Here is a 71,887-nt window from a genome sequence, read left to right as displayed (position 1 = left end):
TGAAATAGAAGACTTCTAAAATCATGCCAGAAGAGGTAAACCTGTTCGAACACTTCACAAAATCAAAGGTGCATGTCAGTTTCTCATCTCTTGTTCTATTAGAGGTGAAATGTTTAAAAACATACTTTGTGATTCTGGAGCTTGTCTTAACATGATGTCCAATGTAATTGCATTGAGACTTGGTATTAAGCACCTGCGCAGGACTAGAGCAAGGATTAGTCTAGCTGATGATTCCAATGCAACACCTCAAGGAATAGCTCATGACATTCCTTTGAGAATAGGAGATTGCATCGTGCTTGTCCACTTCTACATTGTCGAAACAAGAGACGCAACACATTCAGTGATTCTCGGATGGTCTTTTCTAGCAACTTCTGGAGCTATAATGTACTGGCCAAACTGGAAGATTTCATTTGCTAATATCGACAAAGATGTCTTTACAGAAGCTGTCCCATACAACAGCAAAGCAGGAAAACGTTCTTCAACAGAAAAGTTTGAAGAAGAACTTTGGAATGACGAAGAACCTGCTAGGCAAAGCAAGGAGATGTCGAAAAAGACTTATCTCAGGACAAGATTTTCTTCATTGGACTAAGCCACGCCCAACACCAAAGTCGAGCTAAACGACTTAAAACAGAAGCGCTTAATGGGAGGCAACCCATTTAGGTATTGTTTTCTTTAGGATTTTTCTTTCTTTTTCTATTGGTCATTTTCTTTTTATTAGTTTCAGGTGTTTCTTATAAAACAAAAAAGCCAAAAAAATCAAAAAACGGAAAAAACCGAAAAAACCAAAAAGAAGGATGGTCCCTGACTGCTCGGCCCAGCAGGAACCAAGGAGAAGGAGGAAACATGCCGCATTTAAGCCCCCTCGTTCGCAGGCGTTCTGACCGCGGGAAACGCCTCTTTGACCGCGTCCGAGCACCACTTTACCACGGTCGCGTGACCTCTGACCACGGCAAATGGTCGTTGAGATGATACCCAACCCTAAACCACCCACTTCACCTCATTCCACCTCACCAAGCCCCACTCCACCTCATTCATCACTTTCCACCACCTTCCATCACCACCTATCACCTTCCCAAACCTCTTCAAATGAATCCGGTCCATCTCCACCAGCATCCCATATCCAGGTAAGTTCTCTTTGGCCTTACAAATTCGATTATTTATGCATTCTTCTCATCCAATCTCGACTTGTTTCACACTGAGGACAGTGTGATTTAAGTCTGGGGGAGGATTTCATCCCTTTCTAACCACTTTTCTTTCATAGTCTTGCATTATCTACACTTTTTGCATTTTCCTTAAAAGTTTTCAAAATCGGTTTTCAAAACAAAATACGTTTTAAAGGGAATGGTGAACATGAATCAATGATAGTTGACTGTGTGCTTATAGACTGTTCCTAGTGACATGCTCATTCATGATTTAGGACTAGACTAGGCAGTAGCTAAGCACATTTGAAACGAAGTACCCCAGAGGAATTTGAATGATTTTGATTTAGATGAAGGAATACACTAGCTCTGTTTTATTTGGACTTAACTTGGACTTAATTCTCTCATTGAAACATTAGACCAGGGAAACGAATAATACATTGAGGACTCCTTTATCTTTTTTACCACTCTCTGTTGATCCTGAATGGCTAGTTCATCTTTAGCTAGTTCCCACATTAACCAATCCTCTTTCAAACTACATGCACTCTTGTTTTCTATTGTCTTATATGCAGATATGTGTAAAAACGTTGGAGAGAAAGAGGAACGATGCAATTTTCAGTCACCAAAGACAGAGACTTGCGATTTGCCGGAAAAGTTCCCGGAAGGATTCAACACAAGAGAAAGCTCAGTTTGCCTTAGAAAATTCTCAAATTTTGATACAATCTCGTCCTCTAGTCTCTCTCTTTAAAAGGCATCCCCTTTCCAAAAAAAAAAATCCGAAAATAGGAAAAAAAAGGATATAAAAGCCTTAGAGAGTCTAGAGAGTTCGAATTTTAAGTCCCAAGGCAACTGGAGTTCGATTTTATGGAGTTTTGGAGATCATTTTCTGATTCTCGGAAAGAATCTAAGTCTGGGGGAATAGCTGTTCACAACAAAGGAGGAAGGATTATGCAATAACATTAGAAAAGAAGAAGTGACTGAAATTGTGGTCATCAACAGGTCTTTACCTCTCTTGCGGTTTTGCATATTATCTTGCATCCTCCAGATTCATCAAGTAACCCGAAACACTTTAACTCCACCACTTAAACAGCCTTTAATGCCAAACGTCATCTACCCTGGATAATGTCTTTAATGAGAATTCACTATTGCACTTAATGAATGTAGAGAGCTAGTTGACTGGAATCAAGATTTAGATAAGTTTTTCATGACAGAAAAAGTGGACTAGTATCTTTTGTGTCTTGGTGAGAATTTTCTAGACTCAGTTGTGGATTGATGCACGATGTTTGGTCCTAGTTTAGGAGTTCATGTCTCTGAGATTTGTGTATTTCCTAATTTTGTTTTCACTTAACCAGTTTAGACTTTTGCTTTGTTTGAGGAAAAACAAAAGTTTAAGTCTTGGAGAGTTGATAACACCGTATTTTGACCACTTTTATGGATCGTTTTGAAATAATTTTTCTATGTTTTTTATTGATTTCAAGTACTTTTATTATGTTTTTCTAGTATTTGTAGTTCCGAGACTCTTTTCAGGAAACTTAAGGAAAAACTTAACAAAATTTAGCTCAAAGTCAAACCGTCAGAAGTTCACCCCCGATTGAAGGCCTTCTCACCGTCTGATCCAGCTCAAATTTGAAGATCTCAAAGATGGATGTATCAGCTTTCCAGCACACTTTACAGCTTGGCAATCCGACGGTTCAATCAAACGATACGCGAAGAGCAAGATGTCCTGTAAACCAGCCAGCAAGCAATTACACCCGCGGCCAACAGCCTATTCTCCGCGGTCACGCACATCCCAACCGCGGCCAGCCATCCATTCTCGCGGTCACGCACATCCCGACCGCGGCCAGCAAACTCCGAACCCGAAAGCCCATTTTTGAAGCCCAAAATGATTCCCTCATTTGGAGAAACCCTAAGTGACGCCCAGAGCCCAAACTATAAATACATGTCTTAGGATCCCTAATTCGTATCATCATCTTTTACACCATCTTGTTTTCTTATTGTTTTTATACTTTAGCTTTTAGGGAGAGAGAGATCTATCTCTTGAACCCTTGTTCTTTCTTTTTCAATTTCGGGTTCTGTTCTACTTTTTAATACTAGGTTTTTGATTTCGTTTATCATGTCTGAGTAGTTTTATTGTTGGCTCTAAGGGATTTTTGATGGGGATACATATGTTCGATGAGGATTCCATGAGCTATTGAAGCCGAATCTTAGAACTTTTTCGTCTGAATTTATTTTTACTGCATGAGAGTAGCGTCATGAACTACAATCTGATCCAGATGCTTGGTGACACGAAAGTGTTCATCCGGTGTCAGATCTAGTTTGGGAGAGCAAAACAAACATAGGAGTGGAAACCTACCTACGGGTGATTTGTGAATGCTAACGAGTCTAAAACATAATGCATCTCTTCTCTTCCAGGGCCAGAGTGGAAACCTACTGGTCAGGGTTGAGAGAGATAGTTGTCTATGATCACGACAGTGGCGTATTCATACATCCGTGACTCTAGTTCGAAAAGTTTAAGCTAAGATCTTATCAAATTTACTCTCTAGCAATGTTTTTGAATCGTTCATACCCCTGAGAAAACTTCCCTGAAACCCAGTGCCTTCTTTCTTATAGATATGCACTGATTTTCATTCAAGCTTTAGTCTAGTATCTTTAATCTTTCAATCGATTTTCATATAAGCAATTAGGTTTAGCCATTTTCTCGTTTTTAATCGTTTTCAATAAAGTTTAGTTATTAGGTCATTTTAATTCATGTACTTTCTCTTTAAGATTAGTTTTTATGTTTTAAAGACACCACCAAAACCCTCACAAAAATCGCCTGGTTCTAGACTTCCTTACTTTATATTTCTTTCGAAAACTTTTGCAGGAAAGATCCTCCTTCCCTGTGGATTTGATCCCTAAGTACTACAATCGATCAGCTGTGCACTTGCGGCTACTGATTTCATTTATAGTAAAACTTGACAACCCTCACGATAGCACACATCATTATGCTGACCACAATTGAATATATCGTTGTTGCAAATCGAGTACACAGGGTAATCCCAATAAATCTCGATTACGATGTCAGAGATGCAGAACCAGAAGATGAATTTAGGTGTAATTTATCATCAACTGCTGATGATGATGATGAAGATGAAGAGGATCCTTACTAATATGTGTCTGTTTATGAATAACATTGCTGAATGAAATTGTTGTATTGTAAGATAAATTGTGTTGGTTTTTTTTTACAAAAATTAAAAATTTTACGACTGATTTCCGACTGTTATACTACTAATGGCCCAAAATTTAACCCACCAAATAAGCCCACCTCTAATCACATTATCAGGCCCATTATTTAGACTAAGCCCACTAATACTTAGTTGATTACACCTTAATCTCGAGAAATCCCCCAATTTCAACCCAAATCAACCGATAATCGATTTTAACCCCTCCTAAATCGACCGATATTCCCTTAATCCTTCCGATAAACCCTGAATCGATCAGTTTCCTTCTCTGAAAAACCCATAATCCCTAATCTTTGAATCCCATCCCGAAATTCCCGACGAGCATCGATCCCAAGCCTCTCTTGGATTCCGAAGGGTGGCCGTGGAAGGAAGAAACGCGGAGGAGCACGAGGAGGAGCAGCCGTGACTCCCTTACCCAGTCGGTATGAGTTCATACCGGAGACATCTCCACCACCGCTAGTCCCAAGCCACGGGCGGACACATGTACAAGATTATACACCGCTGCAGGAGCTCTTCCAGAACTCGCAACAAGGAGCCCCTGAGTCTCAACCACCGCCTCAACCTAGAAGGTCAGAACAATCTCAAACTCGGTTCTCTCCATCTCCTCAACACCGGTTCCAAGAGCAATCTCATCTGCAGCATTCTGCATCACCTCAATCGCAGTATCAAGGAGCTTCTGGAGCTTCTTCTTTCTCTCAAAACCAAGCCTCTCCATTATCTCAAGAAGGAGGTAATTCTCCACACTCTCAACAAGCTCATTATGACGGTGAAGAAGCTGCATTTCAAGAACCTTCAGATGAAGAATACAGTGATGTCAATCTCTCTGAAGACCAGCTAAGGATTCTAAATGCCTTGCTTACGAAGCCTGGGAGAGAGGCTTATACTACGGTACTGTCTCTTATAGAGAAACCGGGTACGAATTGGTAAGTCTTTTTTACTCTAGCTTCATTTGTTTCATTCTTCAAATGATGGCTTGATGACTGCTTGCTTTGTTGTCTTTGTATTCAGGTTTGGTCGTGACAAGTCCTCTCTTACCCGGAAGATTACCAAGGTCTTCACCAACAAGTTTGATAGCCCTTTCTACAGCTGGAGTCGTGTGCCTCGTGATAGACAAGAGTGTTACTTCATAGAATTCACGGTAAGATCCGCCTTTTTCATTTACGTGGTTTTGTTATTGTTTTTGTAACTGTCTTATTCTAACATCATCTCTTTGTCTCTTGTTGTTGTAAAAATCCCACACCTGGGATCCCTTAATCACTGGTGTGGTTCAAGAAAAATTTGAGAGCATTTGCCAAAGCCGGATGAAGGATATGGTGTCAAGCGTAAGGACATCAAAATGCAACCTAACTGGATAGGGGATACACTCTGGGAACAAATGACTGCCCATTGGGACACAGAAAAATCCAATGATAAGAGTTCAACCACTTCAGCTGCTCGGTTGTCTGACCGTGGTGGTCTTGGACCTCACGTTCACTTCTCAGGTCAGAAATCCTATCTGCAAATCCAGCAAGAAATGGTAACTTTCTATTCTGTTATTATTCAATAAGTGTTAGTTTTAGGAATATGATTAATAACTTACCCGCTGACATATTTTGGTTTATAATTTCAGGAAGAGGAATTAGGTAGACCCGTGAGTCTTGGTGAGGTATTCATCAGGACTCACACAAAAAAGGATGGGAGTTATGTGGATAGAAAGGCAAAAGAGTGGCTGAGACTTACCAGAAAAACTTGGAAGCCAAGTTGTCTGCCCTAAACCCTGAAAACTCAGACAATCCTGAGGGTCATCACCTCGTCGAGAGCTAACTGTGGAAGAGCAGAACGACTTGTTTCTACATGTACGGTTCTCTATTCTTATTTGGGTTTTTCTTGCTTGTCCTTTGATTTTAACATGGTTTTATTTTAATGAATCATATGTCTGACCCTTTTTTTGTATTCGCAGTCGACTATTATGAGTGAAAGAGGTGTACCTTATCGAGTTGGTAGCCTCTCTCACTTGTACGTCAATGGCAAGAGGAAGTACCCAGGAAGCTCTGCATCCTACGACACTCTGCAGGAACAGCTTCAACAAGCTCAACACCAAATAGAGCTCCAAGCGGCTGAGAATGCAATGCGTGAAGCATAGTTTGCCAAAGCTTCAGCTGCGCAAGAAGCCAAGCTCGAGACGCTCACCATGGTTGAAAGGTACTTGACTCAAACTGATCCACGGTTCAATGATTTTTTGGCTAGTCAAACTCCTCCATCGACCATTCCTGCTGCGAAGTCTACCACTCCAACACCTGCTGATCTGCCTGCTGCTCTGACAACTCATGTAACTCAAACATCAAGAACCACCTTAGATGAGTAGGTCTCTTCTCACTTTTTTTTAATGTCTCGGAACCTTAGGACTCTTTTTAATGTCTCGGAAACCTTAGAAGAGTATGTCTCTTCTCATTTTTTACTTCTCTATAATGGTTGTATATAGAAACCATTTGAGATTTTTTGGGTTTATATGAATGTATTATGATGATGAATGCATTGGTTTATGGCTTTTTAAATATTGATCATGGTTTAAGTATTCAAATTTGCCTTTTATAGCACTGTTTATAAACAGGTTTTCAAAATTGGGGGTTTCTAAATAGCAAATACCAAATTGCAAAAACGATGCTCAAAATAGTCGCAAAGCAGTCTTAAATTTGTTGGGAAATGGTCACAGATCAGACACAATCAGTCGTAAAAGTCCAACAAAGTACTGTTCATTTATCGACAGCAGTCATTAAACAGTCGCAAATAAGTAGGTAAAGAGGTCACAAAACAGTCGTAAAATGGTCGTTTAGTTAACGACAAAATAGCGACTAAATATTTAACGAATAAATAGCTACTACTATGATATTATTAGTACGACTGCATTTTAGGACGAACAAGGTACGGAATTACGACTGATTTACGTCAATTTATATCACACGCAGTTTAGTCGTAAGTTAGTCGCAAACTTACGACTATTTCACAACTGCGGTAATTAGCGACTACTACTTTCAGTCGCTAATCAGACGTAAATTGCTGATTTACGACTACTTTCTGACGTTTTCTGCTGTCGCTAAATTCGTGTATTCTTGTAGTGAGATGCTGCTGTTTCTTTTAAGTCTTGTTATTCAACTAGTGCTGTATGGCATGCTAGATTAGGCCATGCACATTCTCGTGCCCTTGAATTAATGTTGCCTGATATTTCTTTTGATCACTCTGGCTGTGAATCGTGTATCATTAGCAAACATTGCAGAATAGTATTTCCTAAATCATCTACTATTTATGAAAATTTCTTTGATCTTGTGCACTCTGATGTTTGGACCTCACCATATATGTCTAGGGATAGTAACAAATACTTTGTGACTTTCATAGATGAAACATCGAAATATACATGGGTTACTCTTCTTCCTTCAAAAGATCGAGTATTTGAGGGATTTACAAACTTTCAAACTTATGTAACTCACCAATTTAATGCCAAGATCAAAGTGTTTACATCAGATAATGGTGGGGAATACACAAGCCAAAAATTCAAGGAGCACTTATCAAAACACGGAATCCTACATCAAACTAGCTGTCCATATACTCCACAACAAAATGGTGTGGCTGAAAGGAAGAATAGGCATCTGATGGAGGTGGCCAGGTCGATGATGTTTCATAAAAATGTGCCAAAGCGTTTTTGGGGAGATGCGGTCCTTGCAGCCTGTTATCTCATTAACCGGATACCTACTAGAGTCTTACAAGACATGTCTCCCTTTGAGGTATTGAACAAAACCAAACCATCACTTGATTATTTGCGAGTATTTGGGTGTGTTTGTTTTGTGTTGATCCCAGGTGAACAGAGAAGCAAGCTCGACGCCAAAAGCATCAAGTGTATGTTTCTTGGATACTCCACAACTCAAAAGGGTTACAAATGCTTTGATCCCACCAACAGTTGCACTTATGTCTCTAGAGAAGTCAAATTCCTTGAGGAGAAAGGATATTATGTCAAGAAGGATTGGGAAAGCTTATGAGACTTGTCTAGCTCGCTATCAGATCTTGCCACAAGCATGCGGTTCCTCCTTAATCACCTCGGCAATCAAGATCCTCCAAGACAAGGACCAGCACCAGTTCAAGCCATGGCGCCTATAGATGCAGAACAAGAGGAGGAGGAGCATCAGGAGATGGGTTCAATTCAAGATCCAGCACCGGCCTCAGCAGGAGGAGAATCACCAGGTCCACAAGATCAAGGGAATATGGAGGCAGAGGAGGAAGCTTCTCAAGTTGAACCTGAGGTCATCGAGGAGGTGGTGCAGCCGATAAGAAGGAGTTCAAGACTTATTAAAGACCCCTCAAATTGGGTTAATACCAGAGTCTACTACAATAGTCAAGCTGTTGCCCATCCTATTCAGGCCGTGTGTTCTCTTGCCCTCTTGCCATCTGATCATCAGGCCTTTCTTGGGAAAATAGATCAACATGAGATCCCTACATGTTATGAGGAAGCTAAGGATCAGAAAGTGTGGGTTGCAGCGATTGATGATGAGACTCAAGCCATGAAACGTAACCATACTTGGGATGAGACAGACTTACCACCAGGGAAGAGACCGGTCATCTCTAAATAGGTTTTCACAATTAATTATAAGAGTAATGGGGACATTGAGAGGTATAAAGCTCGGCTAGTTGCTCCAGGGGAGGATTACAAAGAAACATTTGCTCCTGTTGCCAAGCTTCACACCGTGAGAGGGGTGGTCTCCTTGGCCACTAATCTTTCATGGGATCTTTGGCAAATGGATATCAAGAATGCATTTCTACAAGGAGATCTTCAAGAGGAAGTATATATGACTCCACCACCAGGCTTAGAAGAAACTCTTACACCAGGAAAAGTCTTAAAGCTGCACAAGGCGATCTATGGGCTAAAACAATCCCCAAGAGCTTGGTATAACAAGTTAAGTACCACTCTTATTGCTCATGGGTTCAAGAAGTCACATTCGGATCATACCTTGTTTACCTTGAAGAGTGCTCGCGGCCTAGTGGTGGTTCTAGTATATGTTGATGATCTTATAATCTCTGGTGATGATAAGAAAGGGATTAAAGATGCAAAGGCGTTTCTCCACTCCACCTTCGACATCAAGGATCTCGGTGAGCTCAAATACTTCTTGGGGATAAAAATCTATAGATCTCCGGAGGGTCTTTTCCTGTCACAAAGAAAGTATATGGTTGATCTGCTTAAGGAAACAGGCATGCTTGGAGCTAAGCCGGCTAAAACTCCTCTTGAGAATGGCTACAAGGTCAGTAAAAAGTCGGAGAATACAGATGAAGCCTTCAAGGATGTATCAAGATATAGAAGACTTGTGGGCAAACTTATTTATCTTACACTTACAAGACCGGATCTTTGTTTTGCGGTTAATCAAGTGAGCCAACATATGCAAGCTCCAACCGTTTATCATTGGAGCATGGTGGAAAGAATTCTCAGATATCTATAAGGAAGCCCAGTTCAAGGCATTTGGATGGGAAAGAATGATAATACAGAGATTCACTACAAGAATATGCACTTTCAATAGCATAATACTATAGCGGTTTATATATATCTGCTATAAATAATATAACCATGACTTTTACATAGCGTGAGTACTTTTGTAAACGCTATGGATAGTTTAGCGGGATTCCAAATTGTAAAACGCGCTTTATTTTTTTGGGATTTTGATTTTATAGCATGGCCTTTAAACCGTGAAGACCAAAATTTATGCCCGCGCATTAAAAAAAAAAAATAACAAGCTTTTGTCCCCAAATTTTATCCAATTTGTCTAAGTCTTTCACACTCACTGTCAGAAACTCTCTCTCATTCGATTTCTACATCGCAGCTTCCTCTTCGTCTATCTCTCAAACGATCAGCAACAATTAAACCCAGATTCACATTTTCGAGTGGGTGAAGAACGAATTCACTTACGGTAATTTCTCGTTTGACATGCGTCATCTGGGTTTAGGGTTATTTCAAGTTTTGTCATAGATCCAGGATCTAGTAATCATTTGTTTGCAGACCGATTTCAGCGATTAGCTTCAGTTATAGGAATGTGATATTGTTATGGTGTTTAATTTGGGTTTCGATTTGGGTTATGAGTTTGTGGTAATCTTATGTAAAGTAATAATTTTTATTCATAATTTTGCAGAGAGCTTTCGGTAGTGGCAGAGTTTAATCTTCATTCTGTTTCACAGCAGGTAACTTATTAGTTTTCTAGGATTGATTTCTTTTTTCCTTTGCATGTCATATTCCATGAATTTCGCTTCGAGTTGCATCAGTAGTTCATATGTTGCTTCGTTAGTTTTTGTATTGTTTTCTGGATTATGATATTGAGTGGCATATGAAACTCTTATATATGTATCGTGGAGCTGTGGTGTGGTTGTGTAATGGAGAAGTCTTGGGTTTAGCTACCAAGGTATGTAAATGTAAATTACGTGCATAGGTTTCTTTAGTTAAAATGGTTTTTTCTATGTAGAATTGAAATTGAAGTGTTTATTAAACTACATGGCTAGCCTTGAGTATCAGCAAGGTGCTAGTTCTTTTGTTATTGAATCAGCACAGCGTTTGGGTAATCCTCAAGAAATGTTCTGTCCCTGCATTGATTGCCGGAATTTATGCCATCAGTCTAGAGAGGTAGTATTGGATCATCTAGTTATTATGGGAATGGATCAGAAATACAAGAGGAAAACGAGTTGGAGTAAGCATGGGGAGTTATATAATGTCAAGACAGCTAATGAAGCCACTCCTGATTTCGAGACTCAGAACTTGTTTAGAAGCGCTTTTTTTGACGGTGAAGGAAGTCGACAATCAGGAAATGACAATGAAGACCAGACAGCAGAGGTTGACAGTAAGGAAGAATCTGAGTTCAGGAAGAAGTTAGCTGATGCTGAAACTCCACTGTATTCGAGTTGTTCTAATTACACTAAAGTTTCTGCAATTATGGGACTTTACTGCATTAAAATGAAGAGTGGGATGTCAGAAAATTACTTTGATCAGCTTCTGACTCTCGTCCATGACATGCTGCCTGGTGACAATGTTCTTCCAACATCGACAGATGACATGAAGAATTTCTTGAAGGTATTTGGTTTTGGGTATGATGTAATTCATGCGTGTAAGAATGATTGCATCCTCTATCGGAAGCAATATGAATATAAGGTCAGCTGCCCAAGATGTAATGCCTTGAGATGGGAAAGGGATAAGCACACTGGCAAAGAAAAGAAGGGAATTCCAGCAAAAGTACTTAGATATTTCCCTATCAAGGACCGATTCAAGCGAATGTTTAGATCTACAAGGATGGCTGAGAGTTTGAAATGGCACTTCAACAATGCTTCTGAAGATGGTACCATGCGGCACCCTGTAGACTCGATAACATGGACTCAAGTTAATTCGAAATGGCCTCAGTTTGCTGCGGAACCAAGAAACCTGAGACTCGGTCTGTCAACTGATGGGATGAATCCCTTCTCTATTCAGAACACCAAGTACAGTACATGGCCGGTTTTGCTAGTAAATTACAACATGCCTCCAACAATGTGTATGAAGGCAGAGAACATAATGCTGACAATGCTGATCTCGGGACCAGCTGCCCCAGGTAACAACATTGATGTCTATTTAGAACCGTTAGTTGATGATTTAAAAGATTTGTGGTATAATGGTATTGAGGTGTATGACTCATTCATGAAGGAGAACTTCACACTTAGAGCTATGTTGTTGTGGAGTATAAGTGATTATCCTGCCTTAGGGACCTTAGCTGGTTGCAAAGTGAAAGGAAAACAAGCTTGTAACGTTTGTGGCAAAGATACACCTTTTAAGTGGTTAAAGTTCAGCAGAAAGTTTGTGTACATGGGTAACAGGAAGAGGCTGATACCTGGGCATGTTTACAGACGTAGGAAAGTCTGGTTTGATAAAACGGTGGAAGAAGGGACAGCGAAAAGGATTCTAACAGGAGCAGAAATATTTGACACACTTAAAGATTTTGAGAATGATTTCGGAAGAGCCTTGCCAAAGACAAGCAAACGAAAAAGACCTGATTTGTGTGAAAATGAGGACCTCGAAGAAGAAGAACTTGTAGAAGACACTGATATATGGAGATGGAAGAAACGGTCTATCTTTTTTGATTTACCTTACTGGAAGGTTAGTATTTGACGAAATTGTTTGTTTATTGACTATCTGTACTTTAATGTTAATTAGTTTTTGTTTTATGTGTAAGGATATGCCGGTGCGTCACAACATAGATGTCATGCATGTCGAGAAGAACGTGTCTGATGCCTTGGTTTCTATGTTGATGCAAAGTGCAAAATCAAAGGACAGATTGAAAGCAAGGAGAGATTTAGAAGATATGGGAATTCACAGAAACTTACATGTAGAGCAACGAGGAAAGAGGCAATACTTGCCTCCGGCTGCGTATTGGCTGTCAAAAGAAGAGAAGAAAAAATTTTGCAAGCGGTTATCAAAATTCAGAGGCCCTGACGGATATGCTGCAAATATTGCTAACTGTGTTACAGTTGAACCCCCTGTAATTGGTGCATTGAAGTCACACGACCATCACGTTTTGCTGCAGAATTTATTGCCTGTTGCTATCCGAGGGTTACTGCCAAAAGGCCCTAGGATTGCAGTGATTAGATTATTCAACTTCTTTAACAGGTTGTGCCAGCGTGTGATTGACCCTGAAAAACTGATGGCATTGGAATATGAGATTGTAGAGACCTTGTGCCAGATGGAGAGATTTTTCACTCCATCGCTATTTGATATCATGTTCCATCTTCCGATACATCTATCAAGGGAAGCTCGATTAGGAGGCCCAGTGCATTTCAGATGGATGTACCCATTTGAAAGGTATTTTTACTAAACGCTGATTAAATATTTGTCATGACTCCCAGCTTACAAGAATAAATGTTGTCTTTCATTTTTTTTTTTAATACTAGGTACATTAAAACACTCAAAACATATGTAAAAAACTATGCACGACCAGAAGCTTGTATGGCAGAAGGATACTTAGCTGGAGAATGTATAGATTTCTGCTTAGAATTTCTACAAGCGTCTGTACTTATCCAAGAAACAATAAATCGTAATCAAGATATTGCTGCGGCAGATGATATCATTCTCGAAGGTCGTCCACTAAACAAAGGTGAAGAAGTTACACTTACGGATAATGAGCGAGATATCGCGCATTGTTATGTGTTAATGAACATGGCCGTAATGAATCCATTTGTCGAGTAAGTTCATACTTTACAGTTATGATTTCGTTGTAATGTTTTTTGGTTTAGAGTTTAGAAACTAACGCACATATACTATCTATGACAGTATGCACTTGGAAGAATTGCAATCTTCTGATCTGAACTGTGCTAAGAATGAAACTCTGTTATGGAAATTACATAACGAGAGATTTTCGCCGTGGGTAAAAGAGAAGGTAATAATGCATTCATTGTTAATTCTTTGACACTGCTGTATCTCTGACATCTCTTGCTAACTTTGTTCGCTTTTGTTATTTTAAGATCCCAATTAACTCCAAGGACCATTCAAGCATGTTGAGATGGTTGGCATTGGGACCAAGACACATTGCTCAGACATATAAGGGCTACATAATTAATGGACATAGATTTCATACTGAGGCAGTGATGCGGAAGACTCAGAACAGTGGAGTAACATATGAAGCTTTTACTATGTGTCGGTCTAGTGCAAGAGATACAAGACATACAGCAGACATCGTTGCGTATTAAGGAGTGATACAACAGATCATTCTGCTCGACTATCACATGTTTCACGTTCTGTTATTCAAGTGTAAATGGGCAAACAGAGGGAATGGTGTGAAACAGGAAGATGGCTTTATCCTTGTAAACCTCCATATAAACCAATCTGCATTTCTTCAAGATCCATACATTTTGGCTTCACAAGCGAAACAAATATTTTACTCCAGAGAAGATGATTGTTCACCTTGGTATGTAGTCATGCGGGTGCCACCAAGAGGGTATCATGAGTTAGAGACAGAAGAGGAGTTAACCGCCGCACCAGTATCCATTCCAGAAGTTGAAGATTTTTCAAATCAGTCGCCAGATGATGAGGGTTTTTGTGTTAGAGATGACTGTGAAGGGGTCTTAGTAGCTGATTAATCGAGTTATGATGGCTAGTATAGTTCTCTTAGGGGTTTAGGTGTAGTTGTAATGTGTTTTGCATATTTGTTCTAAAAGTGGTTATGTTTCAGGCAATCCAACATGTCGCAGAAAGTAAAGGAACCAATCCGCCGCAGCAAGCGTCAGCAAGGGATTGAACCCTCACCTATGTTAGAAGTGGTATAAAAAAACGTAAGAGGGCTACAAATCCAGATGCTCTGGAAGCTTCCCAACGTAATGGAAATGATGATCAATTACCTGATACTCAAGATCTGGGAGTAGCAGAAGATCAAAACAAAGATCATGGCGGCGATGTCTCCCTACCTATTCAACAAGAAGTAGAAGAAGAAGAAGACCAGGAAGATGTAAACCCACCTATTCAAAATCAATTTGAAGATGTCCCCCAACCTATTCAAGAAGACCACGAAGATATCAACCCACATATTCAAGACAAACAGGAAGATTTCTCCCCACGTATTCGAGAAGGAGATGTGGAAGCTTCAGCTGATGGTGTTCAGTCCCAGATGTCAGATGGGAAGAAAAAAAGAACCAGGGGACCAACGAAGATGCGTAGAGTGGCCACACAGCACGAGGACAAGGTCGATGTTGAATTCTCATCTGTGGGTGAACATGTGGGCAAGGGATCAATAACACTATCCTCTTTCCTCGGTCCTCTTGTTCGAGAGCATGTACCAGTTCTGCTTGAAGATTGGCGGTACCTAAGTACTGAACACAAAGACGCTATGTGGGAAGAAATTCAGGTCGTAGCTTTTCATTTTTCATATACATATATATGCATCATGCATTGAAATAACTAATGTTTGCTTGTTTTGTTATTTTTAGGCTAGATTTAATTTGGATAAAGAATGGCAGAAGGACTGTGTTTTCAAACAGATGGGTTGTTTGTGGAGGGCGCATAAATCAAAGATTAGTACCCTTGTTCGAAATACGACGAGCAAGAGTAAGCTTCTACAACTAAAATCAAGTAACATACAGTCTGTGACAGCATGGAACAATTGGGTGAAGAGTAGAAAGAGCCCGGCTTTTAAGGTTGGGTACATCTTAATTTTGTTACATGTGTATGTTAAGTGAAGAATGTGTTATACTTTAATACTGGTTTTTGGATTTGCAGGAAAAAAGTGACAAATACAGGAAAATGAGAAAGGCTCAGATTCCACACACCACCAGCCGAAAAGGAATGGTTCGACTTGCTCATGAGATGGTATGCATCTATGTTTGATAATAAACGTTTGTTGCTTGTAGAAAAAAAAAGAGCTCTGATCCCTCAACGGTTACTAGAACTAAGGTCTGGGTAGCAGGACACACACACTCCGATGGGAGACCAGTAAGACCAGAATTTGCAGAGGCAATTGTAAGCAGAAACCGGATTTCTAATTCATCAGTTTATTGGAATTTTTTTTTATGACATTTTAATTTGTTTGGTATCAGGAAAGAATAAAGTCCATCGATAGTGAGGTTGGATCTACGTCTTGTAATAATATTAGAGAAGATGCTGTGACTCAAGTGTTAGGGAGAGACAAAGCTGGCCGAATCAGAGGCTTGGGCAGAGGGGTTACAGCTACCAAGCTAGCATTCCTTCAGGCACGGGACGCACATGTGGAGAAACTTGAAGCAACACAAGCAGAATTGCTCAGTAGGATTGAAAACTTGCAGAGTCTAATGAGTAATTTCATAGGCAAAGGGAACAAGGTAAGTGAAATATTGTCTTGTGTTTATGTTGTTAATTGATTGGAACTTGCATGTCTTGAACTGTCGATTTTTTTTTCCCAGAAACATTGTGATGATGTATCCGTCAATGGGAACAGTCATGATAGCAAAGAAGGAACTAGGTGTCAACTGCTTGATTGGATTTCAGATGAAGAAGTTGTTGTGGGTGAAGGAGAATTCTGCTCCGTTGAACCAACTTACAAGATTGGCCGTATTCCACTAGGCCCAAATGCGGCAGCTGTGATACTGAAGTGTGCCATTAAGGCAGAAGCATTTATCTGGAGACCAACCCAAACTGTGACAGTGTTAGGCGAAGCAGTGGGAACCAAAATTGCATGGCCAGCTTATAAGGTCATCTTGGACAATGAATCCAACACACCAACTGACAATAACACTGCCAGCTCTACTGTAAAGTTTTTCTTCTGAGTTCACTTCTGATATATTGTCTGTGTGTCTTTGATGCTTCACTTCTTGTTCTGATATATTTGATATATTTTATGTTTTATGGCTGACTTGTTAGGCAAAAGATGATTCAGTTGATAAGGTCCGCATAATAAATTGGATTGTGGATGATGAAGTTGTGGGTGAGGGTCGTCTGTGTTCATCTGAACCGACGGAAATGGTCAACAATATTCCTATTGGTCCAAATGCTGCATCCGTGATTGTCGACAAGGTGCTTAAAGAAGATGCTTCGTTGTGGAGACCTAGTAATAAAATGTTAGTGTTTGGTGATGTGCTACATATGAAAATAGTTTGGCCAATAAATAAGGTTGAGCTGATTAATGTTCCAATCACAAGATCATCACCAAATGCGGTAAAACTCTTTTTCTTATGGTTTATACTTCTCATCATATCGTTTTATTACTTGTCTGATTTTGGATGTGTTTATAATATTGACTGATGTAGAGTACAAGTAACAGCAACAACAGCAGCAGTCAATCTGGTTCAAAGAAGTGCTTCTTATTAGATTGTCATAATCCGAAACAAAGGGTTGCAGAAGGCAAAGTTCTATCAAGTAATCCTACTGACTTAGTTCATTTTAAACCATTAGGTCCCAATGCCAGCAAGGTGTGGGTTCTATTGCCGCTTGTTGAAGATGCAAAGGTTTGGAGACAGAATTCAGAAATTGAATTCATTAAAGATGCAGTGGGTAGTACCGTGGCTTGGCCTAATGCTTTTTATATGAATCGATGAACCATTGAGGTGAACATGTGGTATTGTGTGTATCTGTAATTCTAAGTACAATTGACATTCTTGTTTTGATATGTTTCGTTTAATGACAAATTTCCATTTAATTTGGGTCATTATATACTTTGCTGAATTCACCGGTTTATATTTAAGGCTATCATGTGGTGAATTATGATGAATTAACCGGTTAATATAAAATAAACCGGTATTCAATTTATTCTGAATACACATATATGTGATGAATTCGCTTATATATCCTGTTTTAAAACTAAACCATAGTAATTTCATAAATTAATTGAACAATTATAGAAAACTTTAAATTTGTAACTTAATTATAACACATATCTTCAAATATATTGGAAATAATGTTAATACATAGTAATAAGATAACAAATTATTTTGTAATTCATATTTATAAGGTTTAGAACTGAGTGGTTAGGGTTACAAGTTTAGGGGTTAGGGTTAAAAGTTTAGGGTACTATTATGAAGCAATATACAATTGTACCTCTAAATATTGAAACAATATATTTACAATCTTTTTCATAGAATAAATCACTTTTGTGTAAATAATAACTTAAAAATAGTATTGTATTTCACATTTTCAAAATTTAACCTTCAGGGATAAGAGATTAGAGTTTAGAGGTTAGGGTTTAGAGTTAGATAGAGATTAAATGTATGTTTGATTTTCATTTAGAATTTTATGTAGTCATAAATTTTAAAATTAATTTCTAAATTTATGGACATAACAAATGTATTATTTTCATAATTGTCATTTTTAAATAAATTAAAATACATTATACAATAAATTTAAAATGAAAATTATTGTTTTGAACAAAAACAACCAATAGTTAGAGATCACTAGGATTCATTATCCTTGTTCGATCTTAACCGTACGATCAAGAATCTATTATATTACAACCGTACGATCAATAAAATTACTACCAACCACAACATTAGGATCAATGATAATAACGATGAATGAGAGATGTAGGGTTTATCTCTGCATCGAGTGATAGCCTCGGGGAATAGGAGAGGGATAACGATAGAGAGGCTCAGAGATAATCTTCAAGGAGAGAACGGTTGAGTAAGGAACCCTAGGAAGTGGAGGATCCACAGAACGACGACGATCAATTTTCCTTCTTCTTTCATTGCGTCACAAACTCCAGATCTCAATCCCAAAGTTCATCGCATCTTCTCTCCACTGTAATCTTTACATATCTCTCCTCGCATCTTCTCTGACTTGTTATAGTTTTGTTTGAAATTGTTGATGAGGGCTATAGATTAGGGCTTTCTTCACCGTTTCTTATTCTTCTCTCATTCGTTTATTAGTAAAATTATAAGATAAATTGACATCAATTTTTTTTTTTTGTAGCTGAGATAGATTAGAGGACGAACAAGGTATGCAGATTCTGATTGCTACAGGTCAGAAACTGCATAGTCTGATAACAATCTCATTTCACTTGGAAAGTTGCATCGCATCCTTATTCTCTCTAATGTCAATAATAATATGACAATTATAATTCCGGTCATCTCAATTGTTCAGTTGAATAAAAATTGAATTTACCCAAAGTTTTGATACGGTTCTTAATTTCTTTGTCTTATATGGTTCAGAAATGGAATCAAGGAAGGTAATAGTCTGCGGACTCCCGGAAAAAGGAATAATACCGCAGATCCGCCAACATCCACGACAAGAAGCAGATGATGATCGAGCAATTGATGTAGAGGAGATCACCAGAGAACAGTCCGGAGATCTTTAGGGTTCAGCTTGGTCCGCCTTGAGGAAGATGAAGACATTGCACCAGATTACCGTCAGGCCATCAAAAGAATGATAAAAGCGGAACGTAAGCAGAGACAAGAAAGAGGAGAGTCCTCCCGAGACAAGGCTCGTAGAGAGGGGAAGAAGCAGAAATAAGAGGGAAAAATTATTTTTGTACATTTGGTATTGTGTGTATCTGTATTTCACCAGAATTTGCAATACGAAAATCTCATTTCTCATTTCTCATTTCTCATTTGCAATACGAAAATCGTATTTTTCAACCCCAAAAAATGTAAAAACCAAAATTTTGAATATTTTGGTTTTTTTTTTAATCAAAAAATTACATTATGATGACAGATATCTATTGTTATTATAGCTCATTGAATACAAACAAATGCTATTATATAAGTAATCAATTACCACAAAAAAATGCTGTAGTAAATTATCATATTGCAAAGCAAACGTTATTGTAAACGAAGATAGCATATAATTATGACAGCATAATAACGCTGTCAAATCTTTTTATAATTAGTAAAAACAATATTGTAACATCATTCAACACGCTATTAAAAGAGGGACTATAACAGCATAATAACGCTGTCAAATCGTACTATTAATAACAATATTAAAACGCTATCACTAATACTTTAATTGCACACCAAAAACCGCTACGACAAAGTACGCATTAATAGCAACACATAAATCCGCTATCTTAAGATCCCGACCTTTAATAACGGGCGATGATAGAGTGCTTAGCACAACGCTATTATATTTTAAGATAGCGATTTCCGTTCGCTACTAAAGCCCTTTTTCTTGTAGTGATTGTGGGGTATTGTGATTCAGATTGGACTGGAGACCGAGTAGACAGAAAATCTACAACCGGCTATTGTACATTCATTGGTGGGAATCTTGTTACTTGGAAGACAAAGAAACAGAAAGTGGTGTCATGCTCAAGTGCTGAGGCTGAATACAGAGCAATGCGGAAGCTTACAAGTGAGCTGACTAGGGTCAAAGCTCTTCTAAAAGACTTTGGCACTGAGCAACAAGTCCCATAACCATGCACTGTGATAATCAAGCCGCAATACATATTGCATCAAACTCGGTTTTCCATGAGAGGACCAAGTCCATAGAGATCGATTGCCATAAAGTCATAGAAAAGATGGAAGAAAGGGTAGTTCTTCCATGCTACACAAGGAGTGAAGATCAGCTGGCTGATATCTTTACCAAATCTGCAAGTCTAAAAGTTTGTAAACACATTTTTGACAAGCTTGGACTTGTGGACCTTACACACCCTTGATCTTGCTTCTTGATCTATGGACATCACACTCTTTTTCCCTTAACAGAGTTTTGTCCCATGCGGTTTTCTCTGTTAAGGTTTTTAATGAGCTGATGCTCATGGGTCTTCAAGCTTAGCCCTCTTAGAACTCTATGCGACTTTGAGTGCTAAGCTTGAGGGGGAGTATTGATCAGGTTTAGGCCTTTGTGTATTCACACAAGGCCAGAATAATGTCAAAGTCCAAGACTATGATGAGAAGCCCAATAAGAGTTTCCTAAAACTCGGTAAAGAGAAGAGGCGTCCGTACGGTGGTCCCCTCCTTAGTCACGGGTGCAGATAAGGATCAATATGACCGTTGGGGCTGTCACAATCATCTCCGGGATTAGGGAAGCCTCAGCCTTATTCTTACACGTGATTCTAGAGTCTGTAACTACTTGTTTGTCTCCTTCTCTTGTAACCTAGACCTAGGATCTCCCTTGTCTCACTATATATGTATTGTCGCCGCTAATGAATAATACACACATTCTTGGAAACTATTCTATCATCTCTTTCTCTTAGTTCTTCATTTCTCTCTTAATAATTCTCTTAATTCCGCTTAAGTAAATTCCAACAGTCTGTTCGTCGGGGGGGGGGGGGGGGAAACATCGGAGGTGCCTTGGGATTCCTCGTGTCATCGCCAATCGTTCCTATAGGGGTTGAGAAGTCAAAGTGTCTCCTAACTCCGTCCGTCGGATCGGAGATTCCGGCTCTCCAGGTCGAATATCGCCTTTCAGTGGCCATCACATCGAGCCGCTCCGCGATTACCTCGTTTCTCTTGTCCTGCTATTCGATAACATTCATCAGGGTGGCCAGCATGCTCCTCATCTCGTCTTGAGCTTCAGTGGTTGTCGTCGTGTTTGCTGGGGGAGCATCTTTCTCCATGTTGTGGTTGTTGTTGATGTCATTTCCGGGTGCGTCGGTTGTCATGTTCCTCGGATCTCAAGTTCTTGACGGTTTTGAGTAAAAAATTTTTGAGTCCCCATGGACGCCGCCATATTCTGTGAGCCAAACTCGCACAACCAAAATTTGTTAAGAAACTTAGGGGATCGAAAATCTCTTGGATTTTCTCGCAAGAACAAAAGATCAAAAGAAGGTTTAATTGCTGTGAAAGTGTTTAGTCTTATTGTTTAGGGTTGCAAAAGTTGCATAATGAATTATTTACATGGATTATTTATACAATCTATAAACCGCCTAGCCAAAAATCTAGAAAAATTTTCTTATCTCCTTGCGTGGCCACCGCCTTAATACTTTGACTAGCACTTCTTGCATGGCTCGGCCCAATTCGACTCGTGGTGCAGCTCAGCCCAGCATGTGTTAGTCCACAGGTCGGCCATACTTTGCTCGGCTTGAAAAGATAGAAAGCCTAAGAAAGCCCTCTTTTGGTACTTAGCAAATTTTTGGGGGTTAAACTTGATGGGGTGAAATCCAACCCCAACAAAGCCCAATAATAAATGACCATGTAAAGACAAATTGGAGTGTAACGAACTGAAAACCTCAAATATCTAAACATAATATTGAAAAATCCAAGCTCAGACTTAAAATGTCGATTATGCAGGATTTTTACTTTCCTTTCTTTAGAAAATTATAATGTTTTTCTTGACATTATTTTCTCAAACTCAAACCTCTTTTATTTTTCAACATTTACTTTTCTAATTTACTGAAGAAATAGGGTAATCAAAATTTGGTGTACCATAGATATGATAGTAAGCACCTAGAGCTACTCTTCAACGCTTCAAGATTGGCTTAATGAATAAGAAATTAATGCAGCAGAATAAAACCGAAAAACAAAATAAATCGAACCAAATCTGTTCAAATCTTTGACATACCTTTTATGCCTTTCATGTGAATAGGCTTATGGCAGATGTTTGTAAGGGCTCACTCATAATGATTATAGCTGAATCCACAGTATCGTTTTCTATTGGACGAATTGCGTCATAGTCCCAGCTGCAGTTATTTCCACCAATGAAATCTCTCAGCAGCAATCTATCAAAAAACTCATATAAACAAAGTATTTAGAAACCATATAGAATCAATGATGCAATGAAGCAGTGTTTGTTACTTTCAATCTAACTTGTATGTATAGTATATATGGTTTTTGATTAGGATATGCATAATTGAGGCGCCTTCCCAGAAACTTACATTCATAAGGGCAGTCGTATGACCTTTTCTGTTTAGACCCGATTCAATCTCATTAAAGAGCATGTGTTGTTGGAATTGTGCTAGAGCATTTGAGCCTGAGGAAGCCATGTCTGTAGTGGGATATGTTGTGTATGCTGAAGTTTTGAATTGTATTTTGGGGACGATCAGAGTCTATATAGAGAGGATGGAGAGATGGTGGGGATCTGGAAGTCATTAGCACGGGCTGCTGTTAATGATTCTACGTCGTGGGCAGATCGTTTGTAATGGCATATGGTTTGTCGACTGAACTTCTTTGGGTTTATTTTCAGATGAATTGGAGATAGTAAGAAGAAGAACTGTTTCAGAAGCACATAGGTTTTACTGTTTTAGGCTTGTAGCTGAAGATTTAAGGTTATGAAAGATGCACACAAATTTGATGAATTGGGTTTTGAACTTGGGCTAGTATGTAAATTTGATTTGGGCTTTTTTTCGTTGGGCCTATATATATTCACCTTTCGTGGATGTAGTTACTTCGTTGTAAAATCTTTTGTACCGAATAGGTGTTGATAACGTAGATACGTGGATCCCTTAACAAAATTTATAGATGACATTGCGAATTAGAAATGATGTGGTTGGAGGAATATTTTGATGAATATTTTTGCCTATGTGGCATAGCTGAGAAGCCTGTAAATTAATACCGAATGGGTGTTGATACCGTAGATATCTGGATCCCTCAAAAAAATTTATAGATGACATGGCGAATTAAAATGCTGTAGTTGGAGGAATATTTTGATGAATATTTTTGCCTATGTGCAATAGCTGAGAAGTCTGGAAAGTAATCCCTTTTACATAAAGGAGATTCTTAATTTTTCATTTATTGATGTTGCAACACTAAAATTAACAAATAAGCTGAGTTGTCATCACCAAAAAAAGACACTTTGTAAAATTATAGTGTTGAGTTTCATTTATTTATTTATTTTTCACTGAAAAGATGCATTATTTTGGTAGGGATAAAAGTTTGTACATCGCCAGAAACACAACCAATTCCAAAAAAGATGAAAACATAGGATAAGGAAACAGTTACACAGAGCTAACTGGTTTCTCCAAAAGGAGACATTCGTTTAACTAACTCGGCTCACCCATTACAACATAGGACTGCCATCTATTCTCCCTTGTTACGCTTCTTGCCAAGAGTGCAGCACTTTTGTTACTCTGTGGTACTTCCGCTGCTAATTCCCACACATTGATGTTCTGTAAAGCTGAGCTGAGGTTGAATACATGTCCCTGGAAAGCCGGTCATGCATTGGGCTTTTTTATGGCCTCTACAAACTCGGTCGCCTTAGTTCTAATAATCACTTTCTCAACATGTAAGCTGCTCATGCTTTCTATGGCCCATGGAGACCTTTTTCTTTTGCCTCATTCATATTCAGAATTCCAGAGAAAGCACTTCGTGCATGTAACAGAGTATTACCATTCTGGTCTCAAAGGATCCAAGCCGCTCCAGACCGACTCTGTTTCTTGGACCAATCTATACCAACATTATATTTGAAAAAAACCTGGGTCATGTGGTTCCCATTTCCTTACTTGATGAGCATGTGTTCTGCCATCAACACAGTCTTCTTGTTGGGATTTTTGAATCTGGAACCATTGATTTGTGCCCTTCCATATCTTGGCAAATGTTTCAAGCGCTGTGAAAGTCCTCCCCTCAAACAAGAACATATTTTGATTTTTCCAAAGCTGCCAAAGAATCCAAGGGTAGCAGCGGCTTATCTCTTCTGGGATGTTTTTGTTTTTTGAACATTCAGACAGATAATGCATGTTCTCATAGACTAAACGAGGATCAAAGCCTACTCTCGGGAATGGAAAATTCATCTGAACCCATACTTGCCTTGCCACCGTGCAATAAAACAAAACATGGTTGATTGATTCCTCTCCAGCTGCAAACACCTGACAATTTTCCTCTCTTTCCAAGCCTCTATGACTTAAACACTCCGAGACCATAAGAGCATTGTTTATAGCCTTCCACATGAAAACCTTTTTCTTTGGTGCTGTTTTGGCCTGCCTGATAACATCTGATTTTGACCATTTTTATGGATCACTTTCAATATCTTATGCAGGTGTTTTCATTCAGTATTAAAGGTTTTATAAGTGTTTTTCATGTTTTGGAGTTTTAAAGGATTTTGGAGCTTTGGAGTGCATTTTGGAGCAAAAGTACATTTTTGGATAAATTCAGGCCATCAGAAGTTTGGCAACCAATGAAGACCTTCTCACTGTCTGATCATCCTCAAAATTAGAGACATTATAGAGACAACCAGATTTCCAACACACTTGGAATCAAAGTAATCCAACGGTTAGATCTCCAGATATCATCCATGCACTGAACGCCGATCAACACAAGTCCAGTCAAGCACAGAAGCTTTCACCTGCAGCCAGACTTGTTCCCACCGCGGCTCAAGAGGTTTCACCCCCGGTGGACCTATGTCCGAACCTCAGGAGCCCAACTAAGGCCCAAGACACTTCCTGCACCTAATTTACAAGCCCTAGACGCCCAAGACTTGGAGAAACACTATAAATACTCATTTTTAGGTTTTTTGTAAGAGAGCCTCTTTCTTCTCTTTAAGAGAGAACTCAATTGTAGTTTTAGGTTTCATTTTTATGCATCTGTAGAAGCTTTTCATCGCCACTCTGTCTTCAATAAGAGAAGTTTTTTTGCAACCTTTGTTTCTTTACTTTTCTTTTTTCTAAGTTCTAAACCGATGATGATGTCTATCTTAGCCATGTCTGGTGACTATCTCAGCCACGTCTGAATAGTCACCTAGTTGGGTGAAGGGGAAATCCAAAGGGATCTCATGTTCGAATAAAATCTAGGTTTTTAGGTTAAAGGATTTTGATTTTTACATGATTCTCCCATTCATCCAAATCTCAAAGCGGTAATTCTGGATTGATCACCCAGAATCCGATCCTAGGTTAAATCCGAGCCTAGAGAGTGTTGTATCTGGGTTCCCTAAACTGGATCTTATGAAAGTCACTGTCGTAGGAGACGAAAGCTACCTACGGAGGATACGTAAGCCGAGATGGATTCTGATCTGCAATGCATGATCTTGTTCTAGCATGAGAGCGAGAGTTAATTGCCATGAATGAGTGATTAGATGATTAGGGTGACGAGAGTTGGCTAATCTTACAAGTGTCTATCCTAGTTTCAGAGTCATACAAAATCCTTACCTAAATTCCTTGTGTTTTAGAACATGAACCCTAAAGATGAACCTTGAACCCAGCACCGTCTTTCATATAGTTTTCAACCGATTTTTATTTCCAGCTTTTTAATTCTCTGCTTAATTAGATTTAGTGACAAACCAAAACCCCTTTTTATTAGATTAGGTCTACGATTATTTTTTGGCATCAGTTATAAGTCCTCAACACACAAATCCATGTGGATTTGATCCCTAAGTACTACTGCGTTTGTTGTGCACTTGCAGCTTGTCTAGGGTAAAACTTGTGTGCCCACTGCACCCACATCAAGTTTTTGGCGCCGTTGTTGGGGTCGCTGTTGACTTGATTTCTTAATCTAATTTCAATTCTAAACCTCAATATTTTCGAGTTCTGTTGGAGTTTTTCTAACTCCTCTTTTTATCTTTGCTCTCTTTGCTCTCAGGTGCATGAAAACTCGGAGAAATCCTGACAACATTGTAACGCCCTTAGACAAGATTGACAAACACGAAAGAGCACTTAGGAAACTAAGACGAAGAATGCTCAAGATGGCCAATCTGAATGCCCATCAGGAAGATCTTTTAAACCGTGATCAAGAGGATCAAATTGGAGACGATGACCATGATTCTATTCATGGTGATGACCTAGATGCTGCCTATGAAGAAGATGGCTAGCCACAACTTGATGAAGAGGCAAACCGAGTCCCTATAAATGCTGCTCAAACCGCTGATAACCGAAGAAGACAAGACAAGGTCGATCCCGAAGAAAGAAGGAATGATGATGCAAAAATTGTTCCACCGAATGGTAGAGAAGCCAATCGACCCATACAGCTTGTTAATCCTGCAAGAAGACAGCCTCAGAATAGACTCATTGCCGATTTCGATACTCCTCACCAACACTTCCAAAGTAGATCAGCTATTCAAGTTCCTGTTCCAGCAAGAGGATATCATGAGATAAAACCTCAGATTGTCTCTATGGTGAAGCAAAATCAATTCCATGGAATCTCTACTGACCATCCAATGGACCACATTCATCTTTTTGAAGAAATTTGTGGAATGGTGAGAACAACTCCATAAACGGTAGACTATGTGAAGTGTAAGATTTTTCCTTTCTCTCTAAGTGATAAAGCTTTTAGATAGTTTAAAACTATGCCATCTGGTTCTATTACTTCATGGGAAGAATGCAAGTCAGCTTTCCTGAACCACTTATACAGCAAGTCAAGATCGAACCGGCTGAGAAATAAGATACAAAGTTTCCAACAAGGCCCAGTAGAATCATTCTATGAAGCCCCTTCATGGTTTCAATGGTTTAAAGAGTATTCGAGAGACTGCCCTCATCATGGTTTCTCTAGAATAAACCTGCTAAGCACCTTCTACAGAGGATTTCAGCAGAATTATCAACTTTCTCTTGACACTGCCAGCAATAGAGATTTCAGTTCGAAAACTATACCACAAAGGAGAGCACTTATAGAAAACCTAGCCGTAGCTAACAGCAACAACAACCCTGAGTATGACAGATCAAAGAAGACTATCAGTAGTCATGAATCAAGGGAGATTTCTGAGCTAAAAAGCATGGTAAGTCAACTTCTTAAGTCTCAAAATAGGAATGTACATGCTTGTGATACTGCTGCAGGAAATGAAGAAGATGGAAGATATGAAGATGATGGCATATAACAAGAAGAAGAAATCAATTTCATGGGATCTCAAGCATACCAGAACCGATTAAGCCCAGCTTTCAACCACAACTTCAGGAATGCCAACTTCAACAATCTCTCATATAGGAGTCAAGGAGCCAAAAACTCCCATAACCAACCTTATCCGCAGCAGCAAAGGAGTTTTCCAAACAAGTTTCAAAATGGGAACTTTAGAGGGGGAAACTTCCAGCAAAGACTACCTTTCAATCCTCAACAAGCACAAACCAGCTCATTAGAAGCAACCCTTTCCCAGATAAGCAACCAGGTAAAATCGCTTGAACAAACTATGATGCAGACATCTCAAGGCAATGAGAAGTCAATCAGGGAAATGGGAGAGATGATCGATTGTATGTACAATGACTTGAATGGGAAGTTTGAATCTCTTGCAACCATGTCAAGAAGTTGGAACATCAGATAGGTCAGACTGCAGATTCAATGAAGAGACAACCAGGAGTCTTACCAGGAAGAGCGGAAGATAATCCAAAGAAGTTCTGCAATGCTACGACAGCAATTTTGGAAGAAGAACCTGTCGCATACTCTAAGGAAAAGTCGACACCTGAACCTCTCATGAAGGATTCTAAAACCGAGCATGAGAGAAGCCAAGTAATTCTGGTTAAGGTACCAAAATGCTTGCCTGACCAAAGACTCAAAAAGTCTAAGGATCCAGGGCGTTTTTCTTTCATTTGTTCAATTTCTGGAATTGGATTTTCAGATTGTTTATGTGATTCTGGTGCTAATGTGAATGTTATGTCAAAATCTGTTGCTGAGAGATTTGGTATAGGAACATTTTTCCCATCTCCAGTAAGGATAATCTTTGGTGATTCATCTCAAATGAGGACAGAAGGAATGATCCAGGACTGCCATTGGTCACTGGAAACAAAATTATCCCAACCGATTTCTAAGTCTTAGAGATGGACCAAGACAAAGAGAGACAGGAAGAAGTTCTATAAGACCACACCAGATCAAGCTCCAAACCGCAAGGATAAGAGCAAAGAGAAGATGTTGGAGGACAAAAAGGAACTAAAAGCACTTGTGTCCAGATAATTTGAAAAGATCAAGATTGTGATGCCACCAGACATCATCAAGGAGAAAGAGAAAAATCTTGAAGAAATTGTTGAGAAGACAAAACATGTCTTCAAAGATGCAAAAAACTTTAAGAAAGGAAAAGAGATTGTGATTCAAGATGAAGAAGATCCAATGTTCAAGCTAAAGAGGATCCCGAGGACTCTTACTTCAAGAGATCCTACCTCTTTTTCTCAATCCTAATCCTACAATGAGTCTAACTAAAAGACTTTAAACAAAAGCGCTTAGTGGGAGGCAACCCATTTGGCATGATTTTCTTTTCTTTTTATTTCTTTTTATTTTGATCTTTTTCTTTTTATGCATTTCAGGTTTTCATAAAACCCCGAAAAACCAAAAACATTAAAAAAAAACTAGAAAATACAAAAAGATAGGAGGAGGAAACAGGAAAACAGGAGAAACCGGGAACTCCTGGGACCATTTACCGCGGCCGCGATCAACTCAGCCGTGGCCGGCCCATCATCCACTGCGGTCTGCATCCCTCGCCCGCGGCCAAATGCTCCTCTGCTGCAGTCGCGCGCGCCTGGCCTGCGGCCGGCTCCTGTTCGGCTTCCAGGCTTGGTTTCCCGATTTTCCGCAAACCGGAACTTCAAAATCCCGATTTATTCCGGGATTGAACCGGAAGTTCCCGAAACATAATTTCCGTGTTAAACACGCCAAGGTAAGTCCTCTAAACTTTTAAAAATAAGTTTTCCTTAGGAAAAACACCTTTTTAAAAGAAAAAGAAGATTTCAAAGATTAAAAGGCTCTTTTCATCATCTTCTCCAACAAGTTTGGAGATTTTAAGAAAAAGACCAGATTTTAAACTTGAAAAACTTGCTTCAAATTTTCGAACCTGTCTCACTCTTTTTCAAAGGAGATTCCAAATCTGTCATCACATAACACTTTCATCAAGGTATGGATCCAAATTTCTCACTTTTTCTTAAGAACTCAATTTTAGGGTTTTCTTTGAATAAGGTGAAATTCACCTTAGGATGATTGGAAATTGTCTTTGTACTTAAGACTAGACTTCTGGGTAGTTTAATTGCAAGTTTAATCACCTAGACCATAGAGATTTGAAATTTTAGAAAATCTGAGATTTGAACACTTGAGAAAATCGAAATTTGAAGATCTGTTTGATTCAGCTTAGAATATCTGGATTGTTTGGTCATTGTTGATAGATAATATGATTAGAATGCATATGAATGAGCATTAACATCATCTTGATTTAGAAACTCATATGTTGGACATCACTATATCGAACTTGACTAGGAACTCAAAGATTTTTCAATGTCTGATTCATTTACAGTTTTTTTTCATATGAATGTGTTTGTGATAGCTTTATAAACACCTTGCTCATAAAAATCGATCCAAAAGCAGCCACATTTACTCTTTGTCTCGAGAATTTTGTTTTGCAGGTCATGGATCTCTCTAAAATGTAACTCATTTGAACCAAGAAGAGCCCTCATGCGAAAAAGTCCCATTCGCAGGAGACATATGCCGCATTAAACGAGACACAGCTGGGTGATGATAGAGAATAATCTTTTCAGGAGAGATTGAGAGAGATTCCACTCAAAAATTTGTACCTCAGAAAGCTAAGTCTTCCTCTTGGCCGAAAGTGAAGTTTGTTTGTAAAGCCATTGACCCAGACATCAACTGCTTGAAGCAGCTTGAGAAGCTGAAGATGAAACCAACTCCAGCAATTGAGTACTCAACTCTTGAGATGCTTGGAATCAGAGAAGGCGTGATATGGTATCTTGATAGGGTTGGAATGAGGTCATTCATGGAGCAGAGTTTTCCAACCTGTAAGAGCTACACCAAGGAGTTCCTTGCATCAGCGACTTTGTGCTACAAGAAGAGAGCTACTCCTAGAGCTCTAGATGGCACCCTCTCCTTCTCTATTGGAGGTCATCTCTATTCTCTTACCATTTTAGAGATGTGTGATGCTTTGGAGTTGCCTATTGTGATGAGATGGCATTGGAGAAAGATCCAGATGACGATCTTTGAAAATTGATGGGTTATGGAGTTTATGACAAAGGAAGGTCCAAGGCATCATTACTTTCTCACCCTGCTTTTCGATATGTGCACAAGCTACTAGCACAGACTGTGTTTTCTCGAGCCAACCAGGCAAATGTCCTCAAGCCAGAGTTGGTGACATTACATCTACCTTTCGCAGATCACCCAAGGTTCTCTTGCTTTGCTTGCATCATTGCAAGGAACCTAGTGAAGGTTAAGCATGAGGTGCTTACATCTGAGTGTCAGGACTACTTACCAGCTTTTGGGAGCATCATTACTTTGTTTATGGTAGCAGCAGGAGTTGATTTTTCAGCTGAGACATTTCTTAGGGAAGATTGGTTTGATCTCCCTCAGTTCTCTAGAGACAGAACTATCATTCTCGGGGAGGATGTTTATCCGTACTAATCTATTTTTCTTTGTTTCTTATCTTTTTCCTGCAATTTTTAATATTTGTCTATGCTTATTAAAAGACCTTGAGTATTTTTCAGGAATGTTTGACACAAAACTATGATCAGTAAGACCCATGTGCTTCTAGACTTTTAATGCTAGTTCTTTTTGTGGTTAATACTAGACTAGGTGGTAGCTAGAGTACTTGCACTACGAACTCCCAGCAGAGGATTTCTATTCATGGAGATCTTTTCTGCCAGGATATACTAGCTCATTTCACTTGAACATAATCTTGACATCTAATTTTCTCATCACTGGTTTTAGCAAGCATCATGATACACATCTAGGACATCTTCACCTTATTGTTACCACTCTTTGTTGTCCTACATGACTAGTTCACCTTTAGCTGGTACCACACCCTTTACCCAAACATTTATGTTCAAACGTCATACACTCTCTCTTTACTTTGTATCGACAGATATTGCAAAAACGCCGGAGAGGGAGGAACAACATGGTTTTCAGTCACTCAAGAGAAGAACTGAATGAAATTGGGAAAATGGAGTATCAAGAACCTATCAAAGCTTAATGGTGCTTCAAAAAGCTTGATTTTAAAGGTAAATTTCGTGCCTCCAAAGGCATTAGCCTAAAAGCCTAAAAAAGTCTAGGATGGCCAAAATCATTGGGAGAAAAGGCTAAAAGTATTCATCTGTGAGTATTGGTTTTAAAACCTGGACGAAAATCTAAGTCTGGGGGAGTCATGAGGAGAACCTTTAAAATGAGATCAAGAATCTTAAGGCAAGAAAATGTGACTGGAAACTATGGATATCAACAGCTCCACCCTCTCTTGCTGTTTTCCATAATGTCTTGTCTCTCCAGAAAAAAGGTTACCCTAAACCCTCAGAACCTCACCCCTTAAACAGCCACCCTTAAACAGCCATTTTGAATACCTAGCCTTGATTGCTTTACTAAAATCTTTTTGATGAGAACCACTTGAAATTTTAAATGAATGTTAAGAGCTGGTTGACTAGAAGATAGGTTTAAGTGTCTAGACCTTCACATGACGGATCAACAGACTAGTTATACATGTATTTTGGTGAGAATTTTCTAGACTATACCTGATCTGAGCATAATGACTAACTTTGGTTCAGAAGCATGGTCTCTGAGATTTTGTTAGTTCCTGCGATTTTCAAACCTCTTTTCCACGTTTAGATCTTTGGTTTTGTTTGAGGACAAACAAAGGTTTAAGTTTGGAGGAGTTGATAACACCTGATTTTGACAACTTTTATAGATCATTTTCAATATCTTATGCAAGTATTTTCACTCAGTTTTAAAGGTTTTATAAGTGTTTTTCATGTTTTGGAGTTTTAAAAGGCTTTTCAGGAAACATGGAGCTTTGGAGTGCATTTTGGAGCAAAAGTACATTTTTGGATAAATTCAGACCGTCAGACGTTTGGCAACTAAAGAAGACCTTCTCACCGTCTGATCATTCCCAAATTTTGAGATATTATAGAGGAGACAACCAGCTTTCCAACACAGTTAGAATCAAAGCAATCCAACGGTTAAATCTCCAGATATCATCAATGCACTGAAGACTGAATAACATAAGTCCAGTCAAGGACGGGATCTTCCACCCGCGGCCAGACATGTTCCCACCGCGCCTCAAGAGGTTTCACCCCCAGTGGACTTAATTCCGAACATCAGGAGCCCATCTAAGGCCCCAGACACTTCCTGCACCCATTTTACAAGTCCTAGACGCCCAAACTTGAAGAAAATCCTTGCCTAAATTCCTTGTGTTTTAGAACATGAGCCCTAAAGATGAACCTTAATTCCAGCGCCATTTTTCTTATTGCTTTCAACCGATTTTTATTTCCATCTTTTCAATTCTCTGCTTAATTAGATTTAGTGAGAAACCAAAACCCATTTTTATTAGATTAGGTCTAGGATTGTTTTTTAGCATCAGTTAGAAGTCTTAACAACAAAAATCCCTGTGGATTCGATCCCTAAGTACTACTGCGTTTGCTGTGCACTTGCAGTTTGTCTAGGGTAAAACTTGTGTTGCCCACTGCACCCACATCACCAGCCCATGTAAAACCGTTGCCTGAGCTTGGAAGTTCCGACATTTCACAACTCCTTAGCATATCCGCAAAAGCCTTAAAGGAAGCATCACTCCTTCTAGGACCTCCCATCTTCTCCTCATTGTGCAGGATTTCATTGAAATCTCCTAACATACACCAGATTTCCTTCCTCTAAGCTCCAATACGCATCAGACGTTCCCAAACATGAGCTCTACCTTTCACCACTGAATCTCCGTAAACAAAAGAAACAAAAAATTGAGTAGAACCAAACTGTACACTAATGTCAATAAGGTTTTTGTCCGCAAACTCCACTATTACCGACACACTACTCTTCCAAAACAAAGCTAAACCTCCACTCCAACCAATAGGATCCACCGTAAAAACCCTGTAATACCCCATCCAAACTTGTAAGTAAACGACACCATTTCTACACTTCTTTGTCTTCATGAGAAATAACATCTCAAGGAATTTTTTTAACGCATCTCCTTGAGACGGGGATTTGTCAAGTCCTGTGCCCGTCCCAAGCCTTGATAATTCTAGATTATAATGCTCATCAAGCTTTCGGTAGTCGCTCATTCGGGACCACCTCATTCTCGATTCGCCAAGCCATTTTTGTTACTTCCTTCTCTCCCTCCTCGGTTTTTCTTTTCTGTGGGGAAGCTCCCACAGTTGCAACTAATTTCTTGGATGAAACTCCTTTCATCTTTGCATTGTTGGTTTTCGTGTACCTCCTCTTAGTGGTGGTGTACCTCCTTCTCTGTTGGCGTTTGGTTGACACTGAGCTAGATGAACTGGCTTCCGATGATCCAAAATTAAAACCAGTAGAACATGATCAGAACAGAGAGTTATCAGCATTAGTATTATCAGCTTCCCTCTCAGAACAGATCTCATCTGCTTTAGCAGCTCTCCACATTGCGATTCCTGCATTTATTGCTGCTCCTATCAATTTTCCCTCTGTATGTGATGGTGACTTGTGTTCCAAGCTTATTTTCTCTTCAAACTCAAACACCGGTCCCTTTTCTTTATCAATATCCGAAGAAATAATTGGGCTTCTTCAAGTCTGAGGATGGAATTCTGGCTTCGTCGATCATCCTTCAGCTCCATGATTGATTTTCTGACATTTTCCTCCCTGATCCTTCTTTCATCACCCTCTGCAACACCTATATAGGTTCGCATCTCCACAAACACCTCATGATTTATCTTTTTTCTTCCTTAAATTAAGGTCTGTACTGATGGGCTTGCGGGCCTAGGGTTGTTTTTTAACAAGCCCGTTGGTCCTCCAAAAGTTTTAAATTTATAAAACCCTAGTGTCTGCAAGTGCACAGATGTACGTTGTAGGACTTAGGGTGTCGATCCACAGGGAGGATGTCTAATCTGCGAGAAACAACAAATTGGGAAGTAAGCAAACTCATAAACCAATAAAAGTTTCGGGGTTTTTGGTTAAGATCCTAAACTAAACCTAATCTAATATTCACAAGAAATGCAATGCATGATGAATTGTTAAAAGAACATCTAAAGCATATCGACTCAAACTAAAGACTCTTAAACTCATAGGTGGCGATTTAGACTTCTCCGGTTTACTCTAATCAATGTATGATGGCATTTCCAATTAGCTTCCGGACTATTTATTTTCATCTGTTTCTGGAAATCTGCTTTGAAAAGAAATAGACACATGTATGATTAACCAACTGTCGTCACTTTAATCAACTTATCACTTAGATCTAGCAATTAACTCTCGCTCTCATGCTAAACTTAAGATCATTCATTAGACATTGAATTCATCTGTTCACATCTTCTTTATAAGTAGCTTTCGACTCCTATAGCGACTATGTTCTTCTGAAGCTAGGTATGGATAATCTGATACAGCACTGTCGTGGCTCTGATCGATCCTAGGCTCAGAGAGTAGGTCATGAGTCTACTCTCATGCTTTATGAACAACTTAGAAGAGATGAGATCCAGAATATGGCTAAGAACAATAGAAATCCTTATCGATATATATGCTTGTCGATATCTTCAAACAACTTGATTCTCTGGGACTAACCTACATGATGCAATGAATGATAAAAGACATAAAATAATGCAAAAGAATGAAACAGAAAAGTTAGTAAGATAAAAAGGAGAAAGAACAATAGATCTAGGGAAGAATCCCCATTTCCATCGCCTAACCCTAGAAAAACAAAGTTTGGTGGCTCAAAATCTCATTACAGGAGCACACACCCGTTTAGGGCTGCTAAACAATGTATTTATAGGTCCTAAGGTCTTCCAGGTCTCATTTAGGGCTTCTCTGAAGAGAAATGGCGAAGTGGGCTTTGATGTTGGGCCTTCTGGCTCGTCCTAAGGTCCATCGGGGGTGAGAGTCTTCCAAGGCAGGTAAAACATGTCTTCGGGAACTGGTGAACTGGGTCAACTTGTTTTCCATGTATCTTTTGATTGCACCGTTGGATCTTTGTGATGTAAAGTGCTATGGAAAGGTAGTTGTCTCCTATTTATTGTCTCCAAATTTAAGCTGGATCAGACGGTAATAAAGACTTCATTTCAGGCTGAACTTCTGACGGTCTGACTCTGAGCTAAAAATGTGGATTTCTTCCATTTTGCCATCATATTCCCTTAGTTTCCTGAAAAGAGCCTTGAAACTACAAATACATGAAAATCATAATAAAATTTCCTAAAAAAGTAAAACTTTTGAAAAAGCATTTGAAATCAATGGTGAAAAGTGATCAAAATAAGGTGTTATCAACTCCCCCAGACTTAAGACTTTGTTTGTCCTCAAACAAAACAAGATCAAATCTGGAAAAATATCATTCAACAAAAATGAGAGGGAACTCAAAAATATCAGCAACCATACTTCTAGACCTTAATTATGGACAATGCATCAATCAGATCAAGTCTAGAAAATTCTCACCAAAATACAAACATAACTAGTCCGTTAATCCATCATCCACACACTTAGAATTAACTTCCAGTCAACTAGCTCTTAACATTCATTAAAGGTTTAAGTGGTTCTCATAAAAAGGATATTAAACAAGGCATTCAAGGTTACGTATCAAAAAGGCTTTTTGATGGTAAGGCTGATGTGTTTAGGGTAACCTTTTTCTGGAGAGATAGGACATTATGAAAAAAAGCAAGAAATGATGGAACTGTAAATGCCCCCACAGTTTCAGTCACATTCTTCTTGCTTTAAGATTTCTGATCTCCTTTCTTCAGGTTCTCCTTATAGTTCCCCCAGACTTGGATTTTTGTCCAGGTTGTGAATCCATAACTCCTTTAGTGGATACCTAATGCCTTGGCTCAAGTGATTTCGGCTCCTAAGACTCTTTAGGCTATTAGTTTCCTTTTCTTTCTTTCTTTTTTCTTATTTTTCGATTTCTGGCACACTCCCTTCTGGTCTCTTTCGGTCTTTCTCTTCAGTGACTGAAAACTATGTTGTTCCTCCCTCTCCGGCGTTTTTGAACATATCTGTCGATATAAAATTAAGAGAGAATGCATGAGATTTGAACATGAAGGTTTGGGTTAAGGCTGTGGTACCAGCTAAAAATGAACTGGCCATCTAGGACAACAAAGAGTGGTGACAATAAGGTACGGATGTCCTAGATGTATATCATGATGCCTTCTTAAAACCATTGATGAGAAAATTAGATGTCAAGATTAAGTCCAAGTAAAATGAGCTAGTATATCCTGTCAGAAAATATCTTCATGAATAGAAGTCCTCTGGTGGGATTTCGTAGTGTAAGTACTTTAGCTACCGCCTAGTCTAATACTAAACCTTGAAAGAGCTTTCATGAGTGATTGGTGTCGAAGCAAACAGGTTGGTTATCATCATCGATTTTGTCACTATTCCCTCAAAATTTATTTGACCTTTGAAAACTATTTTTGAAAGTCAAAAGACTTTTGAAAATTTTTAAGAAAATCGAAAAAAATGAAAAATTTTAAAGAAAATGCAGAATGCAAAGGCTCATGCAAGAAAAGGTGGTTAGAAAGGGATGAAATCCTCCTCCATAGTTAAATCACACTGCCCCCAGTATAAAATAAATTAGGCAAGGATGAGAAATATAGTATGTGAAAAATTAAAAATATTAAGGAAAAGAAAACTTACCTGGTGTTGGTGATGGATTGTGAGGTGGTTGTGGTCGTGATGCTTGATCAAACTTGGATGCTAGGGATCCAAAACAGATTTGGTCAAGGTGGTATGGAAGTGGCCAAGGATGGAAAGGAAGTGGCCAAGGTGAATGAAGGAGGCCAAGGTGGAATGGAGGTGGCCAAGGTGGAGTGGAGGTGGCCAAGGTGGAATGGAGGTGGCCAAGGTGAATGGAGGTGGCCAAGGTGGCCGGCTGTGCTGGTCGCGGGTCGGCCGCGGGCCAGACCTTCTTGGCCGCGGTAAAACGCCTGCTGGCCGTGGTAAAACGCCTGCTGGCCGCGGCTGAACCTCGCGGCCAGCTCCTTTTCTTCTCTTTTTTTTTTATACCATACTAAGGCCTGTCTAAAATAAAAGAAACAAAACTTTAATTAAAAAAAAAAAGCTAAACCAAAAACAAATAAGTACCTAAACTGGGTTGCCTCCCATCAAGCGCTTGGTTTATAGTCCTTAGCTAGACTTTGCAAAGAAAAAGACTTAGTTTAAATAGGATCTTGTCCTAAGACAAGTACTCTTCGCAATCCTCATGTTCTGTCTTGCAGGTTCTTCATCACTCCAGAGTTCTTCTAGTTCAAATGCATGGGCTTTAAGTTCTCCCCTTTTGCTCTTAAGTGGTATTGCTTCATAGAAGATGTCCTTGTCGATATTGGCAAAAGAAACTCGCCTATTGGGCCAATCCATGATGGCTCCAGAAGTTGCTAAGAAAGGCCATCCAAGAATATCTGGATAAGTCATATTTGGTCTTCACTATGTATAGATCGACAGGTGCAATGCAATCTCCAATCCTTAGAGGAATGTCTCGGGTTATCCTCTTGGTGTTGCACTTGTTGCACTTGAATCATATGCTAAGCTAATCTTTGTCCTGGTGCTTGAAATGTGCTTAATGCCAAGTCTCAAAGCAGTTGCTTTGGACATCATGTTAATGCAAGCTCCAGAATCACAAAGAATATTGAGGAATCTTTCACCTCTAATGTCACGAGAGATAAGAAATTGACATTTGTCTTGAACTTTATGAAAATTCGAACTGGTTTACCTTCTTGGGCGTGTGTGAACAAGTCTTTCATCTCTTGAATTGACTCTTTGCTGTCACAAAAGAAGTGGCTTATCATGTAGTCTCTACATGCTTTGGCAAACAAAATTCCTTATGGCAGGGTCTGAACTACTGGATTGAACTCTTCAAGTGCTTCTTTGCTGATCTTGTTTGTGTAGTCACTGGCTTCTTGGGGATCTTTGGGGATCTTGTTTGCTGCATCAGGTGATGATCTAGGAAAAGATAGATACCTGGCTCTTCTGAAATATGTAGAGATGTTTTCCTTAGTCTCCTTGCTGTATCTGAAAAAGACTTGAAGGCAGCCTTGCTTCCAGGTGTCATCAAACCCGAGATAGAGAGGAATGGACTTCACAAACATGTCATCAAGCCCAAGCGCCAAAAACTTGATGGGCTTGCGGGCCTAGGGTTGTTTTTTAACAAGCCCGTTGGTCCTCCAAAAGTTTTAAATTTATAAAACCATAGTGTCTGCAAGTGCACAGATGTACGTTGTAGGACTTAGGGTGTCGATCCACAGGGAGGATGTCTAATCTGCGAGAAACAACAAACTGGGAAGTAAGCAAACTCATAAACCAATAAAAGTTTTGGGGTTATTGGTTAAGATCCTAAACTAAACCTAATCTAATATTCACAAGAAATGCAATGCATGATGAATTGTTAAAAAGAACATCTAAAGCATATCGACTCAAACTAAAGACTCTTAAACTCATAGGTGGCGATTTAGACTTCTCCGGTTTACTCTAATCAATGTATGATGGCATTTCCAATTAGCTTCTGGACGATTTATTTTCATCTGTTTCTGGAAATCTGCTTTGAAAAGAAATAGACACATGTATGATTAACCAACTGTCGTCACTTTAATCAACTAATCACTTAGATCTAGCAATTAACTCTCGCTCTCATGCTAAACTTAAGATCATGCATAAGACATTGAATTTATCTGTTCACATCTTCTTTATAAGTAGCTTTTGACTCCTATAGCGACTATATTCTTCTGAAGCTAGGTATGGATGATCAGATACAACACTCTCGTGGCTCTGATCGATCCTAGGCTCAGAGAGTAGGTCATGAGTCTACTCTCATGCTTTATGAACAACTCAGAAGAGATGAGATCCAGAATATGGCTAAGAACAATAGAAATCCTAATCGATATATATGCTTGTCGATATCTTCAAAAACTTGACTCTCTGGGGCTAATCTACATGATGCAATGTATGATAAAAGACATAGAAGAACGCAAAAGAATGAAACAGAAAAGTTAATAAGATAAAAAGGAGAAAGAACAATGGATCTAGGGAAGAATCCCCATCTCCATCGCCTAACCCTAGAAAAAAAAAGTTTGGTGGCTCAAAATCTCATTACAGGAGCACACACCCGTTTAGGGCTGCTAAACAATGTATTTATAGGTCCTAAGGTCTTCCAGGTCTCATTTAGGGCTTCTTTGAAGAGAAATGGCGAAGTGGGCTTTGATGTTGGGCCTTCTGGCTCGTCCTAAGGTCCACCAGGGGTGAGAGTCTTCCAAGGCAGGTAAAACATGTCTTCGGGAACTGGTGAACTGGGTCAACTTGTTTTCCATGTATCTTTTGATTGCACCGTTGGATCTTTGTGATGTAAAGTGCTATGGAAAGGTAGTTGTCTCCTATTTATTGTCTCCAAATTTAAGCTGGATCAGACGGTAATAAAGTCTTCATTTCAGGCTGAACTTCTGACGGTCTGAGTCTGAGCTAAAAATGTGGATTTCTTCCATTTTGCCATCATATTCCCTTAGTTTCCTGAAAAGAGCCTTGAAACTACAAATACATGAAAATCATAATAAAAGTTCCTAAAAAAAGTAAAACCTTTGAAAAAGCATTTGAAATCAATGGTGAAAAGTGATCAAAATAAGGTGTTATCAACTCCCCCAGACTTAAGACTTTGTTTGTCCTCAAACAAAACAAGATCAAATCTGGAAAAATATCATTCAACAAAAATGAGAGGGAACTCAAAAATATCAGCAACCATACTTCTAGACCTTAATTATGGACAATGCATCAAACAGATCAAGTCTAGAAAATTCTCACCAAAATACAAACATAACTAGTCCGTTAATCCATCATGCGAAAATCCACACACTTAGAATTAACTTCCAGTCAACTAGCTCTTAACATTCATTAAAGGTTTAAGTGGTTCTCATAAAAAGGATATTAAACAAGGCATTCAAGGTTACGTATCAAAAAGGCTTTTTAATGGTAAGGCTGATGTGTTTAGGGTAACCTTTTTCTGGAGAGATAGGACATTATGAAAAAAAGCAAGAAATGATGGAACTGTAAATGCCCCCACAGTTTCAGTCACATTCGTCTTGCTTTAAGATTTCTGATCTCCTTTCTTCAGGTTCTCCTTATAGTTCCCCCAGACTTGGATTTTTGTCCAGGTTGTGAATCCATAACTCCTTTAGTGGATACCTAATGCCTTGGCTCAAGTGATTTCGGCTCCTAAGACTCTCTAGGCTATTAGTTTCCTTTTCTTTCTTTCTTTTTTCTTATTTTTCGATTTCTGGCACACTCCCTTCTGGTCTCTTTCGGTCTTTCTCTTCAGTGACTGAAAACTATGTTGTTCCTCCCTCTCCGGCGTTTTTGAACATATCTGTCGATATAAAATTAAGAGAGAATGCATGAGGTTTGAACATGAAGGTTTGGGTTAAGGCTGTGGTACCAGCTAAAAATGAACTGGCCATCTAGGACAACAAAGAGTGGTGACAATAAGGTACGGATGTCCTAGATGTATATCATGATGCCTTCTTAAAACCATTGATGAGAAAATTAGATGTCAAGATTAAGTCCAAGTAAAATGAGCTAGTATATCCTGTCAGAAAATATCTTCATGAATAGAAGTCCTCTGGTGGGATTTCGTAGTGTAAGTACTTTAGCTACCGCCTAGTCTAATACTAAACCTTGAAAGAGCTTTCATGAGTGATTGGTGTCGAAGCAAACAGGTTGGTTATCATCATCGATTTTGTCACTATTCCCTCAAAATTTATTTGACCATTGAAAACTATTTTTGAAAGTCAAAAGACTTTTGAAAATTTTTAAGAAAATCGAAAAAAATGAAAAATTTTAAAGAAAATGCAGAATGCAAAGGCTCATGCAAGAAAAGGTGGTTAGAAAGGGATGAAATCCTCCTCCATAGTTAAATCACACTGCCCCCAGTATAAAATAAATTAGGCAAGGATGAGAAATATAGTATGTGAAAAATTAAAAATATTAAGGAAAAGAAAACTTACCTGGTGTTGGTGATGGATTGTGAGGTGGTTGTGGTCGTGATGCTTGATCAAACTTGGATGCTAGGGATCCAAAACAGATTTGGTCAAGGTGGTATGGAAGTGGCCAAGGATGGAAAGGAAGTGGCCAAGGTGAATGGAGGAGGCCAAGGTGGAATGGAGGTGGCCAAGGTGGAGTGGAGGTGGCCAAGGTGGAATGGAGGTGGCCAAGGTGAATGGAGGTGGCCAAGGTGGCCGGCTGTGCTGGTCGCGGGTCGGCCGCGGGCCAGACCTTCTTGGCCGCGGTAAAACGCCTGCTGGCCGTGGTAAAACGCCTGCTGGCCGCGGCTGAACCTCGCGGCCAGCTCCTTTTCTTCTCTTTTTTTTTTATACCATACTAAGGCCTGTCTAAAATAAAAGAAACAAAACTTTAATAAAAAAAAAAAAGCTAAACCAAAAACAAATAAGTACCTAAACTGGGTTGCCTCCCATCAAGCGCTTGGTTTATAGTCCTTAGCTAGACTTTGCAAAGAAAAAGACTTAGTTTAAATAGGATCTTGTCCTAAGACAAGTACTCTTCGAAATTCTCATGTTCTGTCTTGCAGGTTCTTCATCACTCCAGAGTTCTTCTAGTTCAAATGCATGGGCTTTAAGTTCTCCCTTTTTGCTCTTAAGTGGTATTGCTTCATAGAAGATGTCCTTGTCGATATTGGCAAAAGAAACTCGCCTATTGGGCCAATCCATGATGGCTCCAGAAGTTGCTAAGAAAGGCCATCCAAGAATATCTGGATAAGTCATATTTGGTCTTCACTATGTATAGATCGACAGGTGCAATGCAATCTCCAATCCTTAGAGGAATGTCTCGGGTTATCCTCTTGGTGTTGCACTTGTTGCACTTGAATCATATGCTAAGCTAATCTTTGTCCTGGTGCTTGAAATGTGCTTAATGCCAAGTCTCAAAGCAGTTGCTTTGGACATCATGTTAATGCAAGCTCTAGAATCACAAAGAATATTGAGGAATCTTTCACCTCTAATGTCGAGAGATAAGAAATTGACATTTGTCTTGAACTTTATGAAAATTCGAACTGGTCTACCTTCTTGGGCGTGTGTGAACAAGTCTTTCATCTCTTGAATTGACTCTTTGCTGTCACAAAAGAAGTGGCCTATCATGTAGTCTCTACATGCTTTGGCAAACAAAATTCCTTATGGCAGGGTCTGAACTACTGGATTGAACTCTTCAAGTGCTTCTTTGCTGATCTTGTTTGTGTAGTCACTGGCTTCTTGGGGATCTTTGGGGATCTTGTTTGCTGCATCAGGTGATGATCTAGGAAAAGATAGATACCTGGCTCTTCTGAAATATGTAGAGATGTTTTCCTTAGTCTCCTTGCTGTATCTGAAAAAGACTTGAAGGCAGCCTTGCTTCCAGGTGTCATCAAACCCGAGATAGAGAGGAATGGACTTCACAAACATGTCATCAAGCCCAGGCGCCAAAAACTTGATGGGTTTGCGGGCCTAGGGTTGTTTTTTAACAAGCCCGTTGGTCCTCCAAAAGTTTTAAATTTATAAAACCATAGTGTCTGCAAGTGCACAGATGTACGTTGTAGGACTTAGGGTGTCGATCCACAGGGAGGATGTCTAATCTGCGAGAAACAACAAACTGGGAAGTAAGCAAACTCATAAACCAATAAAAGTTTTGGGGTTATTGGTTAAGATCCTAAACTAAACCTAATCTAATATTCACAAGAAATGCAATGCATGATGAATTGTTAAAAAGAACATCTAAAGCATATCGACTCAAACTAAAGACTCTTAAACTCATAGGTGGCGATTTAGACTTCTCCGGTTTACTCTAATCAATGTATGATGGCATTTCCAATTAGCTTCTGGACGATTTATTTTCATCTGTTTCTGGAAATCTGCTTTGAAAAGAAATAGACACATGTATGATTAACCAACTGTCGTCACTTTAATCAACTAATCACTTAGATCTAGCAATTAACTCTCGCTCTCATGCTAAACTTAAGATCATGCATAAGACATTGAATTTATTTGTTCACATCTTCTTTATAAGTAGCTTTTGACTCCTATAGCGACTATGTTCTTCTGAAGCTAGGTATGGATGATCAGATACAACACTCTCGTGGCTCTGATCGATCCTAGGCTCAGAGAGTAGGTCATGAGTCTACTCTCATGCTTTATGAACAACTCAGAAGAGATGAGATCCAGAATATGGCTAAGAACAATAGAAATCCTAATCGATATATATGCTTGTCGATATCTTCAAAAACTTGACTCTCTGGGGCTAATTTACATGATGCAATGTATGATAAAAGACATAGAAGAACGCAAAAGAATGAAACAGAAAAGTTAATAAGATAAAAAGGAGAAAGAACAATGGATCTGGGGAAGAATCCCCATCTCCATCGCCTAACCCTAGAAAAAAAAAGTTTGGTGGCTCAAAATCTCATTACAGGAGCACACACCCGTTTAGGGCTGCTAAACAATGTATTTATAGGTCCTAAGGTCTTCCAGGTCTCATTTAGGGCTTCTTTGAAGAGAAATGGCGAAGTGGGCTTTGATGTTGGGCCTTCTGGCTCGTCCTAAGGTCCACCAGGGGTGAGAGTCTTCCAAGGCAGGTAAAACATGTCTTCGGGAACTGGTGAACTGGGTCAACTTGTTTTCCATGTATCTTTTGATTGCACCGTTGGATCTTTGTGATGTAAAGTGCTATGGAAAGGTAGTTGTCTCCTATTTATTGTCTCCAAATTTAAGCTGGATCAGACGGTAATAAAGTCTTCATTTCAGGCTGAACTTCTGACGGTCTGACTCTGAGCTAAAAATGTGGATTTCTTCCATTTTGCCATCATATTCCCTTAGTTTCCTGAAAAGAGCCTTGAAACTACAAATACATGAAAATCATAATAAAAGTTCCTAAAAAAAGTAAAACCTTTGAAAAAGCATTTGAAATCAATGGTGAAAAGTGATCAAAATAAGGTGTTATCAACTCCCCCAGACTTAAGACTTTGTTTGTCCTCAAACAAAACAAGATCAAATCTGGAAAAATATCATTCAACAAAAATGAGAGGGAACTCAAAAATATCAGCAACCATACTTCTAGACCTTAATTATGGACAATGCATCAATCAGATCAAGTGTAGAAAATTCTCACCAAAATACAAACATAACTAGTCCGTTAATCCATCATGCGAAAATCCACACACTTAGAATTAACTTCCAGTCAACTAGCTCTTAACATTCATTAAAGGTTTAAGTGGTTCTCATAAAAAGGATATTAAACAAGGCATTCAAGGTTACGTATCAAAAAGGCTTTTTAATGGTAAGGCTGATGTGTTTAGGGTAACCTTTTTCTGGAGAGATAGGACATTATGAAAAAAAGCAAGAAATGATGGAACTGTAAATGCCCCCACAGTTTCAGTCACATTCTTCTTGCTTTAAGATTTCTGATCTCCTTTCTTCAGGTTCTCCTTATAGTTCCCCCAGACTTGGATTTTTGTCCAGGTTGTGAATCCATAACTCCTTTAGTGGATACCTAATGCCTTGGCTCAAGTGATTTCGGCTCCTAAGACTCTCTAGGCTATTAGTTTCCTTTCCTTTCTTTCTTTTTTCTTATTTTTCGATTTATGGCACACTCCCTTCTGGTCTCTTTCGGTCTTTCTCTTCAGTGACTGAAAACTATGTTGTTCCTCCCTCTCCGGCGTTTTTGAACATATCTGTCGATATAAAATTAAGAGAGAATGCATGAGGTTTGAACATGAAGGTTTGGGTTAAGGCTGTGGTACCAGCTAAAAATGAACTGGCCATCTAGGACAACAAAGAGTGGTGACAATAAGGTACGGATGTCCTAGATGTATATCATGATGCCTTCTTAAAACCATTGATGAGAAAATTAGATGTCAAGATTAAGTCCAAGTAAAATGAGCTAGTATATCCTGTCAGAAAATATCTTCATGAATAGAAGTCCTCCGGTGGGATTTCGTAGTGTAAGTACTCTAGCTACCGCCTAGTCTAATACTAAACCTGGAAAGAGCTTTCATGAGTGATTGGTGTCGAAGCAAACAGGTTGGTTATCATCATCGATTTTGTCACTATTCCCTCAAAATATATTTGACCTTTGAAAACACTTTTTGAAAGTCAAAAGACTTTTGAAAATTTTTAAGAAAATCGAAAAAAATGAAAAATTTTAACGAAAATGCAGAATGCTAAGGCTCATGCAAGAAAAGGTGGATAGAAAGGGATGAAATCCTCCTCCATAGTTAAATCACACTGCCCCCAGTATGAAATAAATTAGGCAAGGATGAGAAATATAGTATGTGAAAAATTAAAAAGATTAAGGAAAAGGAAACTTACCTGGTGTTGGTGATGGATTGTGAGGTGGTTGTGGTCGTGATGCTTGATCAAACTTGGATGCTAGGGATCCAAAACAGATTTGGTCAAGGTGGTATGGAAGTGGCCAAGGATGGAAAGGAAGTGGCCAAGGTGAATGGAGGAGGCCAAGGTGGAATGGAGGTGGCCAAGGTGGAGTGGAGGTGGCCAAGGTGGAATGGAGGTGGCCAAGGTGGAATGGAGGTGGCCAAGGTGGCCGGCTGTGCTGGTCGCGGGTCGGCCGCGGGCCAGACCTTCTTGGCCGCGGTAAAACGCCTGCTGGCCGTGGTAAAACGCCTGCTGGCCGCGGCTGAACCTCGCGGCCAGCTCCTTTTCTTCTCTTTTTTTTTATACCATACTAAGGCCTGTCTAAAATAAAAGAATCAAAACTTTAATAAAAAAAAAAGCTGAACCAAAAACAAATAAGTACCTAAAATTGGTTGCCTCCCATCAAGCGCTTGTTTTATAGTCCTTAGCTAGACTTTGCAAAGAAAAAGACTTAGTTCAAATAGGATCTTGTCCTAAGACAAGTACTCTTCGAAATCCTCATGTTCTGTCTTGCAGGTTCTTCATCACTCCAGAGTTCTTCTGGTTCAAATGCATGGGCTTTAAGTTCTCCCCTTTTGCTCTTAAGTGGTGTAGCTTCATAGAAGATGTCCTTGTCGATATTGGCAAAAGAAACTCGCCTGTTGGGCCAATCCATGATGGCTCCAGAAGTTGCTAAGAAAGGCCATCCAAGAATATCTGGATAAGAGTCATCTTTGGTCTTCACTATGTATAGATCGACAGGTGCAATGCAATCTCCAATCCTTAGAGGAATGTCTCGGGCTATCCCTCTTGGTGTTGCACTTGTTGCACTTGAATCATCTGCTAAGCTAATCTTTGTCTGGTGCTTGAAATGTGCTTAATGCCAAGTCTCAAAGCAGTTGCTTTGGACATCATGTTAATGCAAGCTCCAGAATCACAAAGAATATTGAGGAATCTTTCACCTCTAATGTCACGAGAGATAAGAAATTGACATTTGTCTTGAACTTTATACAAATTCGAACTGGTCTACCTTCTTGGGCGTGTGTGAACAAGTCTTTCATCTCTTGGATTGACTCTTTGCTGTCACAAAATAAGTGGCCTATCATGTAGTCTCTACATGCTTTGGCAAACGAAATTCCTTATGGCAGGGTCTGAACTACGTGATTGAACTCTTCAAGTGCTTCTTTGCTGATCTTGTTTGTGTAGTCACTGGCTTCTTGGGGATCTTTGGGGATCTTGTTTGCTGCTTCAGGTGATGATCTAGGAAAAGATAGATACCTGGCTCTTCTGAAATATGTAGAGATGTTTTCCTTAGTCTCCTTGCTGTATCTGAAAAAGACTTGAAGGCAGCCTTGCTTCCAGGTGTCATCAAACCCGAGATAGAGAGGAATGGACTTCACAAACTTGTCATCAAGCCCAGGCGCCAAAAACTTGATGGGCTTGCGGGCCTAGGGTTGTTTTTTAACAAGCCTGTTGGTCCTCCAAAAGTTTTAAATTTATAAAACCCTAGTGTCTGCAAGTGCACAGATGTACGTTGTAGGGTGTCGATCCACAAGGAGGATGTCTAATCTGCGAGAAACAACAAACTGGGAAGTAGGCAAACTCATAAACCAATAAAAGTTTTGGGGTTTTTGGTTAAGATCCTAAACTAAATCTAATCTAATATTCACAAGAAATGTAATGCAGGATGAATTCTTAAAAGAACATCTAAAGCATATCGACTCAAACTAAAGACTCTTAAACTCATAAGTGGGGATTTAGACTTCTCTGATGTAGGGCTTCTCAGAAGAGAAATGGTGAAGTGGGCTTTGATGTTGGGCCTTCTGGCTCGTTCTAAGGTCCACCGGGGGTGAGAGTCTTCCAAGGCAGGTAAAACATGTGTTTCCCACGGGTGAGAGTTTTCGGGGACTGGTGAACTGGGTCAACTTGTTCTCCCTGTATCTTTTGATTGCACCGTTGGATCTTTGTGATGTAAAGTGCTATGGAAATCTAGTCGTCTCCGCTTGATTGTCTCCAAATTTGAGCTGGATCAGACGGGTGAGGAAGAATTTATTTGAGGCTGAACTTATGACGGTCTGACTCTGAGCTAAAAATGTGGATTTCTTCCATTTTGCCATCATATTCCCTAAGTTTCCTGAAAAGAGCCTTGAAACTAAAAAAAATACATGGAAATCATAATAAAAGTTCTTAAAAAAAAAGTAAAACCTTTGAAAAAGCATTTGAAATCAATGGTGAAAAGTGGTCAAAATCAGGTGTTATCACGTACCCACCTGATCTTCTGTAAATTCTCCAGACAATGGATCACCCTCCGTCAAAGTCGGTTCCTTACTCTGATTCGCAGCAGTGATACTCTGTCTTCGTACAACAGCTTTGTCCTTTTTCATCTTAATTAATAGCGGGCATCTATCCTTCTCGTGAGTAAGTCTTTGACATGCGTAACAGTGTTTGTGAATCCTCTCGAAGTCATACCACACCGTGGTAGTTTTACCCGTTGGGAGGATTACCGCTTTGGATCTTCTTACTAGCCTTGAGATGTCGAAATTAACCTTTACCCGCACGTAATCTTTGCTCTGGGGTTTCTCAAGATCAAAGGCAAGTTCTTTGACTTCACCTACTAGATCAGCAAGGTCGTATATAGCCGCCTCTATATAATTATTCACCAGTATATTGCAGATCTAGATCCACACTGGCATGAAGTAAAGATAGTCCTTAGGAAGCTTTTCCATTCAACAATCTATAACAATAGACCACTCGTTATAGGTACACACCCTTTTCCTCAAAACCTCTTCCAAATCGTGTTCATATTTTAATATGAACTGAAACCTATCCTTCGTCAAGGCTACTCCTCTTACTTGATCATACACTTGCCACTTCCTTGGAATGTCCAGAATGAGATCCGCCATGTTTTGACACTCTGGGCTGAGAGTTCTTCCTATTTTACTCATTACATTCCTCTCGCTTGAGCAGTATTTCAGATAACTGGGCATGATGAACGGAGTATCATCCTCTTGCTCCAGTGATAAAGCCATCAGATTTTATCTATGTTCGCCATGCTTTCCCTCTCCCTTGTACTTCGATAACTAGATCGACAGTTGATATTAGGGTTTTTAGAAAGTTTGGCGGCGCTGTAGTGTGTGAGCCAAAACTCGCACAACCAAAATTTGTTTAAGGAACTTTTGGGGATCGAAAATTTATTTGGTTTTTCTCAACAGAACTCAAGATCAAAAAAAGGTTTTTATTGCTGTGAAATTGCTTAGGTCTTATTGCTCTCGAGTTGTGAAAAGTTACATAATAAATCCAATACATTGACTATGTATACTAATTCTTTAAACCGCCTAGCCAAAAATCTCGGGAAAGATTTTCGGAATGTTTCCTTATCGCCTCGTGCGGCCGCCGCCATAACCCTTTGCCTAGGGTTTTTACGGGCTTTACATATTCGCGGCTAGGCCCACTTGCTGTTTGAGTTTGCTCACTGAAGCGTCACGTCGCGACCTAATTCATTAAGACGCGGCTCGGCCCAACTCATCGAGGCCCGGCTTGGCCCAATCCTGTTGAGGTGCGGCTTGGCCCATATCTCACGATACAGCTCGGCCCAGTGGCTCCCTCACAGGGCTTGCCCAGTCCAGCTGCGATGATGCTCAGCTCGGCCCATCTCTTCTCGCACGCAGCTCGGCCCGATTACTCCTTTGCACGGCTCAGCCCAATTACTCCTCTCCCTTATGGATTCGGCTCATTCGATTGTCCTTTGTTGTGGCTCAGTTTTCCTAGGTACTTAGCCATTTTTGAGATGGTTAAAATGTTTGAGACGGGAGTGACGAGGTTTGTCATTCTTGGTCACAGAATTAACCATCATGCTGAGGAATAAGGGAGAGACGATGCTCTTTGGGGACTCCTTACGTGTTGCTTTCACCGGGGCGTGCCACGAAGAGTAATAGAGGCGTTTTCTCGATAATGCCGAGCTACGACGATGCGCTTTGTAAAAAGATGCCGAGTCGTTGAGGAATGAATTTGGCGAGCCGTTTTTGCAAAGATGATGTCAAGCCGATTAACGATGAGGCAAGGCGTTTTTGCAAATATAATGCCGAGCCGATTAACCGACGAGGCGTTTTTCGTAAAAATTGTGCCGAGCAGAATAAACGACAAGGCATTTTTCGTAGAAGTGATTCCGAGCCGATTAGACGATGAGGTATTTTTGCGGGGATGATGCCAAGCTGATTAAACGACGAGGCGTTTTTTGTAGAAATGATGCCGAGCTGAATAAATGACGAGGCGATTTTCGTAGAGGTGATACTGAGCCGATTAAACGACAAGGCGTTTTTGCGGAGATGAGGCCAAGCCATGTATAATGATAACGACAAGGCGTTTCCGCTTTCTGAGGCGCGTGCAATGGATGCACCCTGCTACTGATACGTCTCTCAAGGACGCTGTTGCGGATTCCACGCGCTGTATTTAAAACTTTGCTGATTTCCGAGGTTCATGTGGACCCCACGTGCTTCGAAGCTTCTATATAAGGAGTCTTTGTCTTTCATTTTCCTCATAACTTCAGTTTCTCAAACTCTCACAAAGGTAGCTCTCCCTTCTCTCTTCTTTCTCTCTCTAACTTATTTTATTTTCCAGCTAGGGTTTTTGTTATTTTCGCTGAGTTCCCGTCGTGACGCCAACATCGTACGGCGACCTGATACGCACCGTCGACCTTTCTTCCGACGAAGCTCTTGGATCTGCGCCCTAAGTTACGAGCCGATCTGTATTTCCTGTAACTCTTGTGTTTGTATGTTAAGATATGCCGAGCTGATCTGGAGACTCGTTGGATACTTTATTAAACTATGAGCTGTGTTATCCAAACAACGAGGTGACACATTCGACGAGATGTTCTCGTGCGCATTCTATTGGTGACGAAGCGTCTGTCGTGCCAAGCCCCTCTGGTGATTGCTCTGTTGACGGTGAGGTGTCTTGTCCGACAAGCCCTCCAGACGCTTATTCAGCAGAGGGCAAGGCATCCGGTCGGACGAGCCGTTCTCGCAGCAGTTCTGTGAATGATGCAGTGTCTGCTTCGAATGATTCTCCTTGGGATTCCGCCTCCCAACGGGATGAAGATATAGACTTTGCCAAAGTGAAAGCTGAAGAGGAAGCTTTCCCATTCGACACAGTCGAGGCAAAATTGGAATTAGAACGTTTAATGGCGAGCCAAGGCGCATCATCTTCCGGGAAGAGAAGGTTTGCCAAGTGAAGAGGCAGAAACCCGATCCACCTGGTTCCACTTTATTGTCTCCGGAATCTCTTGAAGAGCTGCGACATCATTTTGGGATTTTTGAAGCGGTTGAGTTCGTTCTCCCAAGAAAGACTGATCGAGCCGATTGTCCCCCTGCGAATCATTTTCACCGTGTACGAGGCATTTTTTGACTTATGCTTCCTATGGTTTCCGATCTCCGAAGTTATCCTCGAATACTTGTGGAAACATGGGATCTCGATAGGACAGATTTTGCCGAGGGGTTTACGGCAATAGTCGGTATACTGGTCCAAAGTTTTGAATGTGGGATCGACATTGAGCATAACCACCTACTCAACCTGTCGGAGATCCGCAAAGCCTCGAAAAAACAAGTTTTACATATCCAATAAGTCAAAGCGTCGGGTCATTCGTGGCTTCCCGAGTAAGGATAGTTTCTGGGCTGATTACTTCTTTTTTGCCCAAGTTAACGATGCATCGGTGGGCGAGGGCTTCGTCTGCAGAGTCAAGACTGATTAGGGACCACTTGGTAGCAGACCCGAAGCCTTTTCGGCTCGGATCCTTCTTATATCTTATCTTACTTTTCTAATCATGTATTTTTTTTGTGCAGTTCGGAACAACCTTCCTCCAATTTCTGATGACTTGTTTACCATTCGAGACGCCTTAGCCGCTAGGAAGGTCAACGGGAAGCACCTTTTTGTTGCAAGAGAATGGAGAGGGCTCGTTCAATCTTAGCCGGAGTTTCTATTGACTCAGAGTCTTCCGATTCATTAACCGATACGAGAGAGAAGATGGTTTTGAACACCTTCAGATAGCGAAAGAAGAGGGAGGCCGAGGAGGCTGAGAGGCGAGCAGCAGAGGCCTCCAAACGAAGTGAGGAAAATGCCTAACAGACTGGCGAGACCGACAAACTTGACGAGGAGGCATTGGCTCGAGATGAAACGGCGGACCCTGAGAAGACGGGCGACGAGGCGGACGCAGCCAAGGAGGGTGAAGTCAAACAGGGAGAGTTTGTTCCCGAGGTGTCCACCAAAACTCCGAGCATGACCAGGTATCCTTCTATGCCCCCTGCCTCGGCAGTACTTGCACTTCCTCAAACAACGAGGCTCGATGCTTCTAATCTCGTGAACCACGAGGCGATGAAACTCCGACGATCCGCCGAGGAGAAGACTAAGGTAGTATCCTCCGCCAATGACGAGGTCCCGAAGAAGAAGCAGAAAGTGGTCTCCAAGAAGCTTGTCATCGATGATGCCGAGGCCTTTGCGTCTCTTTTCTTGAAGGTCAACAATGCCAACTTTGGCGGTCGAAGTCATATGCCGCAATGGCGCAACGTGGGACGAAGGTACGGTTCCTCGTTTTATCTTAACATTATTCATGCGCTGGAACTTGATTTTAATCTTTTGTTTTTCTTAGTTTTATGCTGCAGTAATCGAGATGTTGGCCAGCTATGAGGCCGATGCGCTTAAGGACGAGCGTCGCCTTGAAAAAGCTAGACACGAAGCTGCGATTTTTAAGGCCGAGCTAGAGAAGATCTCGGAGGAGAATACAAAAGCGTTAGCCCGGATCGAGGAGAAAAGAGTCCTCAAGGCGGACTATGACAAGATAGCAGTCCGCTATGAAGAATCGCGGGTGAGAAAGAACAATGAAATCACTTAACTTGAAGAGGCATAACACAGCGAAAGAATACCTCTTTGAGTCACAAGTAAACATTGCCCGAAAGGAGGCCAAACGTGAGGTGGCTGCTAAGTTCCAGCAGCGATTATCCGAGATTGAGAAGAAAATGACAGAATTGGAGAAGGCCAAGAGGGATGAAAACGATCTCGGCCAAATTAGGAGCAATCTTGTGCTCATCGGCGATCTTCGGAAACAAGATGCCAGTCTCGACGCCAAAGAGGAGAAACTGAAGAGCTGGGAAGCCGAGCTAATTAGAGCCAAGGAGGTGTTTAAACGCTCTGCGACGGATCTGAGAGAGAAGTTGGTTGTCTTGCCAGTTTCCCCGGATTCCTTTGACTTTCGTCTGGGAAACGAGCCGCTGGAGGTAACTGCCGCTTCAGTTGGAGTCACGGATCCGACGGGATCTAACATCAACACCCCGAGGGCTAATGATCTCGCAGCCGAGGGCGTCTCTGACCCGCACCGAGAGGGATAGTTTTTTTGTGTTCTTGCTTATGTACTGATCGTCTTTTGTACCTTGACGGCTTTATCCATACTCATCGTCTTGTTTGTTTCTATTTTTTGAACCTTGTGTCTTGACGGCTTTATCCATTTGACTATCAAACTCAAGTTTATGGTGGATTTATCTGGTAGCGATTTTGTTTAGCTCTTTTTAGAATTGCTGGGTTTGCCTTAGTGATTTCGTGGAAATTATTTGTTCAGAAATTTTATTGAGGAAAGCTCTTGTTGAGGCGAGCTGTTTCTAGGTAGTTCGCCTAAAGCAGCTAGGGACGCTGTCGTCTTCTCCCCTGGGCGAGCAGTTTCAGGAAATATCGATGGAGTGTCTTAAATAAAGACGAGTCGTTTTGATACTTTAAAGATTAAATGAATCCTTTTTAAGTTGTAATATGTCTAAAGACAGGTGTTCGCGAGCTGGGGAGTATGTTTTAGTCTGGATAGACGATTAGGTAGTTGCTTTGATTTGGTTACCCAATTTTTGAAAAGAGAACATATGTTTTTTATGATGTTGACTGTTTATGCCGAGGCGTTGAGTCATAAGGGGTAAAGTATGACGAGGTGTTTAACTTTGTTCGGTTTTTGCTTACCGAGGTGTTAGACTTGGATTTCTTCTTGCTGAGGTAAAATTCCAAGCGGATAGTGTCAGAGTACGACTTTAGACCGGCGTTCCCGAGAGGGTGAGTGTGTTTTGCCGGGTTTCAAGAGTTCACTTCAGTTTTAGAGAAAGCGAAGTAGTCTCGACTTATAATCTCGTGTGCGACAGTGAACTGTGGCGACCGATACGTTTTTGGTCTGAAATTTGTATAGCGCACTTAATTTTTATCCATAGAGGATGTGACTTGCACCATCGTCCTAGGAAAGATAGTAAAAGTCCGTTTAGAGAACTTTGTATTTGTTGTCTCGTTGTAGCCAGCAACGAGACGAGGTGTTTGGTGTTTGGATACCGAAGTGAAATGGAAACGAGCAAGAATTTTTCCGAAGCAAATGCAAGAACAAGTAAAAGTCCAGCCGACGTAAAACAAGTGAATAAAAGACTAGCCGAAGTGAAAACAAGTGGATGAACCGAAGTGAAAATAAACCTAGAGATAGCTGACTCGACGAGCTAAAATTTTAAAAATGGTGTGAGTATAAGTGTATACGTACCCACTCCCCTCCCTTTTTAGGAGGGAGAACAGCTAAACCCGTCCGAGGATAGGCTGCCTACGTATCCTTTGCAGGGATCAAGCCGTCCTGTAGTTCATGTTGGTCGTGGTGTACTTTTAGTGATAGTACTTCTTCAGGTGCATGGCGTTCCACGATCTCGGAATTGCTTCGTCAGCCGTCGTTGCGAGTTCATAGACTCCTGGACGAACCACTTTCGTTATCTTGTAGGGGCTTTTCCAATTTGCTCCGAGCTTCCCTGCATTCCTTTTGGCAGTGTTTTGGAATACCTTTCTGATAACACCTTTTTTTGACCCATTTTCACCATTGATTTCAAATGCTTTTTCAAATGTTTTAATAAGTTTTAGGAACTTTTATTATTATTTCCATGTATTTGTAGTTTCAAGGCTCTTTTCATGTAACTTAGGGAAAATGATGGCAAAATGGAAGAAATCCATTTTTTCAGCGCAGAGTCAGACCGTCAGAAGTTCAGCCTCAAATGAAGACTTTCTCACCGTCTTATCCAGCTCAAATTTGGAGACAATCAAGAGGCGACAACCAGCTTTCCATAGCACTTTACATCACAAAATCCAACGGTGCAATCAAAAGATACATGGAGAACAAGTTGACCTATATTCTGGATTTCATCTCTTCTAAGTTATTCATAATTCATGAGAGTAGATTCATGACATATTCTCTGAGCCTAGGATCGATCAGAACCACAAGAGTGTTATATCAGATCATCCGTACTTAGCTTCAGAAGAACATAGTCGCTATAGGAGTCGAGAGCTACCTATAGAGAAGATGTGTGCAGACAAATTCAATGTCTAATGCATGATCTTATTTATGACATGAAAGCGATGGTTAATTGTCAGATATGAGTGATTAGTTGATTAAGATGATGAGATTTGGTTAATCATACATATGTCTATTATAGTTCCATGCAGATTCTCAGAAACAGTTGAAGATAAATCGCCCGGAAGCTAATTGGAAATGTCATCATACATCGATTAGAGTAAACCAGAGAAGTCTAAGTCACCACCAATAAGCTTAAGAGTCTTTAGTTTGAGTCGATATGCTTGAGATATTCTTTTAACAATTCATCCTGCATTGCATCTAATTTCTTGTGAATATTAGATTATGTTTAGTTTAGGATTCTTAACCAAAAAACCCAAAACTTTTATTGGTTTATGACTTTGCTTACTTCCTAGTTTGTTGTTTCTCGCAGATTAGACATCCTCCCTGTGGATCGACACCCTAAGTCCTACAACGTACATCTGTGCACTTGTAGACACTAGGGTTTTATAAATTTAAAACTTTTGGAGGACCAACGGGCTTGTTGATCTGCTCAAAGTTTAATCCCTAGAGCTACTCTGCAAGAGCACAGATGTGCAGTTGTAGTATGTAGGGGTCGAACCACAGAGACGAGAGATTCGCTCAATAAACTCTATAGGCTTGAATTACGCTAAGCAAACACAATGAAATTAAAAGCAACAATGAAAGCAAAACGGTTGTAAACTCGATGGGAAAAAGATAGGTTCAGGGCGTTTCTCAGGAAATCAAATTATGTAGATTAATCGATAAATCAGGGTTCAGGGTTAAGCACAGTTCTTGAACTCGAATCACAGAATTATAATTTACCAACTTCTGTTGTGAGAATTATCTAAGTAAAAATCCTAGAATTCCAAATTCCTTTGCAAACCCTAAAGATTTAAACCAGCTTTAATGCTCAAGTTCGATATGTTCACAAAGTATCTAAACCAAATTCCTTTGCGAATAGCGACTTTGCTCACCCTAGGTTCTTTCCAGTTATTCAATTACACTTCCGTGTCAATCAATTAACCTAAGATCTGAGTTCTAGGTGGCCAGTCCAGAATTAGCTTTAAGAACAACCTATGGTGAAGAACTAAATAGATTATGAACCCTAACTAATCAATCAATCCAACATCCAATGAAATCCTTTATGAGAACCCTAAACCTAACAAGCAAACTACTCAGACATGGAGATTGAAGCAATAAACATGAATGAATAGAATGCAGAAAGCAATAAATAGATTAATAAACAGGGATTCGAAATCTTCTCTCTCCGGAACAGAGTTTCAGACTTGTCTCCCCAAAAGCTCTCAAAAACAAAAGTTCTCTCTAAGAAAATCTAAGGTGTCGATATAAGGTGGCTAAAAACCCTATTTATAACTTAAAAACACGTTTTGGGCTTCTTAGGGAATATTTGGAAATTTCTGGGCCCAACACCTTCATCAAATAGGAGACAAAATCGCGTTTTCCTTATTTTTTCGATCGGTGTCGAGCGTCACTCTCCATGGTGTCGAGCGACACTAAAGCACATAATTTGTCCTTCACGAATTTGATCCTTGTTTAGCTCCAAAGTGCTCCAAAATCTCCAGTTAAGCTCCAAACGTACCTAAGACCTGTAAAGACTCGAAAAGACTCGAAAAACACTAGAAAGACTCTATAAATAAGACCTATACCATGGTTTAAAACCATAAAAACCATGATATATCAACTCCCCCAAACGTAGCATTTGCTTGCCCTCAAGCAAACAGAAGACCAAATAAGAGAAAGAGGTTTGAAAACACGGAGACTGAACCTTTCACTGGAACATCAATTTTGACCGATCACCCTACAACTCAAATACTGCTTCATCATTCCAAATCGAACCACCATGTACTTCTCCGCAGACATTCACAGCTTCCCAGATTTAAGTCCAAAATTCCACAACATTGTCCATAAACCCTCATCGCTGGGTCTCACTGATGATTCAGATGCCAAGAACCTTCTAGACTCTTTCTCGTACTATACTTTGACAAATCAGCAATACACATTTTAGTACTTTTCTCTCCCCCAGACTTATTCTTTTCGCGCATTCATCATCCTTTTTATGGCATATACACGATAAGGCTAAAGCTGCGAGTATTGATGGTGTTTGCCATCGAGTCCCCGAGTTGTCTCTTTACCTTGTATCAAAGGGTTTCAGCGAATAATGGGGTCATAGGAAACTTTCCTACCCCTAGCTTCCTTCCTTTGTGTGATCATTCGAACTTAGAAGTGAAATAATGGGATCCTTGGAAATTTTCCTAGCCCTTCACTCGTAAGCGAAAATCATCTCAATCTTTTCGCCTTTTTCTTTCTTTCTTCACCTTTTTAGCTCGTCACAGGGAGAGAAACACCAACATTAGATTTCACACAGGCTTTCATTTGTGAAGTATGAACGAGGAATCAAGCTCTATGAACATCAGTCACATCAATGAGGTAAAAGAAAGAGTTCAGAAATTAGCTCAGGTTAGTGGATTCTGTTGGAAACATGGACACCTCTAGTCAACTTGTCAGCCTTTGGATTTTTCATTAGTCGGATCTAGACTGAATCTGCAGCAGTGGTCACTTAGATGAAAGGTCAGTACAATAATTCCAGGAAAAACATCATAATCTCCAACAAGTTTTGACTCAAAAACGTTTTGACACAACTGACTCTTAAGAAAAACAAACAAAATGTCAGCAACTACCTCCCCCAGACTTAAACAACACTGTCCCTAGTGTTATGTAGTCCGAAGTTGGTGAAACAAAAGAAAAGAAACAGAAAAACGCAGGAAAAACGGAGAACTTACCTGGCTGCAATGATGGTGTCGCGCGACACTGATGATGGTGTTGTGCGACACTTTTTTTCCTCGTACCGAATTGCAGCAGATCAATCCGAATTTCTGGTTTGACTCCAGTTTCCTGACTTCCTAAATTTTTTTTTTTTTTTTTTTACAGAGTCAAGTGACAAGCGACACCGATGGTGGTGTCGCTCGACACCAGCCTCTGCTTCACCTAAAACACAAAAACGAAAAAAACGAAAGTTAGCTGAACAAAAGAACTTATGTACAAACTTACCAGTGGATTACCTTCCACCAAGCGCTTGTTTTAAGTCATTAGCTTGACTATGGATAGACTAGGCATCTGGTGGATCAGACAGTGGCAAAGAATGCCTCTGTGAAAGTCGTCTCATCCATGGTAGTGTGTAAGCGTTGCGCGCATGAGGTCGTCCAAGGAATGCAGGAATAACACCAGGGTGAGATCTGTGTTCGGGTGACCTTGACCTATTCCCTGAAATATCATCAATCGAAAAACCAAGTGTTCTACGATAATCTCGTAGCTTGCGTCGTGAGACAGAGCCTGCATCCTTTGAATCAGTTCCAATGATATCACGAGAATTAGGATTAGGCTCAAAAGGTGCGTACCTTTGCTTTGGTGGAGATGAATAGAGTGAGATGTTTTGAGCTTCTTGATCAACAGCAGTCACTGGTTCTGTAGACGTTTTCGTCAACTCAGGTTGATCTCTCACCTTCTCAGCATCAAACACGTTCTGATCTCCAACTATCACTTCAGGTATTGCACTGACTTGGAATGTCTGACCATCTATGGTTGAATCCTTCAGCTTCTCCATCTTGAAAGTCATGATGGTATCTCCCAGGTGGAGATCAAGGTTACCATGCTTGACATCAATTACTTCTCCAGCTGTAGCTAAAAACGATCTTCCCAGGATAAGAGGATCTTTGGGTTCTTCTCCATATTCCAGAACCACGAAATCTGTAGGAATTATGCAATCACCAACTTTAATCGGAACATCCTCCAAGACACCTTTTGGGATTCTTTTAGATCGATCTGCCAGGATTAGAGAGATCTTAGTTGGTTTGAAATCAGTCATTCCAAGGCTTACAGCTACAGAGTATGGCATGAGGTTAACACTCGAACCAAGATCACACAGCGATCTCTTGAACCTCTCTGAGAAGATAGAGCAGTCCAAAACAAAGCTTCTTGGGTCTGCGAGTTTCTCTGGAATCTTAATCTGAATCACAGCACTGACATGTTCAGAAATCATCATCACTCCTTCCTCATGACTCAGATTATTAGTCACCATCCTCTTCACATAGTGTCTGAGAGTAGGAGCAATCACCAAAGGAATCTCAATCACAAGCTTCTCCATCAAAGCCTTGTATCTAGCATCGTCTAGCTCCTTCTTGGACTTCTTAGGACTCCTTGGATAAGGAACCTTAGGTTTGTAGACTCTTTCTTCTGTTGGTTTTGGATTCTGAACAACTTCAGCTTCGCTCTGCGATTGGTGTCGCGCGACACTAGTGGTGGTGTCGCTCGACATTGGCTCTGCAACTTTGAAATTTTCTTTAGATTCGTCCAACTCCATGATTTCATCCTCAGAAACATTCTTTTTAAGTACAGGAGTCAACTTCTTACCACTCCTTAACGAGATGGCACTGCAGTAATGCCTAGGATTGGTATCAGTCTTCCTAGGAAAGAATCCTTCTTGCCTTTTTACAGACTCTGCAGTTTGAGCAACCTGAGTATCAAGCTTCTTGACATGAGTGTTCAGAACTTCAATTTTTCCATTCAGATCCAGATACAGAGCATCAATCTTCCCATTAAAGTCCATTGTCATCTTCTGCTGACCTTCCAGTATTTGTTCCAGCATAGACTTCACCTCATTATCAGGAGTTTGAAGAGGAGGAGAACCATAGTTCCTTGAGAAACTGTCGTTGGAGTAGGATGTCTGGTACTGAGGTTTGGAGTTATAACCAGAAGAGTTCTGATTACCTGTGAAGGTACTCCTCTGATTATTTCCACGGTAATTCATGTTTCCTGGCTGAGTACCAAATCTCTGACCCTGAAATCCAGCTCCATTGATGAAGTTAACATCCTCTTCCTCAAGTGCTTCATCTGGTTCAAAATTCTTAACATTTGCAGCGTATCGGACGGACTTCTTACCCACTAGAAGGCTATGCACAGAGTCAAGCTCCTTCACCTCAGCAATCTGCGATCCATCCATGTTTCCACCCTGCTTCATTCGCTGATAGTCTGCATTCTTGGTACTATTGCTAGATGCCAAGTTCTTAATAAGCACAACAGCGTCTTCAGGGTATCTGGTGTTGAAGTTCCCATTGCTTGCAGCATCAAGAGCCATCTGATACCTCCAATCAACACCTCTGAAGAAAATAGCAGCTGAACATCACTGAAACCATGATGGGGGCAATCTCGCTGGTACGACTTGAATCTCACCCAAGCAGCCTTGAATGCCTCAGTCAGTCCCTGAGAAAACGTTGAGATTTTGAGTCTCAACTCTTCAGACCTGGCATCGTCATAGAAGTTGTGCAGGAAGGCATTCCTGGTCTCTTTCCAGGTAGTCAGCGAACCTGGTTCAAACTGCTTCAGCCAGTTAGCTGCTTCTCCAGCAAGAGAGTATGGGAACAGCTTACAGAAGAGGAAATCATTGGACACTCCATTGTACTTGATGCTGGTGACCAAGTCCTCAAACCTCTTAATATGATCCATCGGGTACTCATGAGAAAGACCATGGAAAGGATGCTGACCCACAAGAGTGTAATACACAAGCTTGAGCTCAAAATCGTTCCTCTGAAATGCAGGAGCGCGAATCGCGGACCGATTTGCATAGAATTGCTCAGGCCTGTTGTAGTCACCCAGCGTCCTGATGATGTTACCCTCTCCATCAAGTCACTGGCCTCTCTCATTACACACATGACCTTCTTGGTCTCTCCAGACTCCAGCATCATCACGAACCAATGCCAATGCGTTCTCCATCTCTGCTGGTTTCTGAGACAAAGAGAAAGAGCAATGTAAGTAACAAAGTAAAAATAAAATTAAGAAAAACAACGGGTGTCGCGCGACACCAGTGCTGGTTTCGCTCGATACTAAGAAAAACTTAGTCGAAACTCAAGAACTAAGGTTTAATGACGAAAATCAAGTCCCCGGCAACGGCGCCAAAACTTGATCTGCTCAAAGTTTAATCCCTATAGCTACTCTGCAAGAGCACAGATGTGTAGTTGTAGTATGTAGGGGTCGAACCACAGAGACGAGAGATTCGCTCAATAAACTCTATAGGCTTGAATTACGCTAAGCAAACACAATGAAATTAAAAGCAACAATGAAAGCAAAACGGTTGTAAACTCGATGGGAAAAAGATAGGTTCAGGGCGTTTCTCATGAATCCTAGAATTCCAAATTCCTAAGTAAAAATCTAAGTAAAAATCCTAGAATTCTGAGCCCTAAAGATTTATCTAAGTAAAAATCCTAGAATTCCAAATTCCTTTGCAAACCCTAAAGATTTAAACCAGCTTTAATGCTCAAGTTCGATATGTTCACAAAGTCTCTAAACCAAATTCCTTTGCGAATAGCGACTTTTCTCACCCTAGGTTCTTTTCAGTTATTCAATTACACTTCCGTGTCAATCAATTAACCTAAGATCTAAGTTCTAGGTGGCCAGTCCAGAATTAGCTTTAAGAACAACCTATGGTGAAGAACTAAATAGATTATGAACCCTAACTAATCAATCAATCCAACATCCAATGAAATCCTTTATGAGAACCCTAAACCTAACAAGCAAACTACTCAGACATGGAGATTGAAGCAATAAACATGAATGAATAGAATGCAGAAAGCAGTAAATTGATTAATAAACAGGGATTCGAAATCTTCTCTCTCCGGAACAGAGTTTCAGACTTGTCTCCCCAAAAGCTCTCAAAAACAAAAGTTCTCTCTAAGAAAATCTAAGGTGTCAATATAAGGTGGCTAAAAACCCTATTTATAACTTAAAAACACGTTTTGGGCCTCTTAGGAAATATTTGGAAACTTCTGGGCCCAAATCCTTCTTCAAATAGGAGACAAAATCGCGTTTTCCTTATTTTTTCGATCGGTGTCGAGCGTCACTCTCCATGGTGTCGAGCGACACTAAAGCACATAATTTGTCATTCACGAATTTTATTTTTGTTTAGCTCCAAAGTGCTCCAAAATCTCCAGTTAAGCTCAAAACGTACCTAAGACCTGTAAAGACTCCAAAAGACTCGAAAAACACTAGAAAGACTCTATAAATAAGACCTATACCATGGTTTAAAACCATAAAAACCATGATTTATCACTTGTAAAAAAAATAACCATAAGCCTGCAAGTCCATCAAGTTTTTTGCGCCGTTGCCGGGGAGGATTTTAGTCTCTGGTGGTCTAAACCTGGGAGGTTGAAGCCGCAGAAGACTATATATATGACGAGTTTTTGCCAAAGCAATATAGGAAGTACACCAAATTTATAAACACCCTAACTTTTTCTTTTTCTGCTTATTCTTTCTTCTATTTTCCCTAGTTTCAGAAACCTTTGAAGCATGGATCATCCAAGAAGAAACCCTAACCCTGAGCAAAGGTTTTGCAACCTGTGTGAAGCTCCCTGCGCATGTGAATCACCATCCAGGCGTGAATTTGATCATCATCTTCGGAACCCTAATCCGAACCACCACCATGGAGACTCGCGAACTCCACACCATCGAGATGAGCCCTATTCGCCACACCTGGTGAATCGTCGATCATCTCATCCTCTTCCTCATCATATTCTGCACCAGAACTATGAGAACAATCGACTTAACATCCTGATTAATCGATTGGAAGCCAGGCTGAATCAATTCCTTGCCTCCCAAGCCCTCCTCGATGCTGCCCTGCGAACAAGGATAGACGACATAACCATCAACCTTAACAAAAGGTTTGATGACCTCTCTGACCATGTGAAGACACTAGAGGATCAGAGAACCAAAGATAATGACGTGTTTGATCAGAGAATGGAGTCTGTCAGGGAAGAGCATGACAAAAACAAGTTCAACATTCGACAAAATGAAAGGGAGCTGCAAACCCTGACCTTCAAGATCGATGACTTGGATAAGGAGCTGAATGAGAGCACAAACCAGACCTACGACTTCACATTGGAGCTGTGGCAAGGCGTAGCTAAGGTTGAAAACAAGACAGAAGAGCTAGATGCTACTTTAGACAAAGTTGTTTATGCTTTAGATAAAGTAGAAGAGAAAGTTGAAAAACTTTCTAAAGATCACAAGGAGTGTGATCTGAACACTGGAATCAATGATTTGGATATCCAAGACATGCCTGACAACCACTGGAAGCAAGAATACAGCAATGGAGAAGAATAGATTGAAGAAGCAAGCATGGAGAGTCGTAGGAAGCTGACCGCGGCTGCGAGCACTTCACCCGCGGCCAGAGTCACTTCCACCGCGGCTCCGAGCTCCTCACCCGTGGTGGAACATGATTTCTAAGATTGGGAGAACTTCCAACCTCTTTCTGAAACCTGTTAAACTGAAGACCGACCTTATGTGACCAGATTTAGGTTGTTTGATCAAGTTGTTTTCTCAATCACTGCAAAGGCATCAAAGGAAAAGGAGGAATCCAACACTTATGCAATATGGTTTATACTTGTGACAATGAGCTTCAAGAGCAATTCTCAGAAGATGAAGAGTATGGTTTGTTTGTTGAATATCCAAAACCTGGGGACGATTCATCTGATGACAACATAGAACCAATAACCAAGAGCATATCTAGAGAGAGACTAATCGAATTCAACAAGTTTGTGAAGTCCATTCCTCTCTATCTCGGATTCGATGACATCTGGAAGTAAGGCTGCCTTCAAGTTTTCTTCAGATACAGAAAGGAGACTAAGGAGAACATCTCTACCTATTTCAGAAGATCCAGGTACCTATCTTTTCCTAGATCATCACCTGATGCAGCTGTTTAGAGGATCCATCTCAAAGATCCCCAAAAAGCCAGTGACTACACAAAAAAGATCAGCAAATAAGCGCTTGAAGAGTTCAATCAAGTGGTTCAGACTCTGCCCAAAGGAATTTCATTTGCCAAAGCATGTAGAGACTACATGATCGGCTACTTCTTTTGTGACAGTAAAGAATCTATCCAAGGGATGAAAGTGATATATTCATAAATTGCATCATTTAGTGTACATGTTTTAGTCCAAATCATGTCTTATCTCATGCATTTTAGGTCTTTAGGCATTGTTTTAGGACTTAGGAGATTTCATTAGGTCCAAGAGAGTTTTCCATGTTTTGGAGTGTTAAACAGGTGCTTTTGGAGCCAATTTGGAGTGGAGGATATGATTCAGATGAAGAAATGGAGTTGGAATGATCAAACATGGTGAAAAGGAACAATTTTGGGTTTCTCGGCAAAATGGTGTACTGAAGGTCGAAGGTTCTCGGCCAAAATCCTTCCCGCGGGTAGCTTTCTCGGCCAAAAACACGTACCGCGGTCAAGTCTCTCGGCCAAAATCTCCGGGTGCAGACACGTTTCCGAAATCGCCCGTCCAGGGAACCTTCCGGTCAGATTCAGCTATCGGAGTCTTCATAAAGGTTGGAGATAATTGAGTCAAGAGTTCATAACAGTTGGAATCAAGGCATTTGGACCACAGAACTGAAAGATATGGTAATCGGAAGACGAACAGGTCTCGCACTCATTCCGGAGCAATCCGATACCCCTGAATGATCGCCTGTCCGGGGAGCCTTCCGGTCCGATTCAGACGGCGGGTGCTTCATAGAATTTGGAGAGCATTGCATCACGGTCTCTTAGCAAGTAGAATCGTGGAATTCGGACGCGTGAGCAGAGAGATAAGCTTGTCGGAAGGAACCCCAGTCTCGCAGGTATTCCGGACCGAGCAGATCAGTTCTAAAGGATGCGAAGGACGGTGCACGACCGATTTAGTTTCCGGGTCCTTCATGAGAACCATAGACATTTGAGTCTTCTTTCCAGAACGTCCAAGAGCATTCAATTCGGATCTATGAGCAGAAAGATACAGTCTCCGGAATGGACACATGTCTAGACGCCTCTCTCTGGTCGTGTACATGCACTGCAAAGATGTGCCCTCCAGGAAGCCTTACACTTCCCAAGCACCGAAGCTTTCTTCACCAAAGTTGGAGATAAATGAGTCCTCTGTCTTCTGCAACCGAAATCATTCAATTCGGACAAGTCTCATAGGAGTTACACTCTCCGGAATGCGAAGTGGTCTAAGCTGCTCTGGATGCTGCGAGTTGGAGAGGAAGGAGACCAAGCCGCAGCAACACTCGCAAATCACTCCGACTTGAGCCTGCGACCTAGGTGCAATAGAGACCAACCCGCACAGTTTGTACATTCCCCAGAAACCGCCTTATGCTGCGAGTTGGAGAGGAAGGAGACCAAGCCGCAGCAACACTCGCAAATCACTCCTACTTAGGCGTGCGGCTAAGACAAGGCGATTCAGGCTTCACAAGACAAGTCTTCATCTACTGCGACTTAGGTGTGCGACCTGGGACATACTGGACTGACCCGCAGGATTTCCACTTGACCCAACTGAGCCGGGTCAGTACCCAGTTTGTCCTGGGCTGACCCGGTCCATTAGCACTAGGTATATATAGTTTTTTGGGAGAAAAACCCAAGAGGATCATCTTCTCTCTTAGTTTCTCTCTAGTTTTCTTTCCTTTTTAGTGTAAAAACGTTTTTGATTAAGAGAGATCTCAAGGATTTAATCAATCTAAGTCTGTTTCTCATCATCTCATCATCTCATTTCTGCTTCTAATCATGATTAACATCATCTCTTGCAAAAGATTAGATGTGTTCTTCATGATTAGTGAGTAGTCATATTTTAAGCTTCTAGGTGTGTAGATTAGGGTGCTTAGATGTAGATTAATGATTGTTTAAGCTTAGATTCTCTTCTCCTTTCCTTAGTTAGCTGATCCTAATGCTAGATCCTTGCACATCACTTGGGTCTAGAATCTGGGTTTTTCATGCACCAAAAGTGTTTGATGAAATGCCTGAATGAAAGCTAACTAAGGGTTTATGCATTAATGTCATGGGAATGATTGTTAAATGCATGAATGGCATATTAGAACTGTTTCTTAATGCTCATTGATTCATATTTCACAAATGATGATTTGGTTTGAAAATGGATTAGTGTAGAGGTTAGTGCCTTCATGAGAGGATTAATCTAGATTAGAGTTCTAAGTTAATTGGAATTTGAGATCATGTGATGCTTGCTTTATCTTTCTGTATAAGATTCAGTCTTTCTTAGCTCTTATTTTGATGCACAAAGAGGCTGTCTGGTCATGTTAGACTTGGAGCCTTATGCTTGTTAATTGCTTATTCACTAATGGGAATTAGTCTTGAATTGGTAATTAACAAAGGGATTTCTGTCATGAGAATGAATTAATCTGAATTGGAAGTCTAGACTAAAGATTTGCAAGTGTTGCATTGTTTGCTTAGCATCATGAATTCACATTTAAAGCACCCTAATCAATGATCACATCTAGAGGTTTAGCTTTCTTTTTATTTGAATTTGAGTGTTTGTTTAGTTTCTCTTGCTTGTTTAATTCTTAATTACTGTTTGTTCTTGCTTGTTTTGTTATATGCTTTTAGATAATCTTGGTTACCAACTCATCTGCTTATTAGACTTGGATTAAGAATTGATCCTCATAGTTCTAGTGTCTAGAATCTCTCCATTTGGATTGATACCTCAAGTGCTACAATGACATGAGTAGTTGAGGAATTGATCAAGGATTGAAAAATTCCTACTATCAATTTGGCACCGTTGCCAATTGGAGAGTTCATTCTAGCATTAGGACTTTGGATCTTCTTGAGATCAAGTCATTTTCTTTTGTTTTACTGATTACCTTTCAAGTGCTGTCTTTGTTTTCAGGTGTATGAACACCAGAAGTCAAGCAAGGAGACAAAGAGAAAGAGTTGAGCACATTGAGAGGTTGGGTATGGATCAAGGGCAACAGGCTCATGGTGGTAATGGAAACCACCAGAATCAAGAAGAGCCACCGCCTCCACGTCCAAGACAAGTTGTGGGAGCTGGTGATGAGGCCAATGCTCAGGGTGAAAGACATGGGATTCAAGCCCCAACACCTGAAAACGATTTTGAGATCAAATCTGGCCTGATCAACATGGTGCAATCAAACAGGTTCCATGGCTTGGCATTAGAAGACCCATTAGATCACATTGACAACTTTGATAGAGTTTGTGATCTAACTAAGATGAATGGAGTTAGTGAGGACAGTTTCAAGTTGAGGCTATTTCCTTTTTCTCTAGGAGACAAAGCTCATCAGTGGGAAAAGTCTCTACCTCAAGGATCAGTCACAACTTGGGAGCAATGCAAAAGAGCATTTCTAACCAAGTTCTTCTCTTCATCAAGAACAGCAAGGTTAAGAAATGAAATCTCAAGTTTCATTCAGAAGAACCATGAATCGTTTTGTGAGGCTTGGGAAAGATTTAGAGGGTATACCATGCAATGCCCTCACCATGGATTCTCAGATTGTCAGCTGCTAAGTACATTCTACAGAGGTACTTTACCAAAGGTCAGACTTCTCTTGGACACAGCTTCTAATGGTAATTTCATGACCAAGGAAGTCAATGATGCCATGACCCTAGTGGAGAACGTAGCTCAGAGTGATGAGCTTTATGGATCAGACTTTGAAAGGAATTCAAGAGGGGCTGTGAGTGCTGAAGAGGAAAGGACAAGGAAAGACATCAAGTCTCTCAATGAGAAGCTAGACACACTTCTTTTAGCTTCTCATCAGTCAGCCAACTTTGTTAGAGATGTGAATCATGTGTTTCAAGACACATTTCAAAGGGAAGACATCACAGCTGAGGTGAACTTTGTAGGTGGCCAACAAGGTTACCAAAAGGGCTTTACCTACTACAAGAATCCCCCAAACCAGAACTTATATCCTCAAAACACTCAACAAAAAGGTTTTGTCTCTCCCCAACAACAAAGTCTCCAACATAACTCAGAGAATAAGGATCAAGAAGTGCAGAACCTGCTCCAGCAAATCCTCAAAGGTCAAGCAAGTGGTGCCATAGACTTCAACAAGAAAATGGCAGAGATTAACAACAAGGTGGACTGCACTTATTCTGATCTTCTAACTCAACTTTCAACCTTGGCTTCCAAACTAAAGTCTATTAAAAAAAACAAGGGCATCTGCACTTCTGAACCACAAGTCTCTCTTCCTGGTAAAGCTCTTCAAAACTCAAAAGAATACTGCAATGCAATCCTCTCAAATGATGAGAATCATGCTGCTGTCCAAGAAATTGAGGACCTTCTCCATGGCAATGTCTCAAGTGACAAATGCCTGACAAAAGATGATGAGGACGCCATCATAGATGAGTTTGAGTTCCTGTTCTGTGATCTCAATGAGGACATTGAGAAAGAAGGTGGGGAGACAGCTTGTTTTGATATGAAAAAGAATGATTCTGAGATTGCTGAAGGAAAGGATCAGAGAATGGTTCAAGGAAGGACATCTGATGGAGTCTCTAGCACTGGCTCAACAAGGGTGAAACCCAAATCTATTCCCAAGCTAGGCAATCCAGGAAAGTTCTCCATCTCATGCTCTCTTGGAAATTTGAAAGTGGACAATGCTTTGTGTGATTCTGGATCAAGCATCAGTGTAATGTCTTTAGACATGGTGGAGAGACTAGGGATCAAGAGTCTTAAGCATCACCCCTTGTCAATCACCTTTGGAGATTCATCCTCAAAGAAACCATATGGAATCCTTGAAGACTACCCATTGAAAATTGGTGAATGCACAGTTCCAACAGATTTTGTAGTTATGAAGATGAAGAAGACAAAAGAGCTACCTCTTTTGCTTGGAACTCCATTTCTGAACACCACAGGAGCAAGGATGGACTTTGATACTCAAAGAGTGGTGCTTGCTAAGGTAGATGATGAAGTATCTTATCCTCTTAAGCCTCCTCTTGCTGGGTTTTGTGGAGTTATATCTGATGATTCTGATGAGTTGAAACATTATGGGATGATGTATGTGGGGAGTATTGGAACTATAGAAGAAGCTATACCCCTTGCATCTGTTGAGAAAAAGAAAGAATCCCTAATAAGACCTGATCTTGAGTTTGAAGGGGATTTCTTTAGTGATGATGAAGCTTGCTTGGAATCTCTATCTCCTACACCAAGTGAGAAGGAGATCAGCAGCAACAAAGGCAATGGCTCAGGGTCTCAAGACAAGAACCCACCAAGAACCAGACCATTCACTCTTGAGTCATCTTCTCAGGTCTTAACTCTCACTCCTTGGAAGTTTGTTGGTGGAGCTGTTGAATACAAGGTTAAAGGCAATGGAAGATCAAGACCATTTGCCAAAGTCAGAGCTATCCTCACACCAGAGTTCATAGACAAAGGATCTAATGGTGTCCAAGAGCTGATGAACAAGGACCTCATGCTTGAATTCATGGACAAGACCAGGAGCACCAAAGCTCCTCCTCTCCCTTACTAAAAAGAGGGTAAGAAGTCAAACTCAGTGACTTTAAACAAAGTGCTCTTGGGAGACACCCCAAGCTTATCCTTGTATATAATCTTTTTATTCTTTTCTCTCATTTCTTTTTATGTTTTAGGATCTTTTGATGGGTTTTGTGAGTTGGTCTCAGATTCCAGGTGATTTTTGGAGGACATAGCTCAGTGATGAATGGAATGGAGCATGTGAGAGGGCTGAGAGAAGTGTTTAGGGACTGAAAAACTTGGAGAACGTCTCAGTGCTACCTAGGTGTGCGGTTTGGATCAAGACAAGACCAGGCCGCAGCAAGGGAGTTCAGGCCAAGCAAAATCCATCTCCAGTGGTGTCTGGCCTCATCTGGTGCAGATACTCACTCCCCTTTTGCACAAGAACCACACCAGGTATCACTCCAAACACTTGTAAATGAGCATTTAGCATTTTTCTTTATCTTTTGCATTTCATGTTTGATTTTTTCTCTTTCTCATGCTTTTATAACACAAGGGACTGTGTTATTTAAGTGTGGGGGAGGGGTTTTGTGTTTACTAATCATGTTTATTCTGCTCTTATTTTCCTTTTCACTTTGAGTCTCATTTTGCATTCATCTAAGTGCATATAAAAACCAAAAAAATGGAAAAATCTGAAAACCTTTCACAAAAAAAATGCTCATGTAGTTGCATTCACATTTTAGGATTGAGTCTAGTTTGCATTTTCATATAGGTTGCATCATATGCAAATGGGAGTAATGATAGGTTCTTTCCTTGAGAGTACATCACTTTGAGAATTTGGATTAAATATGCTTGTGAAATGACTTCTGTGCTTGCAAGGCTTGAAATGGTTTGAATCTGAGAAGCAATTTTGAATTGAACTCAACTCTAATAAGTGAAAACCTTGAACTTGACATGAAATTATCTTGTGATGCATTGTTTGAATAAGCTTGTGGATACCTATATACATATTTGAGCTAGAATCCTGTTTTTACCACCCTCTTCCTTAGCTCAAATAGCTGAGTCCACATCTGGATCAGTTTTCCTCACCTTGAACCCATCCTTCCTTCAAGCCAAATGTTTGTGTGTGATTGAAAGGCCACCTTGGATCAAACTTAGCAGAAAGTGTTAGGTTTAGAGCGACAAGGGCAAGTCTCATTGAGTGTTAAGTTCCATCATCAAGGAGCTGAGAGATTTGGTGAGAACTAAGTGTGGGGGAATACTTGTTGGTGAGTGGAAAAAGGAGAGATGAGTGGAAATAAAAGGAGAATGGTGAGAACTAGGAGAAAAAGAAAAGAAATCAGTCTTGGAGTTTTGAGTCAAGAAAGTGAGCTTTAGTGTTTTGAAAAGAAAAAGTCTAGCCTCTAAGTGAAAAGAAAAGAAAAGAAGCCCAAGAGCTCAAATGTTTTAAAAAGAAAGAAAAAGAGGCTAGAAGTTACAAAAGAAAGTGCAAAAGAGCTATGTAAAGTTTGAACTCCAAGACTTGAGTGTGAAAATTAAAAGTGAGTCCCCTAGTGAGAGGAAATGAGTGTGGAAAGTGAGGTTCTTGAGAGGTTGAACAAGTGAGAAAGCTTTGAGTAGAGTGTGGGGTGGGATGAGTCCTTGCCCTTGTATGCATAGGTTGCTTTTTACCTTTAGCATTCTGCCAAAGTTTGATCATTCATAGAGAGATCCCCTTGCTGCATTGAACCCACTCAGGCGCTGATGAGATCATTTTAGTCTCATTACCTCACCCTAGCCAAACTTTGCTTGTTTGAACATTGCATCATTTGATCCACTTGGTAAAGAGCTTAATGAATGTCAAAGAGTTGAGGAATAAGAGAACTTGTGGAGATTACTGTTGAGTTGATACATCAGAGTATGGTCTTGCATTGCATATTGAGCATGAACTTGAATTCTCTTAGTTGTCACTTTTCTCTTTCAAAGGAAATATGAACTCCCAATGCATTCAACCTCTCTCTCTCATTTGTTCTTTTTGCTTGAGGACAAGCAAAGGATAAGTGTGGGGGAGTTGATATATTCATAAATTGCATCATTTAGTGTACATGTTTTAGTCCAAATCATGTCTTATCTCATGCATTTTAGGTCTTTAGGCATTGTTTTAGGACTTAGGAGATTTCATTAGGTCCAAGAGAGTTTTCCATGTTTTGGAGTGTTAAACAGGTGCTTTTGGAGCCAATTTGGAGTGGAGGATATGATTCAGATGAAGAAATGGAGTTGGAATGATCAAACATGGTGAAAAGGAACAATTTTGGGTTTCTCGGCAAAATGGTGTACTGAAGGTCGAAGGTTCTCGGCCAAAATCCTTCCCGCGGGTAGCTTTCTCGGCCAAAAACACGTACCGCGGTCAAGTCTCTCGGCCAAAATCTCCGGGTGCAGACACGTTTCCGAAATCGCCCGTCCAGGGAACCTTCCGGTCAGATTCAGCTATCGG

At 40.3% G+C, this 71,887-nt stretch overlaps 3 protein-coding genes, 1 non-coding gene and 1 pseudogene across 4 annotated transcripts; 2 read left to right on the top strand and 3 right to left on the bottom strand.

Moving 5' to 3' along the window:
* Positions 1-37,135: 37,135 nt before the first annotated feature.
* On the top strand, positions 37,136-47,628 carry LOC112085110. Its single transcript, XM_024154054.1, has 4 exons — positions 37,136-37,304; positions 41,507-41,650; positions 45,851-46,068; positions 47,605-47,628. Exons 1-4 carry the CDS (start codon positions 37,136-37,138, stop codon positions 47,626-47,628), a joined length of 555 nt encoding a protein of 184 aa, XP_024009822.1.
* A 458-nt stretch (positions 47,629-48,086) lies between these two features.
* Positions 48,087-48,857, bottom strand: LOC112085106. The gene is made up of 2 exons (XM_024154051.1): positions 48,597-48,857; positions 48,087-48,503 (listed from the first exon to the last, which is right to left on the bottom strand). The coding sequence occupies exons 1-2, from the start codon at positions 48,855-48,857 to the stop codon at positions 48,087-48,089; spliced, it is 678 nt and encodes a 225-aa protein (XP_024009819.1).
* A 9,453-nt stretch (positions 48,858-58,310) lies between these two features.
* Positions 58,311-60,970, bottom strand: LOC112085105. The gene is made up of 3 exons (XM_024154046.1): positions 60,908-60,970; positions 60,431-60,736; positions 58,311-60,335 (listed from the first exon to the last, which is right to left on the bottom strand). The coding sequence occupies exons 1-3, from the start codon at positions 60,968-60,970 to the stop codon at positions 58,311-58,313; spliced, it is 2,394 nt and encodes a 797-aa protein (XP_024009814.1).
* LOC112087177 lies at positions 60,387-60,487 on the top strand (annotated as a pseudogene).
* Positions 60,971-67,390: 6,420 nt separating the features above from the next.
* Positions 67,391-67,497, bottom strand: LOC112087251. The gene has a single exon (XR_002899989.1). It is a non-coding gene; the product is annotated as a small nucleolar RNA R71 (small nucleolar RNA).
* Positions 67,498-71,887: the final 4,390 nt, after the last annotated feature.

The sequence above is a fragment of the Eutrema salsugineum genome, unplaced genomic scaffold (assembly GCF_000478725.1).
Source record: "Eutrema salsugineum unplaced genomic scaffold, Eutsalg1_0 scaffold_9, whole genome shotgun sequence".
NCBI classification, from domain to species: Eukaryota; Viridiplantae; Streptophyta; class Magnoliopsida; order Brassicales; family Brassicaceae; genus Eutrema; species Eutrema salsugineum.
Note: the sequence above shows the minus strand (reverse complement) of the source record. Positions and strands in the feature narration are given on the sequence as shown.

Excerpts from the sequence above, each read along its gene's own strand:
- LOC112085110 (XM_024154054.1), top strand. The coding sequence starts at position 37,136 with ATGCTTGATCAAACTTGGATGCTAGGGATCCAAAACAGATTTGGTCAA. Across the intron at positions 41,651-45,850 it reads GTGGAATGGAGGTGGCCAAG|GGATCCAAAACAGATTTGGT; the intron begins GTGAATGGAGGT and ends CTTGGATGCTAG. Across the intron at positions 46,069-47,604 it reads GCCAGACCTTCTTGGCCGCG|GGCTTCTCAGAAGAGAAATG; the intron begins GTAAAACGCCTG and ends TCTCTGATGTAG.
- LOC112085106 (XM_024154051.1), bottom strand. The coding sequence starts at position 48,857 with ATGGCTTTATCACTGGAGCAAGAGGATGATACTCCGTTCATCATGCCC. Across the intron at positions 48,504-48,596 it reads AAGAGGTTTTGAGGAAAAGG|ATCTGCAATATACTGGTGAA; the intron begins GTGTGTACCTAT and ends GTGTGGATCTAG.
- LOC112085105 (XM_024154046.1), bottom strand. The coding sequence starts at position 60,970 with ATGGAGAACGCATTGGCATTGGTTCGTGATGATGCTGGAGTCTGGAGA. Across the intron at positions 60,737-60,907 it reads GGAGAGACCAAGAAGGTCAT|CATCCTTTCCATGGTCTTTC; the intron begins GTGTGTAATGAG and ends CTTGTGGGTCAG. Across the intron at positions 60,336-60,430 it reads AGGCATTCAAGGCTGCTTGG|ATGGCTCTTGATGCTGCAAG; the intron begins GTGAGATTCAAG and ends TGGAGGTATCAG.